Source organism: Oncorhynchus masou, chromosome 29 (assembly GCF_036934945.1).
Source record: "Oncorhynchus masou masou isolate Uvic2021 chromosome 29, UVic_Omas_1.1, whole genome shotgun sequence".
NCBI classification, from domain to species: Eukaryota; Metazoa; Chordata; class Actinopteri; order Salmoniformes; family Salmonidae; genus Oncorhynchus; species Oncorhynchus masou.
In genome coordinates this window covers 76841308-76912249 of record NC_088240.1, presented here as the reverse complement: position 1 = coordinate 76912249, position 70942 = coordinate 76841308, and the positions used below count along the sequence as shown (strand labels likewise).

The window sequence follows — 70942 nt, the reverse complement described above, 5'->3', positions numbered from 1 at the left end:
ACCTGGAGTGCATACACTCTGTTTAAACCAATAAATGAAGTGGTGGGCTACCTCTAATCCTTTCATGTAAATGCATGAAGGAGGATGCTAATTAGGTTAGTGACAATCAGACAGAGAAAACAGGTTTGGACTATATCACCATCACCATCACCACTCCACACAGTGATCAGTGAAGAAACATTGTTGATCCTGGAACATACTTTTGTCTATTCCATTGTGAGCTTGATGCAGTTATTTCACTGTCAGCTGAGTTGAGGTTCCTCTGAAGAGTGGGAAGAATGGTAATCATGTTGAATTTAGTAACACATTCAGCCATGGTAGACATCTATGTGACTTACCCCTACATCAAACATCTCTCCTGTTTTAAACTGTGTGTATGGTATCAGACCTCTGATCTGTGTGATGATGCACATGACTGGTCCATTCAGGCCTTAAACATAGTATGTATAAATAAAGACAGACAGCCTTATTGTATTTTAGATCCTATATCAACTATATCATCCTAAACCTATATCATCTTTTAAGCTTCTGCTACTCTGTTTATTATCTATGCTTGGTCACTTTAACTCTACCTACATGTAAATATTACCTCAATTCCCTCGACTAACTGGTGCCCCCCACATTGACTCTGTGCAAGTGCCCGCTTTATATTGCCTCGCTATTGTTATTTTACTGCTGCTCTTTAATTATTTGCTACTTTTATTTTTTACTTATCTATTTTTAACTTAACACCTATTCTTCTTAAAACTGCATTGTTGGTGAAGGGCTTGTAAGTAAGCATTTCACTGTGAGGTCTACACCTGTTCTATTCAGCGCATTTGACAAATACAATGTGATTTGATTTGATTTGAAGCTGTGCATTGCTGAAGCCATCAATGTTGTTTCACTGATTTACACTGGCTAAAGTCATGGGAAAACACGAGAGAATGGCGAAGGTTTCAATTCAGAACATCACTTACTGTGTGATGTTTGTTCGTTCTTGCCACCCTTACCAAGCACTTCCCAACTACAAATTCCCAAATCAGCTGACAGTGTTGTGAAGCCGTCAAGGGAGGAACATGACCACTACTGTGCTGTTTCACAGCAAGCGAAACGAGGAATCGGGAGAAAGAGAGCGCGCTTGTTTGAAATGGAAAAGCGTTGCGGTAGCTATTGATAAAGAAGAACATCAAGACAAAACAGCTGCTTTACAAGCGGGATGCACTGTTGAGTGCTACATCCAGAGGGGTTTGTGCTGAATGTTCAGAGATTGTTACAGACAGTTAAATGGCGTACCTTGACAAGGCAAGAACAAGATGTATGTCAGAAGTGTAGTATTATCAAATCAAATGTTATTTGTCACATGGGCCGAATACAACAGCTGTTACCTTACCACGAAATGCTTACTTAAAAGCCCTTAACCAACAATGCAGTTCAAGAAATAGAGCTTGGAAAATATTTACTAAATTAACTTCAGTAAATAGTAGGACAATAAAAGTACACAACAATAACGAGGCGATATACAGGGGGTACCAGTACCGAGTCGATGTGCAGGGGTACAGGTTAGTCAAGATAGTTTCCACATGTAGGTTGGGGTAAAGTGACAATGCACAGATAATAGACAGCTAGTAGCAGCAGTGTAAAAACAAATGGGGTCAATGTAAATAGTCCAGGTGGCCTTTGATTAATTGTTCAGCAGTCTTATGGCTTGGGGGTAGAAGCCTTTTGGACCTAGACTTGGCGCTCTGCTACTGCTTGCTGTGCTGTAGCAGAGAGAACAGTCTGACTTGGGTGACTGGAGTCTTTTTTCTGCCTTCCTCTGACACCGCCTAGTATAGAGGTCCTGGATGGATCTGGGACCCATACCAAATCTTTTCAGTCTCCTGAGGGGGAAAAGGTGTTGTCGTGCCTCTTTGTGATTGCTTTGGTGTGTTTGGATCATGATAGTGTGTTGGTGATGTGGACACCAAGGAACTTGAAACTCTCAACACGCTCCACTTACAGCCCCGTCAATGTTTCCTGTAATCCATGATCATCTCCTTTGTTTTGCTCACATTGAGGAAGAGGTTGTTGTCCTGGCATCACACTGCCAGGCCTCTGACCTCCCTATAGGCTGTCTCATCATTGTTGTTGATCAGGTCTACTGTTGTGTCGTCAGCAAACTTAATGATGGTGTTGGAGTCGTGCTTGGCCACGCAGTCGTGGGTGCACACGGAGTACAGGAGGGGCCTAAGCACGCACCCAAATGGGCCCCGGTGTTGAGGATCAGTGTGGCAGATGTGTTGTTGCCTACCCTTACCACCTGGGGGTTGCCTGTCAGGAACTCCAGGATCCAGTTGCAGAGAGAGGTGTTTAGTCCCAGGGTACTTAGCTTAGTGATGAGCTTTGTGGGCCCTATGGTGTTGAACACTGAGATGTAGTCATGAACAGTATTCTCACATAGGTGTTCCTTTTGTCCAGGTGGGAAAGGGCAGTGTGGAGTGCGATTGAGATTGCGTCACCGTAAGGAGACTTATACTTGGAATACAGAGGAGGAATGGAGGGAAAAAGAGAGGTAGAGGAGGTCTAAGAGGGGGAGGGAGGAAGATGGTGAGCTTGAGTCGGTTAAAAATGGTGTAAACTTCTTTTGTTTTGATGTTAAGTCTTTGCCCGACAAAGTGACGTTAGGATATATAAGTTATCCTGTATGAGCTTTTATTTGGAATACATTACGTTGTTACAGGTGTCAAGCTTATGGGCATATGGCAACATTGTGTAGGAGGAAGGTTCCTAGGTGTGAGAAGTGTGCAGAAGGGCATGAGACAAAGGAATGTGTGGCATTGGGGAAAGTAGTGGTATGTGTTAATTGTAGGGGTGCCCATGGGGCTGGGAATCAGAAATGCCCCGAGCGATGGAGGCAGATTGAGGTTTCCAGGATTAGAGTAGTGCAGAAGTTGTTATATGCTGAGGCAGTGAAGAAAGTACTGTAGAGGAAGATGGGTCAAGTGGGAGGGATCCTAAGAGGAGTGGTTCTGAGTAGAAGATCTGTACCTGTACATAGGGATAAACCAACAAGTAAAATGTTTCAGTAAGATTGGATGTTGGTGATTTTATAGCACTGGTTATCAACTGTACTGCATTGATAGAATGTAAAGTCGCAGAAAATTGAGGTTGTGGTGGCAGCTGCAGAGAGGTAATTGGGTGTGCAAGGTTTGATGTCAGAATAGTTACAGGGTGTGTTAAGTGTTGGTGTCCCATCCTTTCAGGCTGTTGGCTTGAAGTAGGACTAAATATATTTAAATAGTGGAGAATGGAATTTTTAGGGGAAAAAAATGTAGTACTTTTTTGTGAGTTTAATGTTAGATGGTAGGGTATTTGTTTGTTTTTTTCCCAGGCAAAGTATAAAGGAGTTATACTCCAGTCTAGTAGATGGCGGTAATGCAACATTTATTGGATGCCAACCGCGGTTAAACTTAATCGATGAAGAACAGGGTAGTGAAGAATCAACTCGTTCCGCTCGTTACAACTACAGTCACTTGCTTTGGCAATGTGAACTTATGTTTCCCATGCCGAAGGAGGCCAAGATGGCGGCTTGAACAGACGCTTTTTTACCGAGCTCCGCACCAGACTTCAGAAAGATTGTAAAAAAAAAAAATTAAAAAAAGTTTACAGTCACTACTATAATTTTTTTTATTTGTTCAAGATATACAAACTTTCCTGTGACTGGAATAAGAATTGGATCATTTATTTTGGCATGTCCATGTGAAATTGTGACAAAAAAAGAAAGGAAGAAGTTAGCTGTTCAATTGCTAATCAACAAGAGAGAAACGTGCTTATAGACAACTGTCATAACTACGCTTGGCCTATGGATAATATCATGCTGTTGAAGATGACGAATTCCCCTGTTTACCGGTTACTCCGTGCAAACCTCCACCCTCCAAAAAACCCAACATGAACTCTGACATCGTCCCTGCCCTTTCCTTACTCATCAACTCCAGGTGTGACGCCATTGAGAAAATGGTAGGCGCAAACACCATGGTTATCGAAGGCTTGAAAAAGACTGGAGTTTGCATGTGGTGAAATCAAGGATGTGAAAACGAGAGTGGCAAAAGTTGAAAAAAGTGTAGAAAAGAATAACAATGTCTACCATAGACGTCTCACTGATCTGGAACAATACACAAGAAGATGGAACCTCTACGGCTTGCCAGAGGTGGAGAATGAAGATGTGTGAGGAGAGGCTATCCGCATCTGCCAAGAAGTTATGCCTGCAGAGAAGAACAAAGTTGGTGATGCCATCGACGTTGTGCATCGCCTCGGCAAGAAGCAACAGCACAACGATTCAAGACCCAGGGGTATCATCATCCTATTCACTACCAGATTCTACAGGGATGCTGTCTGGAAAGCTGCTAGGAAGAACGCCTTCAGAGCCATGGTATGTGTTTCACCGAGCATCTCAGCCCGGAGGACATAGAGAGAAGGAACAGGTTTTGGCCAACGGTCAAGAAAGCACGAAATGAGGGAAAGGCTGCTTACTTCATCGGAGGACGAGGCTTCATCAACGGTTCAGAAATCCATATTCCTCCCTAAAATCTCACCAGAAGGAACAGATTGATGGTTTCGGCCATGATATTTTCAATTTCCTTGGATTGATTGACGTTACCTAACAAGCATCAGGTGACTATTTGTATTAGTTTGTTCTTGTATGACCAGAAGGCCTATTGTGTTTAGTAACTTACGAAGAAGACTGAAAGTTGAATTTATTTTGCATGTATACAGTAACTAAGATACTGCTTTAAAGGGCATGCAGGTCTACTCTGACTTTACACAGTTATTGTTCTATTTAGTTATTAATACTTATTTCCAAGTGAAAAAGGTCTTAGGAACATGTAACATTATTTTTTTTTTATATATAATAATCAGTTTTCACATGCGCTAAAATAGTAGTTACCCTTTTATTTAAATTATTATTATTTTGTATTTTATTTCTCATCCTACTACAGTTTAGATTTTTATATAATCTTTGTTGTTTTGTCTTTGTCTATAGTTTCTCTTAATGCTAGGGGGTTACCAAACAATGTGAAGCGCATGGCCTTATTTTTATTTGCTAAAAAGTTTCAAACAGATTTCTGCTTTTTTCAAGAGTCTCACTCGATTTCGGCTGATGCCAACTTCTGGAGGACACAGTGGGGCAACGATATTTGGCTTTCCCATGGATCTGAATGCTCCGCTGGTGTCACTACAATGAAAAATACCTTTTGGTGGTAATATTCTACACTCGGAATGTGACCCCTTTGGTCACTTTACTTGTCTTGTGATCAGTTACAATGACATTAAGCTCCTTACTGTAAACTTCTACGGGTACAACACCAAACATGAGAATGATGAGTTACAATGACATTACGCTCATTACTGTAAACTTCTACTGGTACAACACCAAACATGAGAATGATGAGTTACAATGACATTACGCTCGTTACTGTAAACTTCTACAGGTACAACACCAAACATGAGAATGATCAGTTACAATGACATTACGCTCATTACTGTCAACTTCTACTGGTACAACACCAAACATGAGAATGATGAGTTGCTTGGATCTATAGAGAAACATATACTTCATTGGTTATCTAAATTTCTGAATTCGTAATTATTGATAGGAGGGGACTTTAACATTACTATAGATAATTCAACTGATAGATGGCCCCCAGGTAGGCCAACCAATCAGAATTTGTGTTTAATTCTTTTTATAGAAAAGTTTGATCTTACTGATATATGGAGAAATAGGTTTCCAGCCAACAGGCTCCAGACAATCCAGAATAGATTTTTGGCTTATATCCAAATGTATTGATAGTGAGTGTGTTAATAGAAATATTTGTACTACTCCCCTCACAGACCATAGGGCTATTTACATTGATATCAAAATATTTACCCCTGATACTAACCTTGGTAGAGCATCTTACTGGAAGCTAAATAGCTCGTTATTAAATAATGATATAGTTAAGTTTGAGGTTAAAGATCTGCTTTCACACTTTTGGGAAAAGGCTTGTGAAGAAAAATCTTATTTCAAGAACTGGGAGCTGCCTCCCGGGTGGCGCAGTGGTTAAGGGCGCTGTACTGCAGCGCCAGCTGCACCACCAGAGACTCTGGGTTCTTGCCCAGGCTCTGTCGTAACCGGCCACGACCGGGAGGTCCGTGGGGGCGACGCACAATTGGCCTAGCGTTGTCCAGGTTAGGGAGGGTTTGGCTGGTAGGGAAATCCTTGTCCTTGTCTCATCGTGCACCAGCGACTCCTGTGGCGGGCCAGGCGCAGTGCGCGCTAACCAAGGTTGCCAGATGTATGGTGTTTCCTCCGACACATTGGTGCGGCTGGCTTCCGGGTTGGAGGCCGCAGTGCGGCTTGGTTGGGTTGAGTATCGGAGGACGCATGACTTTCAACCTTTGTCTCTCCTGAGCCCGTACAGGAGTTGTAGCGATGAGACTAGATAGTAGCCACTAAAACAATTGGATACCACGAAATTGGGGAGAAAAAGGGGTAAAAAATAATAATAAAAAAAGAACTGGGAGCTCTTTAAATTTGAGGTGTCCAAATACTTTAGAAAATATGGTAGTAATCTTGCTGAGACCAGAAGAGCTGAGGAGGAAAAGGTGATTCATTAAGATAACTTCCCCAGTCGGCCTCTCGGGGGAGGAAAAGGGGTAAAAAATAATAATAAAAAAAGAACTGGGAGCTCTTTAAATTTGAGGTGTCCAAATACTTTAGAAAATATGGTAGTAATCTTGCTGAGACCAGAAGAGCTGAGGAGGAAATGGTGATCATTAAGATAACTTCCCTTTCTCAGAGGTCCCCAGTCGGCCTCTCGGGGGAGGAGAAGATGGAACTGATTAAGTTACAAAATAAACTGGATAATATGTATAGATTAAAAGCAATAGGAGCCTTTATTAGATCTTGGAAAAATGGATTGAGGAGGGAGAACAGAATTCATCCTATTTCTTTAGGCTTGTGAAATTTCACTCTACAAATAACACTCCATAAGTTAAACATTGATGGTGTTATTACAGATGACCAAAAATGTATCGCTAAATACTGTAGCAATTTTTACTGAAAATTGTATTGCTCTACGTACTGTCAGGAATCCACAGATATGTTTTTTAACTCACTGAAGAATGTTCACTATCGGTGATATAGAATCTAAATAGTGTGATGAACCCATCAAAGTTGAAGAGATTATAGTCTATCAAACATCTAAAGAACGATAAATCACCAGGTGTTGATGGAATTACATCAGAATTTTACAAATTATTTTCTGAACAAGTAGCTCCCTTCCTATTTGAAGTGTTTTCAGAGAGTATTAAAAACAATGTTCTCCCTCTTACAACGAGTCAGGTGTTAATAACACTGAGCCTAAAAAAGAAGTGCTGCTCATCGATAACTGGCGTCCAATTTGTCTTCTTAGTAATGACTAAGATATTAGCCTACTTGCAAAAATAATTAAAGACGTCCTGGATGCAATCATTGATGAAACACAGTCTGGCTTTATAAGGAACAGACACATTTCTAACAATATCAGACTAGTATTAGACATACTTGACTACTCAGACCTAATAACCCAGGATAGCTTCATATTATTTTTAGATTTTTATAAAGCATTTGACACAGAGCATCAGTTCATCTTCCACTCCCTTGAACGACTTGGCTTTGGAGATTTTTTTCTGTAAGTCTCTTAAGACTCTCTATACAAATGGTAACCGCTCTATCAAATTGAAATAAGGGCACCTCACCGAGATTTGAGTTAAAGAGAGGACAACCTTGCCTAATTCCTATCTCTCCATACCTGTTTTTATTCATCACCCAACTTCTTACAAATTCTTTAAACAATAGTCCTGTACAAGGTATTTCCATAGCTGGTAAAGAAATTATTATAAGCCAGCTGGCTGACGATACTACACTTTTTCTGAAAGACGCTAAACAAATTCCCATATCGATCAATGTGATGCAATCATTTTCCAAAGCATCTGGTCTATATTTTAACATGAATAAATGTGAACTCATAGCTGTCAAAGATTGTGTGACACCTTTATATTATAGCTTTCACCTGGTCAGTATGTAATTGAAAGACCACGTGTTCCTAATGTTTTGTACAATCATTGTAAATATCACAAGGCAGGTGTTTTTTCTCAGTAGTCCTACTACAGCGTTAAAAGTGCAGCACTCGTTTACTGCTTTTATCGGTGTCATTGTGTCCAAATCAATTTGTTCGGCAGTGAATCAGTCATGTAGTGAAACAGACCAAATAAGCCTTACAAAGTATAGTATTTTAATCGTTTTCCATTATATATTTTCCCCAGGTGTCCATGTCCACCCCACACACAGCAGCGTCTGTGCGGCTGTTCGTTCTGGCTGTTCAGCTGGTCCTGTTGGTGTGTGGAAGCCAGGCCAGTGACGACACCAAGAGGTGTAAGCTGTTCTCTGAGTCCCCGGCAGAACTGAAGGTCCTCAGTCTTCTAGAACCGCTCACTAACAAGACGTAAGGAATGACTGTTTTAGAAATGGAAAACATAAAAATATCCGTGGTATATCCTATTGCTTTACCAGGTGAGGGGTATCAAAGCAAGGGTTGTCAGCAAAAAGTAAGACCACACACACTGACGTCCATTGCTTGGGGAGGTGAAATTATACTTTGTCAGCTGTCACAGAAATTAGCTTTGCATGATGGTATAAAAAGGTTATTGTTCAGCAGTCAGGAGGCCACATTAAGCTTGGAAACTCCCTTAGGTTTAATTTTCCAGAGATTGTTCATTTTAGTCTAAATCACTCATGTAACATCACACGTAACACTTATACAAGGTAACGTTACGACAGTTTTTTTCCCACAGTTCCCTTGGTTACAGTTTCTCTGTGGCGACGACAAGCAGCAAGGAGAGCTACACGTACCAGTTCCAGGTGTGTGGGGATGCGGGGAAAACGGTAGGAGCTGGACTCGTTCAGATCGACCATACGGAAAAAGAAAGTGAGACAGTGCTTGGCCTGTACACTGCAACACAGGCTATCGGAGGAAGTAAGAATGTCCGGTTCTTTATCTTTTCCTTTGAAAAAAATCATGTGCCGGTCTTATCAGTGTGTTACGGTATATTATAGTATCTCTGTAAGTCAGCTCTAGCATGACCAGATATAGTGATGCCCTTTCTCTGTCCCCTTCCATCTCTCTTGCTCTCTCGCTCTCTGCTACCCATCACCCCCTACAGGTGACTGGGTGATGTTGATCTACAGCAACGGCACCAGGTATGACGGCCACTGTTCCAGGGAGATGAGGAAAGCCATTGTCATGATCTCCTGCAACAGAGGAGTGGAAATGGTGAGAGAGGGAAGGGAGGGTTTGGATCACTGTGGTGTGGTGATTTGACATGCCTCTCTCCCTGTTACACATTGACGCACACCTCTCTACATCCCCTCCTATCGTCCTCCCTCTTGCTCAAACCTCTGTCTTTCTCTCTCTCTCTCCCCATGTATCTCTTAGGGGAAGCTGGAAGTGGTGTTGGAGGGACAGGGACTGTTTCTATCTGTTTGAACTGGACTCCAGTGCGGTCTGTCCCGCTCTGCCATCCCAGCTCAGTGCAGGCTCCATAATACTCATCATGTTAGTACTAAGATTATGCATCCTTCCTGACTACAGAAATACTCAGACTTATCCCCAACCCGCTGGCTCACACGCAGGGTAGCAACCAAAGCTCTCCATTTCTCTCTCCAACAAATACTCAATACCCTATGAAATGGACTTGTCATTTGCTCACAACAGACAAAGCTACAAGACCAAGTAAAATGGATCATATTTACATATTTATTGGTATTCATTATGATAATGGTCTCTTATTTCTTCAACGCTTAACACAGCAGAACACCAGAATAATTATCACTGTGAATCATTGTGATGTTTGTTCATGTGTCAATTAATGGGATGGGTTTCCAACTGGGGATTTGACACCCTTTTAAAATGTTTATTCATTCCTCTGTCCCAGTGGGTTCGTCCTCTTGTCAGTGTACCTCATTTGTGGATTCCTCTACCAGCGGTTGATTGTCGGGGCCAAAGGGTTGCAGCAGTTCCCCAACTATGTCTTCTGGACGGAGGTTGGCAACCTGGCAGCGGTGAGTGTTTGTAGAAGTCACATCACTGTCTAACGTCAGGCGGCATCATTACTACGTGAAGCTCATCCCTCAACCATTCTGTCTTGTAGGACGAGGACCTAATCGGGAAAAAAATCTAGTTTTTGTTCATCCGCCTAACACTAATTTCGATAATCGCTCCTCTCTTGGTAGCTATGACGTACTGGCTACTACGGCATATCCTGCTCGCTCAGTTGAGCAAACTTGCTCCAGCTAGCTGCCCAGTGCAAGGTGTTTGAATGGCCATACAGTAGCTAGTTTGCCAGCTTATTGATGAGGTACGGCAGCAAAGTTCTGGGACTGTTCTCAGAAATCAGCATGTATCTGACTCGGACAAATAGCACTGTGCCTCGCTACTTTGGAACATTAGGCCAAAGCGATAATGTCCCAGAGAGCAGTCATCTGTGCCTTAGAACTCTGCGCGCTAATCACGGCAGAACAGATATCATAAGCTAATTTATCCATTAGCTGGAACTTCACTACACTAGCTAGCTATTCAGCATGGCGTGTGTGAACTGGCATTATTAACATTCCTGCCTTTCATTTCATATGGATTGATTTGAGACTGGTTCAGTAAGCAGACAGCTAGCAAATTTCTGTGTACATTTCGAATTTCATATACTGATTCTACCACCACAAAATACCTAGATAGAAAATTAGCTAGTGAAGACTTGCTCATGAAAAAACATCAATATTAGCTACAGGTTTGTTTTTGGTCAGATTAACTCTGACTCTTTTGAAGGTGAAAGGGGTTTTAGTGGACGATGTCACCTTGGTAACATCTTCAAGCTCCTTTCTAGCTATGAGTGTCTGTGAGTTATCAGATAGCACAACGGCCATCTGCACTGAACTATCTGACGTGAGACTATGGGCGTCACACATCTCTCTGGTACAATCCCAAACCAAACCCTTTCCCCTACGAGTGTTTTAGGTTGGAAGAGGTTATATGGGTTGATTTGGGATTCAGGGTCTGTTGAAGGAGGGTATATGGGTTGATTTGGTATTTTAGTGTCTATGTTTGGGGTGGCAGGTAGCCTAGTGGTTAGAGCATTGGGCCAGTGCTCCTGAACAAGGCAGTTCCTAGGCCGTCATTGTAAATAAGAATTAGTTCTTAACTGACTTGCCTAGTTAAATACATTTTAAATCAAAATAAAATGTTGGAGGGTATATGGGTTGTTTTGGGATTGTGTCTATGTTGAAGGCAGCATTTATGCATTACTTGAGGACACTTCGCTGTTCTTTTGAGGGCTGGGATTGGCTGGTCAGTCATAACTCTTCTCACTCTCTCTCCCTCACCCTCAGGATGGATGTAATTTTGTGTGTAGGACACAGGGCCCCGAAGAGGAACCTCCCACATACAGGGGTGTGTCCACGGAGCCAGAAGAGAGGGATGACCACTTGCTTCCCATGTGATCTGATGTCAGTAGTGGGAGGGATCTATCCCGTGTGAAGCTTTTGACACTTCGGATAGATATTGCCCTTAGGCACAGATCTAGGATCATCACTTACTCTCTCCAAGTCCGGAGAAACATAAAACTGAACTCAGTTAAGTGTCTAGGCGCAACTTCATCCTAGTTCATTTTGACAGTTTCAGGGATGAGTTTAGAGGTGGGCACACTAGTTTATGGAAGGCTGGAGGATCTATGACTCCTAAACACTTAGTTCATTATATTATATGGTAAGTCACCTGCCCTGGTTTGCATGGCCCAGGCGTCATTATTTGGAGGTGGCAACAAAAACCTGGATACGCTTTCTTTTTTTTCATGTACTGGAGTGGCCACCTCTGGATGGAGAGTGACGTCTCAAACAGACTCTGTTACATCTGGTTCATCTGGCACAATAGGTGTCGTTACTAGTTAACACTGCCACAAAGTCATGAACCTCGTCTATTTCTACAATTTAAAATCAGATTTTTAAACCTAACTAACCTTAACCACACTGATAACCTGATGCCTAAGCCTGACTTTTAAATAACATTTCATTAATTTTCATGATAGAGCCAATTTGACTTTGTGGCTGTCTAATCTAGTGGAAACCGTAAGGCCTTTCTGACGTGTTAGTGCTGACACAATGCAACCATAGGAACAGCTTCGAATATGTGACTACTTATTTCAGTAGCTGATGGCTGTGTACTGACTCGTAGGTCACACTTTATTTGAAGGTCTGCTTATACACTGCTTAGAATAATTTTTCCATGGTAATATTACAGTAAGTGAATACGCAGGCTTTTGTTCATGATTTATATGCTTACAGGTCATTGTAATTAAATGGTTTATACATTTAAAATGGTTAGATATATTTACGATTGTTAAGAAATAATAAACACTCTTAGCCTAAAGTTTTCGAATGGGTAAAAATATTTAATAACGACCGTCAAATTAATTTGGACCACAATATAGTACAGAGCCATTCCAACCAATGCACTGCTAGACACACACATTCCAATTACCAGTTGGAAGGGTGTTCAAGTGGATAAATCCCAGTCGTATGTGGTAAATACCACCTTCCCACTTGGTTATGAATGCAGCATTAATGATACTGAGGACATTGATGATGATTTTGTAATATAATGCTGTGATTGAACAGGTCCTTCATTTACATTTTACATTTAAGTCATTTAGCAGACGCTCTTATCCAGAGCGACTTACAAATTGGTGAATTCACCTTCTGACATCCAGTGGAACAGCCACTTTACAATAGTGCATCTAAATCACTATTGTGCCCCTGCTAACATTTTTTTCCTTCATAAGGCAACAGAAGGCACTTTGTGTTCAACAGTAAAATGGAGGAACTTAAGTAATTTATATAATCAAGAAAAATACACATTTACTATCTGTGACATGTGGGTGAATGTTTTTTTTTTTTTTTTAATTTTTTTGCTTGTTTGTGGTGTTTTTAGAACCAAACCAGGTCTGGGTTCAATGGATTTGGCCAGTTTGGACTTTGGCTTTAGTTTGTGATGCTATTTGTACTTGCAGATGAAGGGAAGAGTAAAAGAGAATTTGTTTAGTTTGTTTTGCACTTTTGCATCAAAATTAAATATGAATAAAGTGTTTGATTACAGTTCTGAATCTGTCATGTATGACACGTTTTAGTGTGCTGGCGTGTTAGCAGGGGCAATTAACTCCCTAAGCAACACAATGTAAAACATAATAAATATATTTTTATAACAACTGCTCTCTGTATGTACTGATAAAATATGATTCATATTTAACCAATATACAACTGGTAAGGGCTGTTCTAATGCACGGTGTGAAGTGGAGTGCCTGAATACAGCCCTTAGCCGTGGCTGAGAGGCTGGACTGAGGGCTTGTAGGCCTGTTGTAAGGCAGGTCCTCACCAGACATCACAGACAACAACCCACTGTCGCTGGACCAGACAACTGGCAAAAAGTGCTCATCACTGATGAGTCGCAGTTTTGTCTCACCAGGGGTGATGGTTGGATTCACGTTTATTGTCGAAGGAATGAGCGTTAAACCAATGCCTGTACTCTGGAAGGGGATCGATTTGGGGGTGGAGGGTCCGTCATGGTCTGGGACGGTGTGTCACTGCATCATTGGACTGCTTGCAATGACAAGTTCAATCTCAACGCTGAGGGTTACAGGGAAGACATCCTCCTCCTTCATGTGGTACCCTTCCTGCAGGCTCATCCTGACATGACCCTCCAGCATGACAATGCCACCAGCCATACTGCTCATTCTGTGCGTGATTTCCTGCAAGACAGGAATGTCAGTGTTCTGCCATGGCCAGTGAAGAGCCCGGATCTCAATCCTATTGAGCACGTCTGGGACCTGTTGGATCGGAGGGTGAGGGCTAGATTCCCCCAAGAAATGTCCGGGAACTTGCAGGTGCCTTGGTGGAAGAGTGGGGTAACATCTCACAGCAATAACTAGCAAAGCTGGTGCAGTCCATGAGGAGGAGATGCACTGCAGTAGTTAATGCTGCTGGTGGCCACACCAGATACTGATTTACTTTTGATTTTGACCCCCCCTTTGTTCAGGGACACATTATTCTATTTCTGTTCGTCACATGTCTGTGGAACTTGTTCAGTTTATGTCTCAATTGTTGAATTGTATGTTCATACAAATATTTACACATGTTAAGTTTGCTGAAAATAAATGCAGTTGACAGTGAGAGGACATTAGTTTTTTTGCTGAGTTTAGATAAAAATAAATTAAGATTTTCTTTCCAGTTTAATAAGTCATAGTCTAGTCTATCATACTACCACAGTTATTGAGGTTGAGTTTCCCTCTGGAATATGAGGTTGTGGAGGGCTAAGTAGCAGGCCAACACCACCTGGAGTAGGGCCCTCAGCTTGTCTATCTCAGCCTGGACAGAGGGCTCTATCTGCAGGTAACTCCAGCGGAAGTCCCTGGGAGGGTCCCCTCCCTGGTGGTAGTGTCTCACAATCATCACTGCTCTCTTCATCTGAGAACACTTTTCTACCTCCTCGCTATTCAGAATGTACATGTAGGTCTGGACCTAGTAGCTGTACTGGTTACTGTTGGATTTTAGTGACCAGTTTCCCAACCATGTTGCCGGTAGTGCATTTGCATTCGATCACGAGCTGCTCACGTTTCTTCTTTTCAGCCACCTTTCTGTTTTTTCCAGAATTGCCCGTCTGGATTTGTGGCAGGAAGTCCAACCTTCCGCTGAGGAATCCATACTCCACCTTGTTGCCTTTGGTGTATGATGCTGTCCTGGTTCCACCTGACCCGCCCTCTCCCAGCTCATGAAAGAATTTGAGCATTTCCAACTCATCTTCATTCTGGAAGAACATACCGAACCTCCAAGGCCCGGGTGACACTCCGTTCCTCCAAAACAGTGACTTGTCACAATACTCTTTGCTCACAATGTCTTTCACATTCACTCTGGTTCCTTTAGTCACTATCGAAGACACCTCCCCCACCTCCAACCTAGCCCAACTCCTGGTGGGACTGGTGTACATAGCCGGTGTTGAGACAGCCGTATCACTATTCCTCAGCCTGAACCCTCGGCCTGTTTTGGTCTTGTTCTCCCTCCAGTGTTTCCTACTCTGCTCTTTATCATCCTCTTGGTCAAAGAAGAGGAGTTTTATGATTTGAAGGACCTGACCGTTCCTTTTCATGGCCAGAAAGTTTTTAACCTCCCGGCAGCCCAGTCGAGGAACGGCTTTGAACCGGATGTTAAAGTGTTCCAGGTCCGGGATGACGGCCTGGACATCCTGGATTCTGCTCTCCATGTTAGCCAGCTCAATCATCTGTGGGGTTAGGACACCTTCAGGGAGCCTGACGCTCAGTGATTTCATCAGCTGGAGGTAGTCCTGCTGGGTTAGATGTGAGTCTTCTCCTGGTCTTCCACCAACCACAGTGCTATCTCCTGCTTCAACATCTCCTCTCTGTCCTACCTCATCCTCACCCCTCCTCCCAATCCAGCTCCCCCTTCACCTCTTACACCCAAACTTCCATTACATCTCTGACCCACCCCTCTGTTCACTCTTCCTCTCTTCACTATCTTCAGTTCTACTGGTTCTACATCTCCCTGGCCTAGACTGTCTCTATTTGCAGTCCCCCACCTTCCTCTCCCTCGTCTCCCTGGATCTCCGTCCCTTACTTCGAGTTCTTTGCCCCCCCCCCCCTCTGTATTTACTCCATGCTGCTCCTACTCTGCCTCCCACCTTTCCAACACCGGTCTTTGCAACCTTTCCTCCAATATTTTCCTGATCTACTCCCCCTCTCTTTGCTTCTCTTTCCCTTAACTGGAGGTCTTAATTCCTCTCCTCCTTCGGCACTACCTCCTTTTCCCCTTGTCTGTCGCTCCTTCACTCCTCTGTTTCCCATTCTTCCTCTGCCAAAGCTACGATCTCATGTGGAAGCCTGTCATGTTGGCCAGAGTTGCGGTCAGAGACTCTAGCCTCTGTAGTGGATGGAAATGGAAAAATGAAAAGACCAGTTGGGTGGTTTGGTGCTTTGTTGAAGTGACTCACAATCAGACATGCCTCAAAGTAGAAAAGACTGGGATCTACCAGCCCACTATTTCACAATATCCTCTCTCATTGTCAGTTTCTTTTCTCCATGATAGTGGTGTAATCATTGGCATATGCCTAAAAGTTAAAGATATTGAAAAGGCCCCAAAGCAGTTACAAATTAGCAACATATTGTAGGTATTGGTATTTCGAACATCGCACAAATTGCAGGAAAATATATTTTTGCAGGACGTAAAATATCATACGAAATGGATGAAGTTATACACAATTGTGCACAATTTTTGGGGACGTGTTTTGGCTCGTGAGCTCTACCTTCAAAACTACTGGCTGAAATTATACATAATCTTTATTACGCATCTGTTATTCTACAACAAATAATTAGATGGGCTTACTGTTTTCAAGTGGCTTCATTCAAGTCTTCCAGGCCTTTTATTTGGACCCTTGCTGAGAACAGTAGCCTTTCTGAAATGTACTACTGTTGATAGGTCGTTGTGATATGTTGTACTGTACAATTTAGCCTTTGTCAATGGCAGATACTGTTGTTGCTTGAGTCTCCACCTTAGTTTCCACTGCTGTGTGTCATCATGAACTGGATTGTCCTGTTTGGTGTGAGAGCACATCACACACACTCTCTCTCTCTCATGTCAACCTTGTACTTGGAGTTGTGTCTTCAGGTGTGCATGAACTTTATAGCATGTGAGTCCTCTTACTCTCCCTCTGTTTCTTTAAATTATAAAGATTACACATTTGTCCCTTCTATTATGTATAAAATAGCAATAGGAAACAAAATAGGAAACAAATAGACATTCTTCTCAATCACTGAAATAGGTAGGCAAAGCATAGGCATAGCATTTCCCACCTGTAGCACACGCTCCAGCAGGTAAATCTCTCTAGTCACCCCCAAAACCAATTCTTTCTTTGGCCGCCTGTCCTTCCAGTTCTCTGCTGCCAATGACTGGAATGAACCACAAAAAGCACTGAAACACTTATCTCCCTCACTAGCTTTAAGCACCAACTGTCAGAGCAGCTCACAGATTACTGCACCTGTACATAGCCCACCTATATTTTATCCCAAACAACTACCTCTTTCCCTACTGTATTTAATTTATTTTGCTCCTTTACACCCCATTATTTTTATTTCTACTTTGCACATTCTTCCATTGCAAATCTACCATTCCAGTGTTTTACTTGCTATATTGTACAGTGCCTTGCGAAAGTATTCGGCCCCCTTGAACTTTGCGCCCTTTTGCCACATTTCAGGCTTCAAACATAAAGATATAAAACTATTTTTTTGTGAAGAATCAACAACAAGTGGGACACAATCAAGAAGTGGAACGACATTTATTGGATATTTCTAACTTTTTTAACAAATCAAAAACTGAAAAATTGGGCGTGCAAAAAGTTCCATTTTGGTTTCATCTGACCAGAGCACCTTCTTCCACATGTTTGGTGTGTCTCCCAGGTGGCTTGTGGCAAACTTTGAACGACACTTTTTATGGATATCTTTAAGAAATGGCTTTCTTCTTCCATAAAGGCCAGATTTGTGCAATATACGACTGATTGTTGTCCTATGGACAGAGTCTCCCACCTCAGCTGTAGATCTCTGCAGTTCATCCAGAGTGATCATGGGCCTCTTGGCTGCATCTCTGATCAGTCTTCTCCTTGTATGAGCTGAAAGTTTAGAGGAAAGGCCAGGTCTTGGTAGATTTGCAGTGGTCTGATACTCCTTCCATTTCAATATTATCGCTTGCACAGTGCTCCTTGGGATGTTTAAAGCTTGGGAAATCTTTTTGTATCCAAATCCGGCTTTAAACTTCTACACAACAGTATCTCGGACCTGCCTGGTTTGTTCCTTGTTCTTCATGATGCTCTCTGCGCTTTTAACAGACCTCTGAGACTATCACAGTGCAGGTGCATTCATACGGAGACTTGATTACACACAGGTGGATTGTATTTATCATCATTAGTCATTTAGGTCAACATTGGATCATTCAGAGATCCTCACTGAACTTCTGGAGAGTTTGCTGCACTGAAAGTAAAGGGGCTGAATAATTTTGCACGCCCAATTTTTCAGTTTTTGATTTGTTAAAAAAGTTTGAAATATCCAATAAATGTCGTTACACTTCATGATTGTGTCCCACTTGTTGTTGATTCTTCACAAAAAAATACAGTTTTATATCTTTATGTTTGAAGCCTGAAATGTGGCAAAAGGTCGCAAAGTTCAAGGGGGCCGAATACTTTCGCAAGGCACTGTATTTACTTTGCCACCATGGCCTTTTTTTGCCTTTACCTCCCTTATCTCACCTCATTTGCTCACATCGTATATAGACTTGTTTATACTGTATTATTGACTGTATGTTTGTTTTGCTCCATGTGTAACTCTGTGTCGTTGTATGTGTCGAACTGCTTTGCTTTATCTTGGCCAGGTCGCAATTGTAAATGAGAACTTGTTCTCAACTTGCCTACCTGGTTAAATTAAGGTGAAATAAATAAATAAAAAATAAAAAAAGCAAACTTTAATGACACACAAGTATAAAAAAAAGATTGTCAAAGGTATTTTGGGACAGTGATAATTCTTTTTTTGGGGGGGGGGGGCGCTCTTCACTCCAGCACTTTGGATTTGAAATGATACAATAAAGTTCCGACTGTCTGGTTTAATTTGAGGGTATTTTCATCCATATCGGGTGAACCGTTTAGAAATTACCACACTTTTTGTTCATAGTCCCCCCATTTTAGGAGACCTAAAGTATTGGGACAAATTCACTTATATGTGTATTAAAGTAGTCAAAAGTGTAGTATTTGGTCCCATATTCCTAGCATGCAATGATTACATCAAGCTTGTGACTCTTCAAACTTGTTGGATGCATTTGCTGTTTGTTTTGGTTGTGTTTCTGATCATTTTGTGCCCAATTGAAATTAATGCTAAATAATGTATTGTCATTTTGGAGTCACTTTTATTGTAAATAATTATATAATATGTCTCTAAACACTTCTACATTAATGTGGATACTACCATGATTACGGATAGTCCTGAATGAATCGTGAATAAGGATGATTTAGAAAGACGCACAAATATCAGACGCACAAATATCATACCCCCCCAAAAATGCTAAACTCCCCCTTATTGTCATGATGTGAGAAGTTAACATGTCTTGGGGGTATGCTATTTGTGCGTCTGTACCTCTTACTCATCATTATTCACGATTCATTCAAGACTATCCTGGTAGCATCCACCTTATTAATGTATAAGAGAGAATTTGACAGGTGTAAGCAATATGGAGACACCTCTACAATCAGAGGGCAATGTGGAGCTATTGCCATATTACTAACACCTGTCAAATCGTCTTAAATCTCCACAAGTGCATCCGGTGTAGGGTCTAGGGGTCGATTTTAGATTGGGCTACTGTTCCCTCTCTGATGCATCTCAATGACGTATTTTTGGCGCCGGAAAAGGAATGGTAAAGAATGAGAGGGGGCGGGATTTCTCTCATCTGCCTCACCGTTGTTTGCTTCACACAATAATCAGAAAAACATAAAAGATTCCTTCCAAAAGCAAATGCGTAAAACGTTTACGGATAAAAGCTGGATTTTATATTTAAAAGGTAAAAAAATAAAGGTCCAGGACATTGAGGTAAGAGAAAATTTTCACAAAGCCTTGCAATTAACTTATGATCTAGATCTAGCTTGATAACTCGCTAGCTAGCTATGCTAACGTTAGCCAGATGCACTATTGCTGCAATGATCTCGCCTAGGTTTTGTTCTAATTCAACATTGCCAGTCATTGAAAGTAGATTATATAGCTATCTAATATCAAACGCAATTGTCTGTCCTTAATTTTGAATGTCTAATTGAACGTTTTAAACGTTTGGAAGAGCACAGTTGTCCGTCCATGTTCCCTCCTGGCTGCTTCCCTTTCGGTCATCGATCATGTTGACAGCCAGCCGGCCTCCTACCGCCAAGGACAATTCCACCCATTGCATTCGCTAGCTAAGAACTGCAACAACATACAGCAAGATATAGCTTTAGCAGTTATGGCCAGTTAATTTATAGATTAGAACGTGATAACTGGGTAGGGGTCTATTGAGGTCATGTCTGCTACTGAGAAGAGAGATTTCTAGGTAATAAAATTGCTTTGCAATTGTTATGGTATATATTTTCCTATAAGAAAGAAAAAAGTATTATTTGACAGTACTGTAAGATATTACAGTCCATGATTTGATTGATATGTGTTTTGTGCAGAGAGCATGGATGCAGGTGATGACCAGAACACGGGCTCTACCAATGGGAATGCGCCGTCTGCTGGGAACACCCGCCCTCCCCAGATAGCCCACATGTCTCTGTATGAGAGGCAAGCTGTGCAGGTGATTATTTTATTATTATTTTTAAGCCTGCTGCATGAATCATTATCTTTGACAATAGGGTGAATGTCTGCACTGAATGTTGAACTACTAGCCTTGCCTTGAATGACCAGTCAAGAAGAGCATGTGCATACTGGAGGGTTGCTGGTATCAAATCCTAGATGCCATTGCTTGCAGTTGGAGCAAGGCACTTAACACCAGCTCCCCGGGCGCCCAGTGTCGCAGCCCCCCGCACCTCTCCAAAAAATACCTGTATGTGTGTCTTTCGTAGTGGTTGGGTTAAAAGCGGAAGTCAGATTTAGCTTGGACCTTGTGTGTATTTGAACAATGAAGTGATGTTAATCTTAATGAATGATGTTGAGGATGATGGTGGTGATTTGTACTTTCTAGGCCCTTCAGGCGCTGCAGAGACAGCCGAACGCAGCCCAGTACTTCCAGCAGCTGATGCTGCAGCAGCAAATCAACAGTGCCCAGCAGCTTCACAACCTGGCTGCCGTGCAACAGGTAATAATAACGGGTAGCACAACAGCTAATAACACAATGAAAGGTAACAGAACAGGTAATAACAATAACAGTTAACACAACAGGTAATTACACTAATGGGTAACGCAACATCTAATAACGCAATAATAACAGGCAATAACACAATTGCAGGTGACACAACAAGTAATAACACTATTATACCATGGCATTGTTGAATACTTGTTTCTGATGGGCTTGAATGGCATTCTAGAGCATGCATTATATCCCTATAACACACAGTAGAATTCAATGGCTATAGTTCATTCTTGCATGTTCTGTTTGAGCTTCTTTTGAAAGAAAAAGTTGAATTGAAAACATTGGTATTGTTGAATTCGATGTTCATAGCAGCAAGCTAGGTATGACGTTTTGGTTAGCTAAACCTTCAAGTCTGTTTGTTTACTAAGACAACTGTAGCTATCTAGTAAACTTGCTAGCTACTTCAGTAGATGTTGAACACATTTCTACCAGCAAATTAACACATATCTAGCAGCAAATGTGTTCAATTATAGCCATGTTATAAAAGGGATTATCAACTCGGCACTTTGCATTCTCTGGAAAATAATGCAACCCCGTGGGAACGTCACTTCCACTTCGCTAGCGCCTCGTGGAACACACCTTGCACGCTGTTACGAATCCCTTTTGGCCCGACAGTCTAGGGGGATGGTAATGAGACCCGTAACATAACTCATGCAAATTATAATTGTGACAAAGTAAAAGTGAGAACGAAATAACCAGGACAACTGAAATCTACCGTCAAACTCAAGGTTTATTTGAAAACACACGGTAATGGGGGGAGCAGGAAAAGGGGCTGAGCTGGACCCAAGGAAAGAAACAATAAGTATTCAAAAAAAAAACTAAGCTAGACTAGCCTACTTTAACTACAGCTAGCTAACTAACCAAAAATACAGTGGGTGGTCCACCCAGTTCTAACTAGTGTATAACAAAGTCTACCTACGGGTAGTGTATGCCCATGGGCGACTTGTCTTGGTTTCCCATTTTCCCACCAGCAAACAAACACCATAACCAAAACAATACTCACAGGTGATGACAAAGTGCTATGGAGGTGCTCAAACAAAAGAGAGGTTAATACACAAAGAGAGAGTGAAACACAGAGACCTACAGACATGGCATTTATAGAGAGATTGAGCTCCAGAGCAAACAACTGACAGGGTTTTTAAACCAAGGGAAAGGAACTGTGATTGGGTAGGAAAACAGGAGGAGGTGTGTCTTCTGATTGGTGACTGATTGGTGACTGATTGGGGAGTGATGATTTTCATCTGTGAGGGGAGAAGGAGAGCAAATACAGGATACCTGTATCCGTAACACACGCCATTCATTATTTTCCATAGAACACATAGCCCCTCGTTAATTATCCCTTACATAACAGGTAATAACACAATAACAGGTAATAATAACACTAAGCAGAGGAATGCACTGTCACAACGTTCAAAGTTTTTACTTTCTCTTGACCTCTTTCATTTTGTGTTTCTCTCTCAGGCCACCCTCGCTGCTAGTCGCCAGTCCAACTCTCCCAACCACAGTGTCTCCCAAGCAACCACCACTGTAAGTTTCACAGTCAATTCAAATAAAACGTGGCAAGCATTGTTATCCTTAATTGCAGTTTCTTAGCTTCATTCTTTGAGATTCCTCACATATGGTACCGTCAACATTTTCCTCCTTGTCACAGGTCAATCTGAGCACCACCTCTGGGGGAGGGACTATGACCAATCCCCGCCCCCTCGGCCCTGCCACATCAGTGGCATCATCAGCTCTCAGCCAATCAGTGCTGCTGGGTGGGAACTCAGCCGGACAGGGCCAGATGTACCTGAGAGTGAGTTGAATGAGGAGAAGACTGATATTTTTGTCAATTGAGAAGCCTCTTTAAATTCAATAACCTCTGACCTATGAGCCCACAGGTCAACCGCTCCCTCAGGGCACCGCTCGCAGCCTCCCAGCTCATCTTCATGCCTGGTGGCACAGCAACGGCTGCTGTAGCGACAGTTGCACAGCAACAGCCTCAGCAACAACAGGAAGTCCATCCCACCTCCAATGCCCAATCCGACAATGACCAGGTAGTGACCACTTCCTGTTGTGAGAAGCTTTTTTTTTTCAGTCAACAGTTATCTCTGCAATTGAGATTTTGCACAGATAATATTGTTTCTAATTGTTTGCCTTATTTTCTCTTTCCCTCTACTTACTCTCTCAGGTGCAAAACCTGGCTCTCCACTGTATCTCCACTCCCAGAGTGGCCGCAGTGAAGACAGAGTTTCCAGACAGGAGAGATGCAGGTGAAAGGACTTATCTTTCCCTCCAATATCCAGACACAATTCTATATCAATTTGTGTGCCACTAAGATGCAAAGAACCATCTCTCATTCCAACTTTAAACATGCATTAAACTCTCTCCCTTTATCAGCCAACTATTCTCTAAGTCAACAACAACAGCATCCTCAGCAGCAACAGCAGCAGTTCTCTCAGAACACCCAGCAGCAACAGCAACAAATGGCCAACAAACTGACTAGCTACACTCATCCCACTGCTCTCCCCAGTATAAATGTCAAGACTGGAAACCAGCTGAATATGGCCCCAACCGCTGCCACCTCAGTTCCCGCCTCCTCCTCCCCCTCTCCCACGCTCCCTCTCTCCCAGCTCCTCCTCTCCCCCTCAGGCCTATGTCAGGCCCGGGCGGTAACCACGGTTACCCCTGCTGCCACAGTGACGCACATCCTAGTCCCCACCTCCAACGTTCCTACCTCCTCTCAGGGCTACCCCATAGGTTCAGTCGCCCCCAAAACTAACGTCAACACCCAGACCTTGGTGGTGCAGCCACTGCAGCAGTCCAACACTAACTTGGACAAGGTGAGCCACAGCTCTGGCCCTGTGCACATACAGGCCAAAACCTCACAGGGTCACCGCTTACCTGTCCAGCTTTCCCCACGCCACCCTCCACCTATCCTCCCGGCTCCGCCCAACACTGGTGGCCACCACCCGCCCCATGTCCCAGTCCAGCTGGTGGGAGCTAGGCAGGGCTCAGTAGGAAACTCCCAGGCTTTGGCACAGGCCCGAAGCTGCTGCCCCCAGGACAACGGCATCGCTATAGCCTCTACTGGAGGGAACACCACGGTAATCCTCTTAGAAACTGAAAATGTTGGAGGGTGTGTGTGTGTGTGTGTGTGTGTGTGTGTGTGTTAATAAAAACTAGTCTCTTCCTGTTGCATTAGGCAAAGCCTGCAATTGGCTCATTGAAGAGGAAGTCGGAAACTGATGCAACCAATGAGATGGCAGTCGAACCTTCCCAACTATGCTGTCCACCAATGAGAGATTCTGCCCCTCCTCTATCTCCCGCCCCCACGTTGGACTCAGGTAAGATGTCTGAAGACATGTATGTTCTTGTTTAGTTGAATCCTATCTAAGGTTGGCGATCGCTTGATACAAGGATTTAAGGTTAAGTTGTAAAACACAGCATGATTCATATTTGGTCATGTTTGTTTTTTGAATCAATAGTGTAAATTCATGTTTGTTTTTTGAATCAATAGTGTAAATTCCCAAACTCTGACATTTCACCCACACTCTTTTCTACCCTGGTTCCCTCACTTCCTCTCGCTCTCTTTCTCCAGCTCCTAAAGTGGTGCCAGCCTGCTCCTCTCCCCCCACCCTGTCTCTACCCCTGTCTTGGGGGGTGGGGAGTCAGGGAGACAGAGCCCCTCTGCCCCAGGCGGTGGTCAAACCTCAGGTCCTCACCCACCTCATAGAGGGTTTTGTCATCCAGGAGGGAGCTGAGCCTTTCCCTGTGAGTTCACATACCTGGCTAGCACCTAGCTACCTGCTTACCATGGATCAGGAGAGAATATGTGGTTTTGTTTGCACAGAACCTTGCTTTAGGGCCAGAACATATTCTTCTCTAACACCCAAACTTGACATTGATTGACAGGTGACTGGGCCAGTGAAGGAGCCTCTAGCCATGGGTGTTCAACAGGCTGACAATGGAGGCCCTGCAGGTTAGTGGGTGGTATATGTTCTACCTTCCTTAAAGAATACACTCCATACCAGCTGACTAATGTACCAGCCTTTATTTTGATTTGATTCTGCCTCTGATCCAGTTGTCTGTGAGAGGTTGCAGTACTATAGTTTGATTCTGCCTCTGATCCAGTTGTCTGTGAGAGGTTGCAGTAGTATAGCTTGATTCTGCCTCTGATCCAGTTGTCTGTGAGAGGTTGCAGTAGTATAGCTTGATTCTGCCTCTGATCCAGTTGTCTGTGAGAGGTTGCAGTACTATAGCTTGATTCTGTACAGTAGCTGTCATCCCTAGCACAGGAGGCTGGTGGGAGGAGCTATAAGAGGACGGAATCATTGTAATGTGTTTGACAACGTTCCATTTATTCCATTCGTCATTACAATGAGCCCGTCCTCTTATAGCTCCTCTCACCAGCCTCCTCTGACCCATAGTCATCTCTGTACTAACAGTCTGACTCTCTCCTCACCAGTGTTGAAGTGCGAGTACTGTGAGAGCTTGGCTCCAGCCAGCCAGTTCAGGGGCTCCAAGAGGTTCTGCTCCAAGACCTGCGCTAAGAGGTACCCTAGCCACCTCACCTGTCTTCTCACTATATCACACACCTCTCTGACCAGAACAGGTCTACACTTTAAAGTCAGCACTGTTGACATCACATTTTTGTCCTGGGTGCAGCCAACACTATTGACTCCTTGTTATTACCTGCTTTATCCACTCTCCTCCAGATACAATGTAAGCTGCAGTCATCACTTCCAGGTCAGTAGGGGGCGAGCTTCTGCACGGCCGCCTGGTCCTCCCGTTCCCCCAGACAACATCGTCAGACGCAGGGGTCCTCGTAGGAGTAGCTCGGAGATTGCCTGCGCTAAAATAGCCGGCAGACATTTGCCTGTCAAGGAGGTAAAGTGGATGTTTCTGATCCATGAAATAGAAATGTTGTTGTTTACTCTCCTCCTGTTTCAAGTTTGAATGTCACATACACAAGTACGGTAAAATGAGTATCTTACCATCTCTAAACCCAACACTACAGTAATCAATAACAATGTAATACCAAAAATAACAAGGTAGAACTGAAACACACCAGATAGAAGAACATGATAAAGTAAGTAAGCATACTATACTGAAAACAAATATAAACACAACATGTAAAGTGTTGGTCCCAAGTTTCATGAGCTGAAAAAAAAGATCCCAGATCATTTCCATACCCTCAAAGCTTATTTCTCTCAAATTTTGTCCACACATTTGTTTATATCCCTGTTAGTGAGCGGCAGGGTAGCCTAGTGGTTTATATCCCTGTTGGGGCGTCAGGGTAGCCTAGTGGTTAGAGCGTTAGACTAGTAACCGGAAGTTTGCGAGTTCAAAACCCCCGAGCTGACAAGGTACAAATCTGTCGTTCTGCCCCTGAACAGGCAGTTAACCCACTGTTCCCAGGCCGTCATTGAAAATAAGAATTTGTTCTTAACTGACTTGCCTGGTTAAATAAAGGTAAATAAAATTTCTCCTTTGCTAAGATAATCCATCCATCTGACAGGTGTGGCATATCAAGAAGCTGATATGATCATACCACAGGTGCACCTTGTGCTTGGGACAATAAAAAGCCAATCTAAATGTGCAGTTTTGTCACACAACACAATAGATGTCACATGTTTTGAGGGAGCGTGCAGAAATTGTTACCAGAGAATTTAATATTAATTTTTCTACCATAAATGGCCTCCAACGTTGTTTTAGAGAATTTGGCAGTACGTCCAACCGGCCTCACAACTGCAGTCCATATGGTGTCAAGTGGGCGAGCGGTTAGTTGATGCCGACGTTGTGAACAGTGCCCCATGGTGGCGGTGGGGTTATGGTATGGGAAGGTATAAGCTACGGACAATAAACACAATTGCAATTTAATGATGGCAATTTGAATTCACAAAAATACAGTGAAGCGATAGAGGCCTTTTTTTTAAATTATTTCAGTTTACTGATTTTCTCATGAACTGTAACTCAGTAAAATCAATGAAATTGTTGCATGTTGTTATTTTTGTTCAGTGATTATGTATAATACATACATACAGGGTCAGCTCCAGTATCATTAAACTGTGCAGGCCTACATGTATGATGCTCTTCTCTCTATGATTGGCTGTAGTGTCGTTCTGAGTCCAGTCGCTCAGAGGATGTGTCCAGTTGTGACGAGGAGGAGGAAGAAGATTCCCCATCACTCTCCCCTAGCTCCTCCCTCTCCTGCCCTAGGCCCGCCCACTGCGATCCCCATTTGGACAACTCAGCTCAAGGTAGCCTCCCATTGGATGAGGCCAACTTCCTGTCTGGGAGCCCCGCCCATTGGGGTGTGGAGGAGGTCTGCAGGTTCATCTCTTCACTGCAAGGTCAGTACTCATTCATTAACAGTCAATAAAGTAAACAATGAATTAAGAGTCTTCATAGTAGGGGAATCTGTAAAAATGGAACCCATGGCCAACTGGTCAATTAGTTCAGGGTTTCCCAAACTGGGTCCTGGGGACACGTTTTGGGTTTCCCCTAGCACTACGCAGCTGATTCAAATGTTCAAGCCTGAGATGATGAGTTGCTTATTTGAATCAGCTTTGTAGTGCTAGGGCAAAAAACAAAATGTGCCCCCAGGGGGGGCCCAGGACCCAGTTTGGGTAACCCTGAAATAGATCAAAGAAATCCAACAGTTCTGGTTTGCCCATAACCCACGCCAATGTGTATTTTAGGTGTATGTTCATTGCTAGTGAGCAGTCCCTTTTCATAGTGTATTCACTCTCTCTCCTCCCAGGTTGCGAGGAGCTGGCTGCCCAGTTCCTGTCACAGGAGATTGACGGACAGGCCCTTCTGCTACTCAGAGAAGAACACCTAATCTCCACCATGAACATCAAACTAGGACCCGCCCTCAAGATCTGTGCCTTCATCAACAGCCTACGAGACTGATGGGGGAAGGAGGGAGGGATGAGGAAGAGGGGTTCCAATGAACTTCAAACTGGGACCCACACAAAAGACTTGTATTAGTGACGTTCAAGCCTGAGACCAAGACTGAAAGGGAGGGGAAAATGGGGGTTGATTTTAATCATAAACCTCAATCATTTTAGAAACTAGATAAAGAGAAGGGGGTTGAATATATAGGTAAGAGGGCAAATAATTAGGATATGCTTAGACTTTCCTGGACATGGAATGTGCAAAAAAATCTGATAGTCTGTCTTTAGAGTTCATGTTTGTGAGGTAAACTGACAAAATATGGGTGAGTTCGTGTGTGTCTGTCAGGAGAAACATATACTCATTTGACACTGCAAATGTGGTCACCTACAGTAACCGTGGCTAGCTAGCTAGGACAGTTCAAGTTGCCTTTTTCTACATTTCAACGGTGCTATAACCATAGTGTTATTATTGAAAATGGTCCATTTCACTTTACTTTTCTTTTTACAAAGTGGATTTGTAATGTTAATGTAGATGCCAGGCTCTAATCAAGTGTATGAAAGGACATTAAAGAGCTTTAATTAACTTTTTTTTTTTTTTTTTTTTTTTTTTTTACCAGATACGGCCGTTTTAAAGCTTTGATCTTTTGTACTACAAACAAAGTTATTATTTTGGTGTGGAAGTTTTTCATGGAGGGGGATGTAGTGAGTATTAGTAACTGACTGAACTACCTGAATATGGGTATTTGTCCTGAGAGGGGAGATACTCTGTGTATGCAGTACTACCAATTATATAGTTCCTGTTACTGGAACTATGCTCTTTAGCTCTGAGTGTTGTTTGTATATGGCTGCTACAGATTCAGGGCTATTCAATGCCGGTCCTGGAGGGTGGAAACACTTCTATTTTTTGTTTCTACTTGGTAGTTAATTGCACTCACCTGGTGTCCCAGGTCTGAACCAGTCCCTTATTAGGAGAAGATGAAAATTAGAAATGTTTCAGCCCTCCGGGACCAGAATTACACTGATCGAAAATATAAACACAACATGTAAAGTCTTGGTTTCATGAGCTGAAATAAAAGATCCTAGAAATGTTCCGTAGGCACAAAAAGCTTACTTCTCTCAAATTTTGTGGACAAATTTGTTTATTTCCCTGTTAGTGAGCATTTCTCCTTTGCCAAGATAATCCATCCACCTGACAGGTGTGGCATATCAAGAAGCTGATTAAACAGAATGATCATTACACCGGTGCACCTTGTGCTGTGGTCAATAAAAGGCCACTCTAAAATGTGCAGTTTTGTAACACAACACAATGCTACAGACGTCTCAATTTTTGAGGAGCGTGCAATTGGCATGCTGACTGCAGGAATGTCCACCAGAGCTGTTAGCAAATATTTTTATGTTAATTTCTATACCATAAACAGCCTCCAATGTCGTTGTAGAGAATTTGGCAGTACGTCCATCCGGCCTCATAATGTGTATGGTATTGTGTGGGCAAGCGGTTTGCTAATGTCAACATTGTGGCGGTGGGGTTATGGTATGAGCAGGCATAAACTATGGTCAACAAACACAATTGCATTTTATCGATTGGCAATTTGAATGCACAAAAATACAGCGATGAGATCCTGAGGCCCATTGTTTTTAAGGTATCTGTAACCAATAAATGCATATCTGTATTCTCCCTCAATTGAATTCCATAAATTAGGGCCTAATGAATTTATCTAAATTGACTGATTTCCTCATATGAACTGTTTTTGTTCAGTATAATTAGCCCTGACTCTATAGTGGCATTTCAATGACTTGTAGGGTTCTCACTGCGCAATGTTACAATCATTCAAGGCCAAACTCCTATAACACCTGGCTTGTAGAAAAGCATTAAGTAGAAGTAGAAATAAATGAGTAAAGAATTGAAAAGACAAAAAGGTTTGGGAGCCACTGGAACAGAGTACTGCTGACCAATTCAGATGAGAAAAAGCATCAGTGTGAATGGTTTTAATTGACATTGGTAAACTTCTACATTGATTCACATTGTGGAGAGTGTGCAAATAATGTCAGTTCAGTTTGTACTCATTTACAGTAGAACATCAACCACTGAAATCTGACCTTCCATATAGCTTGTACCAAATATCCCGCTTAGGTCATTTACCATAAAACAAAAATTGCCACAGTTCCGGTCTCCATGGATTTAGCAGTTGGGTCTGGTCTGCTTAATTTCATTAACTGTTTATGACCCAGAAAAAAGGAGTGACAGATTTCGCTTCTTCTTCGGGGAGGTTTCATGATCACATGACCTGACCAGAACAAACTTGAGGCGCAACCAGGGTCCTGAGTTTTTCCGCAGGAGAATTGGCCCTACTTATGAGACAGACATATTTAAAGTTAGAATCATTAGTTGCTACATACATTTTTGGACTTAAAATGATAAATGAAGTGTAACAAAACAACTAATAAATACCTTATAAATCTCTTATGAAGCCTGGTGTCTCCACCCATGTGTTCTTTCAGTCCCTCAAATCACAACAAAAATAATGATTTCTAATCATATATGATTACTCCTATTACACAATCATTTTGAAGATGAGATTTGTAAACCTTCATAAACAGCAGTGATGGGCAACTCAAGTCCTCGGGAGCTGGAGTGGTGTCACTTTTCTCCATCCCAAGCAAACACAGGTGATTAAACTAAATGTATTCTAAACTGAAGATCCTGATTAGTTGATTATTGGAGTCAGGTACGTTAGCTGGGGCTAGGACACAAGTGTGACACCAATCAGGCCCCTGAGGACTAGAGTTGCCCATCCCTGATATTCAGTATATACACTACCGTTCAAACGTTTGGGGTCACTTAGAAATGTCCTTGTTTTTTGTCCATTAAAATAACATCAAATTGATCATAAATACAGTTTAGACATTGTTAATGTTGTAAATTACTATTGTAGCTGGAAACAACAGATTTTTAATGGAATATCTACATAGGCTTACAGAGGCCCATTATCAGCAACCATCACTCCTGTGCTCCAATGGCACGTTGTGTTAGCTAATCCAAGTTTATCATTTTAAAAGGCTAATTGATTATTAGAAAACTCTTTTGCAATTATGTTAGCACAGCAGAAAACTGTGCAATAAAACTGGCCTTCTTTAGACTAGTTGGGTATCTGGAGCATTAGCATTTGTTGGTTCGATTACAGGCTCAAAATGGCCAGAAACAAAGAACTTTCTTCTGAAACTCGTTAGTATATTCTTGTTCTGAGAAATGAAGGCTATTCCATGCAAGAAATTGGCAAGAAACTGAAGATCTTGTACAACGCTGTGTACTACTCCCTTCACAGAACAGCACAAACTCGGCGCAAACCAGAATAGAAAAAGGAGTGGGAGGCCCCGTTGCACAACTGAGCAAGGGGACAAGTACATTAGAGTGTCTAGTCCTCAACTGGCAGCTTCATTAAATAGTACCCGCAAAACACCAGTCTCAACATCAACATTGAAGAGGCGATTCTGGGATGCTGGCCTTCTAGGCAGAGTTGCAAAGAAAAAGCCATATCTCAGACTGGCCAATAAAAATAAAAGATTAAGATGGGCAAAAGAATACTGGACAGAGGAAGATTGGAATAAGTGACAGAAGAATCTAAGTTTGAGGTGTTTGGATCACAAAGAAGAACATTTGTGAGACGCAGAAAAAAAAAATATGCTGGAGGAGTGCTTGACACCATCTGTCAAGCATGGTGGAGGCAATGTGATGGTCTGGGGGTGCTTTGGTGGTGGTAAAGTGGGAGATTTGTACAGGGTAAAGGGGATCTTGAAGAAGGAAAGCTATAAGTCCATTTTGCAATGCCATGCCATACTGTCACGCCCTGACCTTAGAGCTTTTTATATTTCTATTTTGGTTTGGTCAGGGTGTGATTTGGGTGGGCATTCTATGTTCATTTTTCTATGTTTTGTATTTCTTTGTTTTGGCCGGGTATGGTTCTCCATCAGGGACAGCTGACTATCGTTGTCTCTGATTGGGAACCATACTTAGGTAGCTTTTTCCACCTATGTTTTGTGGGTAGTTATTTTCTGTTTAGTGTTTTCTGCACCTGACAGGACTGTTTCGTTTATTCTCTTTGTTATTTTGTTATAGTGTTCAGTTTAAATAAAAAGCATGAACACTTACCACGCTGCGCTTTGGTCCGATTATTCCTCATCCGATGACGACACCCGTTACACATACCCTGTGGATGGCGCTTAAAAATGGAGCCAATTTCCACCTACAACAGGACAATGACCCAAAGCTCAGCTCCAAACTATGCAATAACTATTTAGGGAAGAAGCAGTCATCTGGTATTCTGTCTATAATGGAGTGGCCAGTACAGTCACCGGATCTCAACCCTATTGAGCTGTTGTGGGAGAAGCTTGACCGTATGGTACGTAAGAAGTGCCCATCAAGCCAAACCAACTTGTGGGAGGTGCTTCAGGAAGCATGGGGTGAAATCTCTTCAGATTACCTCGACAAATTGACAACTAGAATGTCAAAGGTCTGCAAGGCTGTAATTGCTGCAAATGGAGGATTCTTTGACGAAAGCAAAGTTTGAAGGACACAATTATTATTTCTATTATTTCAATGAAAAATCATTATTTATAACCATGTCAACGTCTTGACTATATTTCCTACTCATTTTGCAACTCATCTCATGTATGTTTTCATGGAAAACAAGGAAATGTTTAAGTGACCCCAAACAAACATCAGTGGAGGCTGCTGAGGGGAGGACGTCTCATAATAATGACTGGAATGGAGTGGAACAGCTGGAATTGAGTGAATGGAATGGTATCAAACACATGATATTGATACCATTCCATTCACTCCATTCTGGCCATTATTATGAGCCGTCCTCCCCTCAGTAGCCTCCACTGATATACACAATCATCTACAAACTGAAGTTGACTCAACGATTGTATCTGTTCAAGTATACCTATCATAAGTCTATGGTACAAAAAAATTCAGTCCCCCATGAAGGGGACTGAAAAAGAGCAGAAGGAAGTGAATATATTTCTGTAATGAATGGAGGCATACATATATAAACATCCACCGTCGTCCCTCGGCATAGTGCATTTCGTTGGACGGCGCAGCCGCCACTCAGAAAACAGTGTAGCTGTTGGACTCCCCATATCCAGCCTCTTGCAGGTACTGCTCGATGTTGATTGGCTCAGGCACCTTGAGGACTTTGTCGTTGGCACTCTTCTCTCCTGATTGGAGCTTGCGGTCGACCTCGGCCAACGTGGCGCGATCCTGCTCCTTCCATTGGCAGCAGGCCTTGATGATGGAGTACCTGTGACAAGGGTGGGCGTGGTTACGGGGAATAGAGGCATATCTCCATCATAAAGACAGAGGACAGAGAACAGTGTATCTGTCTGTCCCATTATGGCATCTGTGAGAGCATGGGCAGCGTCATTGAGGCCATCTCCATTTTGAACTAGTCAATTTTCTTCTTCCACTACTTCTATGAGTTGGTAAACAAACTGAAAGGGTGCATACTGCCACCTAGAGCGTGTTGTTTGAACAGGTATAAAGCCAAGGTTTGTGATTTACTGCTACCTGCAGTTATGGAATGTTTGCTCACAAGCACGGGTGAAAGTAGAATTAATTTCTTCCTGGTACGGGACCTCCTATAAGCGTGTGCATAAATAATTTTATGTATGGCCTTAATCATTAATTACATATAGAATCCCCTATTCATTTAATAGGATCTCTGTGGGCCTAGTACTAAAGATTTGTCAATTAACTTTTACAATGTATTACCTTCTACTGTAGCATAAACACAACCAGTCATGATGTTTTCATCTGATTGTCAAACAATCACTTCAAAGGGCTCCTTTACTAGGCTATCCAGGCACGTGAATCTGTTACACCAAAACCCACTAAGTGTAATGACATTAGGCAATAAATTATGCGTCCACTGCTGTCCTCGCTCGTCTCGGTGTCGGACACTCATCGCTGCCTTGACAAATTTCAGTGTTCTCGTCGAACAACATTGAATTTTGGAGCGTAGGCTATAACACCCGTTTTCAAGCCAGTTCACTCATTTTTCATGCCTCTGACCTTTGGTAATGATATAAAGTGGTGGAATAGCCTACAGTTTTGTCATTTTGCTTGAATTATTGCGATAGGCTCATTCGTGTTTTACCGGTATGGTGTACCTCAACTATTTATTTTGCAGGGACGCTGTACCGCCTTACTTTCACTCCTGCTCACAGGTCTCTCCTGAAGACCTGGATGGAATTATGTGACCCTTCCTTAACCCATAGGAAGTCCCATCCATTTGACTACTACAAAATGGTGAAATTCCTCAATGGTGCTGCCCATACTAAAACAGGCTTTTAGGCACTAGATTCCTCTATCTTCTCTTTGATCTTGGTCTAAAGAAGCTCCTTCTCCTGGCAATAACACAGTAATAATAATGCTGTATAATGGATAGTTACAGTGAGTTGGAGCAGTTGGCTGGCTTTCTCAGTGTTTTCCCTCTCTGGTGAAACTGTAGAAGCTCGTTGACGGAGATATCTGAAAACGGAGCATCACCTGAGAGAGCGAGAAAGAGAGAAAGAGGGGAGAGAAGGAAAGGTTAATGACACAAATTAGAGATTGTAGCTCAGAGAAAGAGATTATATCAGAATAAATGAGAGTGGTTGTTATGTGTATCATTGGCCAAAAGGGGCACTCAAAGTCAGAAGAATAGATTTCATGTAACTCACCCAAGGTCGCCATTTCAAACAACAAGATGCCAAACGACCAGCTAGTGAGAGAAAGACAAACATGTATCAGTGAATTTTGCATACCTTGAGAAATGATTGAAATGTCAGCATAGACTAAGTAGGGTAACTCACACGTCACTGCTATGATTGGCAGGCCTTCTAGCCAATAGCTCAGGGGCCTGCCATTTCTTCAAGCTGGGAACTTCAGTCTTAGTAGCTCCCTGGGTTTTCCTGGTGTAGACCCCGCCCAGTCCCCACAGCTTGGCCGTCAGCTCCCGGCTGACCAGTACGCTGTGAGCACAGACGTTGCCATGAAGAAGGTCTCGGCTGTGGAGGAACTCCTGATTGGATGACAGGGGATAACGTGAGGTCAAAGGTCAGAGGTTAAAGCTGTGAGACAGTGTCATATCTCAACATTCGTAAATTATTCCCTTTCATTCAATTAGTCTCTAAAGTCCACAGTGACTTTGTCCACTTGTTTCCTTTCCCTCTTCTGTACATAATACACAGGACAGGTGCAGTACACTGACATACAGGAAACCTACCATGGAATTCAGCTGACCAAATCAATGCAAAGAAGGAAAATACATAAGCACAGGAAGCCACTGTGGAAAATGCATAAGCGCAGGAAGCCACTGTGGAAAATGCATAAGCGCAGGAAGCCACTGTGGAAAATACATAAGCACAGGGAGCCACTGTGGAGAATACATAAGCACAGGAAGCCACTGTGGAAAATACATAAGCACAGGAAGCCACTGTGGAAAATACATAAGCACAGGAACCCACTGTGGAAAATACATAAGCACAGGAAGCCACTGTGGAAAATACATAAGCACAGGAAGCCACTGTGGAAAATACATAAGCACAGGGAGCCACTGTGGAAAATACATAAGCACAGGAAGCCACTGTGGAGAATACATAAGCACAGGAAGCCACTGTGGAGAATGCATAAGCACAGGAAGCCACTGTGGAAAATACATAAGCACAGGAAGCCACTGTGGAAAATACATAAGCACAGGAAGCCACTGTGGAGAATACATAAGCACAGGAAGCCACTGTGGAGAATACATAAGCACAGGAAGCCACTGTGGAAAATACATAAGCACAGGAAGCCACTGTGGAGAATACATAAGCACAGGAAGCCACTGTGGAAAATACATAAGCACAGGAAGCCACTGTGGAGAATACATAAGCACAGGAAGCAACTGTGGAAGGGTTGTAGAGAGACCAATTTTACAAAGTAAACAGTTGCTGTAATAATGGTGGTGATTGTCTAACAATCTCCACAGTGGTTTGATGGGTTGAACACGGGGCAGGTTCATGGTTTGATGGGTTGAACACGGGGCAGGTTCATGGTTTGATGGGTTGAACACGGGGCAGGTTCATGGTTTGATGGGTTGAACACGGGGCAGGTTCATGGTTTGATGGGTTGAACACGGGGCAGGTTCATGGTTTGATGGGTTGAACACGGGGCAGGTTCATGGTTTGATGGGTTGAACACGGGGCAGGTTCATGGTTTGATGGTTTGAACATGGGGCAGGTTCATGGTTTGATGGTTTGTACATGGGGCATTATCATGGATTAAACATGTTGATTTCTGTGGCATAAACACATTAAGCCAACATATTACCATAGTTTACTCACCAGAGCAGAGGCTACTTGTTTGGCCATGGTAAATATACGTCTCTCTGTGATCTCACATGGAGTGTCCCCGCTCACACCATCCTGACATAACACACAAAGAGAATGAATTTATACCCAAAATCACAAACAGCTCCTAATTTTACGATAAATAATGGGCTAGTAGAGACAATGCCTCATGGGTAATGTGGTTCCTACCTGTCTGCACCGCCACAGGAAGCTGAGCAGATCTCTGTTCTCTAGCTCCTCAACAACGGTAACTAGGGGCACACGCAGAGAGACCACGCCCAGAAGCTCCGGTAGGAAGGGGTGTGGCCCCAACTGAGACAAGAAGGAAGCAAAGCCCAGGAAGTTGTGCCTCTCTGTGGCGCTCGCAGAGTCTGAGGGAGAGGAGGAGGAGAGGAAGATGAAATTGCCTGCCAACATGCTGTGTGAAAACGGCCTTCCAAAGCCTTTGATAAACAACTGCTATGGCTGAACATATTTTGTCTGTATCTCAAAGCCTTGAAGCAGACTTGCTGTTCCACTTGGTAATTACATTTCTGAAAGGGAGGTCAGAGAAACAGGTTGTAGAGAGACCAGTTTTACAAAGTAAACAGTTGCTGAAATTATGGTGGTGATTGTCTAACAATCCACAAGCACCAGCCACACCTATTGAAACTAGGGAAGAAACTGCCTAATGACGCTGTTCCCCCATTCAATGGCTCTTTACAGTGGCTGTTTCCTCACTTCTTGACCATGCTGGAAAGATTGAAGTAACATGCTTTGACCACAAATTCTACCTTACACTAATGTCAACCCTAACTTTAATCCTTATCCTAACCCTAAGTGGTTCTGACTATATCACCACTTTAGTATGCTAATACACTGCTTATAAGCCATTATTAAATAGCTTGTTTCAGTAGTAGCTGCTTTTCATCCTCTCACCGTTGAGCACTCGGAGCACAGCGTTCCTGTTGTCCATGCGGGCCCTGTAGAGAGAGACAGCCTTGTCAGAGCGCAGGGAGAAGGCTGTGGGCAGCGAGGCCACGAGGTTGAAGGACTCTGGCAGCCTCTGGCGAGGCAGCTCCCTGGGCTGGACCATAGGGGTGAAGGAAGGTGTCAACACCTGGGGCAGGGGGCTGGACAGGGAGGATGGGATGAAGGTCTTAAGTGGGGGGATAGGGGGGAGAGAGGGAGTCCTCATGGAGAAGGAGAGACGGTTGGAGGAGGGGTGGGAGTGAGTAGATGAGAAGGTAGAGTAGGATGGGGTATCGAGAGCAATAGTCTCATGTTCCAGGGGGTTGATACCCAGGGGAGCTGTGGAGCGGGAGGGGAGGATGAATAGAGAGAGGAGGGGGAGAGGACAAAGAGGGAAGAGAGAGGAAGAGGTTATTGCCTGAAGTTTAGAAGTAGATAGCTACAGTATAATAACTGGTTTGATTCTGTTCATTACTAGCCTGTGCAAATACAATAAGAGCCTATGTTGTTGACTTAGACAGAAACATACACACACATTACCTCAAATTACCTACAGTATTTCCCTATGAAAACAAAGTCACATCCTTGAGCACAAATATACAGACATACACACACACTCACCATCAATGCCGTGCAGTTGTCTTCTGGAGCGCTGTGATCTGGACGTGGCCACAGTGTTCTGTGGTCGGATGCGGTCCACCTTCTCAGGACAGTACCGTAGCAGAATGATGAAGACCAGCACGACCAGGAAGCTAGCCAATAGGAGGATGGGCACGATGATCACTTCTTGCTCATACACACGGATATCTGAGGAACAGACGCGAGCATTAAGACAGACAACGAAAGATAACTGTGTGCGTGCGTGGTGTGTGTGTGTGTAACACTTACTACAGATGGTGTCTCCTGGTTGACAGCGGGAGTCTGCTTCTGACATTGAAGACATTCTAACAACAAAGCAAGGCAAAGTGGGTAAAACATGAAGACTTGTAGGTTACAACATTGTACAGTACAGGTCAAAAATTTGGACACCTACTCATTCAAGGGTTTTTCTTTATTTTACTATTTTCTACATTGTAGAATAATAGCAAAGACTTCAAAACTATGAAATAACACATATGGAATCATGTAGAAACCAAAAAAGTGTTAAACAAATCAAAATGTATTTTATATTTGAGATTCTTCAAAGTAGCCACCCTTTGCCTTGAGGACAGCTTTGCACACCCTTGGCATTCTCTCAACCAGCTTCAAGAACAACAGTCCATCATTACTTTAAGACATAAAGGTCAGTCAATCCTGAAAATTGAAAGTTTCTTCAAGTGCAGTTGCAAAAACCATCTGGCGCTATGATGAAACTGGCTCTCATGAGGACCACCACAGGAAAGGAACCCCCAGAGTTACCTCTGCTGCAGAGGATAAGTTCATTAGAGCTCAGAAATTGCAGCCCAAGTAAATGCTTCACAGAGTTTAAGTAACAGACACATCTCAACATCTACTATTCAGAGGAGACAGCGTGAATCAGGCCTTCATAGTCGAATTGCTACTAAAACCACTACTAAAGGACACCAATAAGAAGAAGAGACTTGCTTGGCCCAAGAATCACGAGCAATGGACTTTAGACCGGTGGAAATCTGTCCTGTGGTCTGACGAGTCCAAATTTGAAATTTTTGGTTCTGACCGCCGTGTCTTTGTGAGATGCAGAGTAGGTGAACGGATGATCTCCGCATGTGTGGTTCCCACCATGAAGCATGGAGGAGGAGGTGTGATAGTGCTTTGCTGGTGACACTGTCAGTGATTTATTTAGAATTCAAGGCACACTTAACCAGTATGTGTACCACAGCATTCTGCAGCGATACACCATCCCATCTGGTTTGTGCTTAGTGGGACTATAATTTGTTTTTCAACAGGACAATGACCCAACACACCTCCAGGCTGTGTAAGGGCTATTTGACCAAGAAAGAGAGTGATGGAGTGCTACATCCGAAAACCTGTCCTCCACAATCACCAATTGAGATGGTTTGGAATGAGTTGGACCGCAGAGTGAAGAAAAAGCAGCCAACAAGTGCTCAGCATGTGGGAACTCCTTCAAGACTGTTGGAAAAGCATTCATCATGAAGTTGGTTGAGAGAATGCCAAGAGTGTGCAAAGCTGTCATCAAGGCAAAGGGTTACAACTTTGAAGAATCTCAAATATAAAATAGTATTTGTCTTCACTATTATTTTACAATGAAGAAGATAGTAAAAATAAAGAAAACCCCTTGAATGAGTGGGCGTGTCCAAACTGGTACCAGATGTCAAGAGCTGACATTATATTTCTTGATCACAGTGCATAACCAATGTCATTGATGAAATGGTTGACATTGAGTCATTTTTGTAGACCTTCCCAGGGGAACTGTGCTGAGATTTCCCACATTTACTTTGTCTTGAACTTTCACATTTCAACCGAGTCATGTTGCTTCTGAAATCCTGTACGAATCACTAGTTCAATCAGGTTTAAAACAAGGTTTCAGTGGCAGACAGCTCAGTGCCTGGGAGAGGAATATTCACGTAACACATCCTGTTTATTGTTTTCCCATGATGAAAGGTCATACTTACACACATAACCTGCTTAAACATTAAAACACAAGAACGGATGAATCACATGAATGATGAACAACATCGTCCTTACATGATGGCCAGTAATAGTGAGTTTCAGATCCTCTGTTTATAGTGGCCTAACTAGACCAGATCCTGTGATGTGAATTAAGACTGAAATTGGACTTCTGTTTTATCCCAACACCTCCTCCAAAAGACAAACGAACAAGGAAAATAAATCTCCCTAATCACATGTTTGTCAGTGCAGTGATTATTTAGCTTGTCCAGCTGCATTTTTTCAACCAGGTAAAGCACAATGACACACACCCATAGACAAACCGGTAAAACACACTCAGCAGAGGAACACAAACCATCTCTATCTCGTATATACAGTATACAGTAATGGAACCAATATCTAGTTCAGAGAAATCATTATAAAACAATCACATAGACAAAGTAAACACACAGTGTAGTCATCTTACCTCTCTCCCTCTGTGTGTGTGTGTGCCTCAGACCTTAAGAAATAAACCTTAACAATCCAGTGATATAATTCTTGGCCCTTTCCGTCACAGAAACCAACACATTTCATACATTTTCCCTGTTGTGTCAGTGTGTGTAGTCCAGGGTTAGTGTCGTGGTTCCTCTCCCATTCTCTCTCCTCTCAGGGGGATTGTGAGGCTCCAGGGATAACTGTGTTGTGTGTCAGTGTGTTTGTCTAAGTCACACATTCAGTGTTGTCTCAACTCCGCCCTCTTCACCTGCACTACATCCATCTTTCTCTCCCATCGTTTCTCACTCCATTTCCTCCCCCTCTCCCCCTTTTCCTCATCCAGGGAGTCGATCGTAATGTTGTTACACCAGTTTAGTGGATTTATTTCTCTCCCTCTGTATAAGTTATTTCCCTCATTCTGTCTTGACGTGTCAAACTCTTGTTGTGTTTTATAACCCTTCGCCATCTCTCTTTTGACCTGGGGAAACAGGTTCTTCCACTTCTTTCCAGTCTATTTTCTGTCCTCTTCCTTTTGTTTCGCATATCTGGCATTTTCTCTCACCCTAGCTGGCAACTAATGTTCCTAAAGCCTCGCTTGTCCTTAAATATGAATGTCAGGTTTCTTTCTGTGGCAGTAAAAATTATTAGTGAAAAGACAGTCATCTATCTATTTCAAATAATAATTTTCAGTCCGATTTAGAAAATTGACAACTTCAAATCATATGGATTACATTTATTCATCTTAATGAATTCCATATGTGACAGGTTTCAAGTCCAAGTCACGTCCCAGTTTCATGTTTCAAGTCACAGTTTGGCAGCAGCAGGCTGGGGTCCCATCCACTTCTCTCCTAGAAGACACAAGGATATGATTGAATAAGGTCTGCACTGAGGTGAATCTTGATGGGCCCAAAGAGATGACAGTAATGATATAGGAACCAATATTCTAAACAATAGAATCTACCATATCTAGCAACCAGGAAGCAATAATGCAATAATGATAACGGTCTTGAGTTGAGTGATTACATACCTAGATACATCTATCAAAAGGTTGTGAGGTGCATGACATAAAACGTGTAAAAAGACGTGATGTATTACAATACGATGTACAGTATTGATTGCAGTCCTGTGTAGATCAGTTGGTAGAAAATGGTGCCAGGACTGTGGGTTCGATTCCCAAGGAGACCAGTACAAAAAAAGTATTCAAATGTATGCACTCACTACTGTAAGTTGCTCTGGATAAGAGCGTCTGTTAAATGATGTCAAATGCCAAATTGCTGTAAGTTTATAGCCTACAGTAATTGTTATCATCTTAAAGGTTGAGTTTGGACACAAAACAGTCAAACTCCGCCCCTTTCTCAATTTGGGCGTGACTTTGGTGGTTCGTCGATGTGTCATTCTGGTCATGCACGCCCCGCGACCAACTTGGCTAGTTCGTTACCTAAGCTAGCCACTGTAGCTAGCCAGTAACTCCTCCAGTATGTGTTGACGTAATATCACAGGATTCATTTTTGGACAGAAGCTACAGAGATCGGTAAGAAATGGCACTTCTGTAGCTAAATATTGTATTCACCCAATTTGTTTTTAAGCATTACATGCCCTGGTATGATGGTGGATTGATAAGTCATATTGGTTAAAGTAAATTCTATAATATGCTATTCGTGAATATTCTGATGCATCCAAAGTGGGAGTTTATGCAGGAACATAACACCTTATGATGCCAGAGGAAGTGTGGGCTCACCTATGCAGTCGGCAATGAGCTCAAACCGGTCAGAGCCAAAGAACACCTCCGCCTTTCCGTTCACATGACACACAGCCAGAGGAAAACCAAAGGCCTGAGGTAGAGAGTACAGAGACAAGGTGAAATAGCAAAAGAAGTGAATGTACTGATACTGATGTCCACTCCCACACTGATGGCTGCTATTGTCATTAACAGCCATCTAAACCATCTACATGTATGGGGTGGGGTTGGTTGGGAGGGAACAGGGAGAGGAGGGGGAGACACTGACCCTATGGTCCAGTGCTTCCTGGGTGGATCTCTTCAGCTTGTCTTTGATTTCCTTAGAGGTGGACAGTTTCAGCAGCTCTTCCACCTCACTGGCTGAGAGCCCTGCCTTCATGGCTGCCTGGAAAAAACACGAATCACATTAAAAACAAACAACCTGCAATGTTCAAATCCACGACGCCACTATCTACCCAGACCCAATCTCAAAATGCTCTAGGAGGATTATGCCCTCCAGCACTCAGGGATTGTGATCTTGAGAACAATGGCATTAGTGTTGGAAGATAACACATGTTTAACACTTTAGTAAAATGCACATTTTTCAGATATTATGTGAAAGGCACATGGGAAAAACACTAGACAGGTGATGAATGGAGAGAAGCCTTGAATTCAAGCTACAGTGACGTGAGTACATCCTGGTACCTCAGAGAGTGATGCAGGCTGGGTAATGTCTTTGTCTTGGCTCCAGATCCTCATCCACAGCTCCCGCGACACCTGCTCTACCTGCTTATCTCCTCCCACCTCCCTCTCCTGTACCGCCGCCACAAAGCGCATGGCGGACAGCGAGCCTGGGACAGACAAATACATGGTTGCAAGAGAATAATGTGGTGACTGTGAGGCAAGCAAGGAAGAAGATGACAACGAGTTGAGCAAGGAGTTTATTTTGCTTGACGGCGAGGCACAAAAAGGTTAATAGAGACCATACAGAGCAGTGTATTAGGTTCATAGGGATAAAGCTCATTGATAATATAGAACAGACATGTTGAAAGCACAGATGTTTTTCTCCTTGAGTGTCCCCAACAGACAGCAGTACTCAATGGAATGTTGAGCTACCAAATCTTGCTCTACTACACTGAGGCCAATACCTGCTAATGATGCTGTTTGATCTACATTAGGAAACCTTAATTCATCTTTAAGATATGTTAAGATACATTCTATATAAGAAACAGTACTGGCATATTAGTGCTGTTCCCACCCTATGTGAATATATATCCAATAGCGTTGTTATAAGCTTGGCAAACTAGGCTACTTGCATATTTACATAAAGAAGATGCAGGGGGGTTGCACCTTTTTCGAACATGGCCTCAAAGGGGTCAGCAGGGAGACTGATGGGGACCTGGAAGTACTGGGCTAGACGGTGCAGGTCTGTGGTCATATACAGGAACTTGTTTGGGACCAGACCTGGGGGCTTATTACCTGGAATACAGGATAAAAGTACAGACTTTACATCACAATGCAGATGACTCATCGTAATGACTTAATGGCTGACTGACAACATGTGCAATGTAAACATAACAATCCATCCATAGCCTATTGTGAAGCCTGGTTTGTGTAATGTTGATCTTAGCTAATTACCTGATCCTTGCATGATGCCACCCAAGAACGCAGGACGTAGTTTAAGGTCAATGTTCCACACATTTCTGTAACGGCACATGACCTAAAGATCGGATACATGCATGCACAATGATTAATCAATGCATGTAACTCTACCTCTGAAATTAAAACATGTACAATCTAAAGGCACTGACCTCAAAGCCAAGCCATGAGTAGGGAGAGACCACGTCATAAAACAGTTCAATCACTTTCCTGGAACTTGCCATCTGAAGGATTTTATTTTTGTATTACTTCAAAAAAATTAAAGATTATTATGATAATAATATTATGATATGATTATGATAATAATAATAGAACACCAGGCAACAGCCCCCCCCCCCCCACACACACACAATTTAAATAGATAATAATTCAGGACATCATTAATGTGTGGATACAGTTAGCTAGTTGTAACATACCTGTAACATTGTCATTGCACTGCAAGTAAAAACGTTCCTGTAGCCACAAACACTTAGTTATAACGTCATTTTGTGGAGTAAATTAATTATTTGCACGTTACCTTTGACCACCAGCTAGCTGTCCTTCTGATAAAGAAAGAACTGTGTCAAAGTTCAACCATTTAAAACAATCAAATGCACTTTACACTCGGATTGTTTTCAAGTTTAGAAATGTGCACATATGCACCAAGAGTCCATTGAAATTACCCGTGCAAAAGTCAAACCAGTTGTTAACTTTGTTCTTTCGTTTATTATTTCAAGGGTACATGAAACCTAACGATAAAGACACTCAACTGGAGCTGCTTTAAATAACCCGGATTATAATAACTTGCAGTCGAGGGCCCAGTGCTTCTGGGTCATGGCTAGAAGGGATACGTTGTGTTAAATTACATCTAAAGTAGTTTTTTCCATAGCGAATCTTAATCCTTTCGTAACGTTAACCAAATTCTCCAAACCTGTTGCGTAAGATCTCTTTCCCTGCTACGAAAAGTAAATTCTAGTCAATTGTGACATAAACTGTTTCATATCTAGTCAAAACCGTGTAGGCTTACTTTCTATATTCTTCTTCTTAAATCTTGAATGCTAGTTGCATACAACGCCACCTATTGTTTTGGATGGAGTGTGAGGCCAGTCACGACCCACCGTACCTATAACACAAGACATTCTTCTACCGCTCTGCTTATTTTGATTAAAAAAACACTGACCTAATAATAGTTTGCAGCCATCCACAAAAAAATATAAACGCGGCATGTTAAGTGCTGGTCCCATGTTTCATGAGCTGTGTTAGTGAGTATTTTACCCTTTGTCAAGATAATCAATTTACTTTTCGCAGTTGCTAGCTGTGCTACTAGAGATCCTGGTTCGATTCCAGTCTCTTTCGTAGACAGTCGTTACTGAGAGACCATGAGGAGGCGCATAATTGGCCCAGCGTCGTCCGGGTTAGGGGAGGATTTGCACGCTGACGGGCGTATTCGCGCTGGCACGGTCGCCAGGAGTACGGTGTTTACTCCAACATATTGATCTTCAACTAGTAGTCATAAACCACCTGAATATTGATCTTCAACTAGTAGTCATAAACCAGCTGAATATTGATCTTCAACTCGTAGTCATAAACCACCTGAATATTGATCTTCAACTATTGGTCGTAAACCACCTGAATATTGATCTTCAACTAGTAGTCATAAATCACCTGAAAATTGATCTTCTACTAGTAGTCATAAACCACCTGAATATTGATCTTCAACTATTGGTCGTAAACCACCTGAATACTGTTCTTCAACTAGTAGTCATAAATCACCTGAATATTGATCTTCAACTAGCTGTCATAAACCAGCTGAATATTGATCTTCAACTAGTAGTCATAAATAACCTGAATATTGATCGTCAACTATTGGTCGTAAACCACCTGAATATTGATCTTCAACGAGTAGTCATAAATCAACAGAATATTGATCTTCAACTAGTAGTCATAAACCACCTGAATATTGATCTTCAACTATTGGTCATAAACCACCTGAATACTGTTCTTCAATTAGTAGTCATGAATCACCTGAATATTGATCTTCAACTAGTTGTCATAAACCACCTGAATATTGATCTTCAACAAGTAGTCATAAATAACCTGAATATTGATCGTCAACTATTGGTCGTAAACCACCTGAATATTGATCTTCAACTAGTAGTCATACATCACCTGAATATTGATATTCAACTAGTAGTCATACATCACCTGAATATTGATCTTCAACTAGTAGTCATAAACCACCTGAATATTGATCTTCAACTATTGGTCGTAAACCACCTGAATACTGATCTTCAACTAGTAGTCATAAATCACCTGAATATTGATCTTCATCTAGTTGTCATTAACCACCTGAATATTGATCTTCAACTAGTAGTCATAAATAACCTGAATATTGATCTTCAACTATTGGTCGTAAACCACCTGAATATTGATCTTAAACTAGTAGTCATAAATCACCTGAATATTGATCTTCAACTAGTTGTCATAAACCACCTGAATATTGATCTTCAACTAGTAGTCATAAATAACCTGAATATTGATCTTCAGCTATTGGTCGTAAACCACCTGAATATTGATCTTCTACTAGTAGTCATAAATCACCTGAATATTGATCTTCATCTAGTAGTCATAAACCACCTGAATATTGATCTTCAACTATTGGTCGTAAACCACCTGAAAATTGATCTTCAACTAGCTGTCATAAATCACCTGAATATTGATCTTCAACTAGCTGTCATAAACCACCTGAATATTGATCTTCAACTAGTAGTCATAAATAACCTGAATATTGATCTTCAACTCGTAGTCATAAACCAGCTGAATATTGATCTTCAACAAGTAGTCATAAACCACCTGAATATTGATCTTCAACTCATAGTCATAAACCACCTGAATATTGATCTTCAACTAGTAGTCATAAACCACCTGAATATTGATCTTCAACTAGTTGCCATAAACCGCCTGAATACTGATTTTCAACTAGTAGTCATAAACCACTTGAATATTGATCTTCAACTAGTTGTCATAAATCACCTGAATATTGACCTTCATCTAGTAGTCATAAACCAGCTGAATATTGATCTTCAACTAGTAGTCATAAACCAGCTGAATATTGATCTTCAACTAGTAGTCATAAACCACCTGAATATTGATCTTCAACAAGTAGTCATAAATAACCTGAATATTGATCATCAACTATTGGTCGTAAACCACCTGAATATTGATCTTCAACTAGTAGTCATAAATCACCTGAATATTGATCTTCAACTAGTAGTCATAAACCACCTGAATATTGATCTTCAACTATTGGTCGTAAACCACCTGAATACTGATCTTCAACTAGTAGTCATAAATCACCTGAATATTGATCTTCAACTAGCTGTCATAAACCACCTGAATATTGATCTTCAACTAGTAGTCATAAATAACCTGAATATTGATCTTCAACTCGTAGTCATAAACCAGCTGAATATGTTATGTACTTGAGTGAAGACCCAAAAGCGGTTTTAACAGAAAACAGAGTTCTTTAATGAAAAACAGGAATGGCATAAATCCTCTTCCAACGTAGTCAATGGAACAAAAGAACGTAGTATAATGCAGGATGCACCTGCCAGGCAGACTCCGACAGGATAGGACAAGGTGGAAGCAAACGGGACGACAGCTTGCTTCTGGCATCAAAAACACAAACAAGAATCAGACACTGAAAGTAGCAGGAACAGAGAGAGAAATAGAGACCTAATCAGAGGGGGAAGAGAGAACAGGTGGGAAAGAGTGGATGAGCTAGTTAGGGGAGATGTAGAACAGCTGAAGAATGAGAGACAGAGAAGGTAACCTAAAAAGACCAGCAGAGAGAGACAGAGTGAAGAGAAAGGACAGGAACAGACATAACAAGACATGACAGTACCCCCCCCCACTCACCGAGCGCCTCCTGGCGCACTCGAGGAGGAAACCTGGCGGCAACGGAGGAAATCATCGATCAGCGAACGGTCCAGCACGTCCCGAGAGGGAACCCAACTCCTCTCCTCAGGACCGTACCCCTCCCAATCCACTAGGTACTGATGACCACGGCCCCGAGGGCGCATGTCCAAAATCTTACGAACCCTGTAGATGGGTGCGCCCTCGACAAGGATGGGGGGGGAGGGACGAGCGGGGGCGCGAAGAACGGGCTTAACACAGGAGACATGGAAGACCGGGTGAACGCGACGAAGATAGCGCGGGAGAAGAAGTCGCACTGCGACAGGATTAATGACCTGAGAAATACGGAACGGACCAATGAACCGCGGGGCCAACTTGCGAGAAGCTGACTTAAGGGGAAGGTTCTGAGTGGAGAGCCATACTCTCTGACCGCAACAATATCTAGGACTCTTGGTCCTACGCTTATTAGCGGCCCTCACAGTCTGCGCCCTATTACGGCAAAGTGCCGACCTGACCCCCTTCCAGGTGCGCTCGCAACGCTGGACAAAAGCCTGAGCGGAGGGGACGCAGGACTCGGCGAGCTGAGATGAGAACAGCGGAGGCTGGTACCCGAGGCTACTCTGAAAAGGAGATAGACCGGTAGCAGACGAGGGAAGCGAGTTGTGGGCGTACTCTGCCCAGGGGAGCTGTTCTGACCAAGACGCAGGGTTACGAAAAGAAAGACTGCGTAAAATGCGACCAACCGTCTGATTGGCCCGTTCGGCTTGACCGTTAGACTGGGGATGAAAGCCGGACGAGAGACTGACGGAAGCCCCAATCAAACGGCAAAACTCCCTCCAAAATTGAGACGTGAACTGCGGGCCTCTGTCGGAAACGACGTCAGACGGAAGGCCATGAATTCGGAAAACATTCTCGATAATGATCTGAGCCGTCTCCTTAGCAGAAGGGAGCTTAGCGAGAGGAATGAAATGAGCCGCCTTAGAGAATCTATCGACAACCGTAAGAATAACTGTCTTCCCCGCTGATGAAGGCAGTCCGGTGATAAAATCTAAAGCGATGTGAGACCACGGTCGAGAGGGAATGGGAAGCGGTCTGAGACGGCCGGCAGGAGGAGAGTTCCCAGATTTAGTCTGCGCGCAGACCGAACAAGCGGCGACAAATCGACGCGCGTCACGTTCCCGAGTGGGCCACCAGAAACGCTGGCGAATGGAAGCGAGCGTAACCCGAACGCCGGGGTGGCCGGCTAACTTGGCAGAGTGGGCCCACTGAAGAACGGCCGGACGAGTAGGAACGGGAACGAACAGAAGGTTCCTAGGACAAGCTCGCGGCGACGGAGTGTGAGCGAGTGCTTGCTTTACCTGCCTCTCAATTCCCCAGACAGTCAACCCGACAACACGCCCGTCAGGAGAATCCCCTCGGGGTCGGTGGAGACCTCAGAAGAACTGAAGAGACGAGATAAAGCATCAGGCTTGGTGTTTTTGAGCCCGGACGATAAGAAATAACAAACTCGAAACGAGCGAAAAACAGAGCCCAACGAGCCTGACGCGCATTAAGTCGTTTGGCTGAACGGATGTACTCAAGGTTCCTATGGTCAGTCCAAACGACAAAAGGAACGGTCGCCCCCTCCAACCACTGTCGCCATTCGCCTAGGGCTAAGCGGATGGCGAGCAGTTCGCGATTACCAACATCATAGTTACGTTCTGACGGCGATAAGCGATGAGAGAAAAACGCGCAAGGATGGACCTTGCCGTCAGAGAGAGAGCGCTGAGAAAGAATGGCTCCCACGCCCACCTCTGACGCGTCAACCTCAACAACAAACTGACTAGAGATGTCAGGTGTAACAAGAATAGGCGCGGATGTAAAACGATTCTTAAGAAGATAAAAAGCTCCCTGGGCGGAAACGGACCACTTAAAGCACGTCTTAACAGAAGTAAGGGCTGTGAGGGGAGCTGCCACCTGACCGAAATTACGGATGAAACGACGATAGAAATTAGCGAAGCCCAGAAAGCGCTGCAGCTCGACGCGTGACTTAGGAACGGGCCAATCAATGACAGCCTGGACCTTAGCGGGATCCATCTTAATGCCCTCAGCGGAAATAACGGAACCGAGAAAAGGGACAGAGGCGGCATGAAAAGTGCACTTCTCAGCCTTCACATAAAGACAGTTCTCCAAAAGGCGCTGGAGGACGCGTCGCACGTGCTGAACATGAATCGAGAGAGACGGTGAAAAAATCAGGATATCGTCCATGTAAACGAAAACAAAAATGTTCAGCATGTCTCTCAGGACGTCGTTAACTAGTGCCTGAAAGACAGCTGGAGCGTTAACGAGGCCGAAAGGAAGATCCCGGTATTCAAAGTGCCCTAACGGAGTGTTAAACGCCGTCTTCCACTCTTCCCCCTCCCTGATGCGCACGAGATGGTAGGCGTTACGAAGGTCCAATTTGGTGAAAAACCTGGCTCCCTGCAGGATCTCGAAGGCTGAAGACATAAGAGGAAGCGGATAACGATTCTTAACTGTTATGTCATTCAGCCCTCGATAATCCACGCATGGGCGCAGGGACCCGTCCTTCTTCTGAACAAAAAAAAACCCCGCTCCGGCGGGAGAGGAGGAGGAGACTATGGTACCGGCGTCGAGCGAAACCGACAAATAATCCTCGAGAGCCTTACGTTCGGGAGCCGACAGAGAGTATAATCTACCCCGGGGGAGTAGTTCCCGGAAGGAGATCAATACTACAGTCATACGACCGGTGTGGAGGGAGAGAAGTGGCCTTGGAACGACTGAACACCGTGCGCAGATCGTGATACTCCTCCGGCACCCCTGTCAAATCGCCAGGCTCCTCCTGTGAAGAAGAGACAGAGGAAACAGGAGGGATAGCAGACATTAAACAGGTCACATGACAAGAAACATTCCAGGATAGGATAGTATTACTAGACCAATTAATAGAAGGGTTATGGCGCACTAGCCAGGGATGACCCAAAACAACAGGTGTAAAAGGTGAACGAAAAATTAGAAAAGAAATGGTTTCGCTATGATTACCAGAGACAGTGAGGGTTAAAGGCAGCGTCTCACGCTGAATCTTGGGGAGAGAACTACCATCTAAAGCGAACAAGGCCGTGGGCTCCCTAACTGTCTGAGAGGAATGTCATGTTCCCGAGCCCAGGTCTCGTCCATAAAACAGCCCTCCGCCCCAGAGTCTATCAAGGCACTGCAGGAAGCAGATGAACCGGGCCAGCGGAGATGGACCGGAAAGGTAGTGCGTGATCCAGAAGGAGAGGCCTGAGTAGTTGCGCTCACCAGTAGCCCTCCTCTTACTGATGAGCTCTGGCTTTTACTGGACATGAGGTGACAAAATGACCAGCGGAGCCGCAGTAGAGACAGAGGCGATTGGTGATTCTCCGTTCCTTCTCCTTGGCCGAGATGCGGATACCCCCAGCTGCATAGGCTCAGCATCCGAGCCGGCGGAGGAGGGTGGCAGTGATGCGGCAGGTGGCAGTGATGTGGAGAGGGGAGCAACGGAGAACGCGAGCTCCTTTCCACGTGCTCGGCAACGAAGATCAAACCGTCGCTCTATGCGAATAGCGAGAGCTATTAAGGAGTCCAGACTGGAAGGAACCTCCCGGGAGAGGATCTCATCCTTAACCTCGACGAGGAGACCCTCCAGAAAACGAGCGAGCAAAGCCGGCTCGTTCCAGTCACTAGAGGCAGCGAGAGTGCGAAACTCAATAGAATAATCCGTTATGGATCGATTCCCCTGACATAGGGAAGACAGGGCCCTGGAAGCCTCCTCCCCAAAAACAGAACGGTCAAAAACCCGTATCATCTCCTCCTTAAAGTCCTGATACTGGTTAATACACTCAGCCCTCGCCTCCCAGATTGCCGTGCCCCACTCACGCGCCCGTCCGGTAAGGAGAGAAATGACGTAGGCGATGCGGGCTGCGCTCCTGGAGTAAGTGTTGGGCTGGAGAGAGAACACCACATCACACTGAGTGAGGAATGAGCGGCACTCAGTGGGCTCCCCAGAGTAACACGGCGGGTTGTTGATCCTGGGCTCCGGAGACTCGGAAACCCTGGAAGTGGGCGGTGGATCGAGGTGGAGTTGGTGAACCTGTCTTGTGAGGTCGGAGACTTGGACGGCCAGGGTCTCAACGGCATGTCGAGCAGCAGACAATTCCTCCTCGTGTCTGCCTAGCATCGCTCCCTGGATCTCGACGGCGGAGTGAAAAGGGTCCGGAGCCGCTGGGTCCATTCTTGGTCTGATTCTTCTGTTATGTACTTGAGTGAAGACCCAAAAGCGGTTTTAACAGAAAACAGAGTTCTTTAATGAAAAACAGGAATGGCATAAATCCTCTTCCAACGTAGTCAATGGAACAAAAGAACGTAGTATAATGCAGGATGCACCTGCCAGGCAGACTCCGACAGGATAGGACAAGGTGGAAGCAAACGGGACGACAGCTTGCTTCTGGCATCAAAAACACAAACAAGAATCAGACACTGAAAGTAGCAGGAACAGAGAGAGAAATAGAGACCTAATCAGAGGGGGAAGAGAGAACAGGTGGGAAAGAGTGGATGAGCTAGTTAGGGGAGATGTAGAACAGCTGAAGAATGAGAGACAGAGAAGGTAACCTAAAAAGACCAGCAGAGAGAGACAGAGTGAAGAGAAAGGACAGGAACAGACATAACAAGACATGACAGAATATTGATCTTCAACAAGTAGTCATAAACCACCTGAATATTGATCTTCAACTCATAGTCATAAACCACCTGAATATTGATCTTCAACTAGTAGTCATAAACCACCTGAATATTGATCTTCAACTAGTTGCCATAAACCGCCTGAATACTGATTTTCAACTAGTAGTCATAAACCACTTGAATATTGATCTTCAACTAGTTGTCATAAATCACCTGAATATTGATCTTCATCTAGTAGTCATAAACCAGCTGAATATTGATATTCAACTAGTAGTCATAAACCAGCTGAATATTGATCTTCAACTAGTAGTCATAAACCACCTGAATATTGATCTTCAACAAGTAGTCATAAATAACCTGAATATTGATCATCAACTATTGGTCGTAAACCACCTGAATATTGATCTTCAACTAGTAGTCATAAATCACCTGAATATTGATCTTCAACTAGTAGTCATAAACCACCTGAATATTGATCTTCAACTATTGGTCGTAAACCACCTGAATACTGATCTTCAACTAGTAGTCATAAATCACCTGAATATTGATCTTCAACTAGCTGTCATAAACCACCTGAATATTGATCTTCAACTAGTAGTCATAAATAACCTGAATATTGATCTTCAACTAGTTGTCATAAACCACCTGAATATTGATCTTCAACTAGTAGTCATAAATAACCTGAATATTGATCTTCAACTATTGGTCGTAAACCACCTGAATATTGATCTTCTACTAGTAGTCATAAATCACCTGAATATTGATCTTCAACTAGTAGTCATAAACCACCTGAATATTGATCTTTAACTATTGGTCGTAAACCACCTGAATACTGATCTTCAACTAGTAGTCATAAATCACCTGAATATTGATCTTCAACTAGCTGTCATAAACCATCTGAATATTGATCTTCAACTAGTAGTCATAAATCACCTGAATATTGATCTTCAACTAGCTGTCATAAACCACCTGAATATTGATCTTCAACTAGTAGTCATAAAAACCTGAATATTGATCTTCAACTCGTAGTCATAAACCAGCTGAATATTGATCTTCAACAAGTAGTCATAAACCACCTGAATATTGATCTTCAACTAGTAGTCATAAACCACCTGAATATTGATCTCCAACAAGTAGTCATAAACCACCTGAATTTTGATCTTCAACTAGTAGTCATAAACCACCTGAATATTGATCTTCAACTAGTTGCCATAAACCGCCTGAATACTGATTTTCAACTAGTAGTCATAAACCACTTGAATATTGATCTTCAACTAGTTGTCATAAATCACCTGAATATTGATCTTCTCAGGATTTGGCCAGGGTTGTTCCGGGTTTTGGTCACTAGATGCCCCCATTGTGCTTTTTGACCTTATGTTTTTTCCCTTGTTCCCCATTATTATTTGCACCTGTGCCTCGTTTCCCCTGGGTCCTGACAGATCTTCATCTAGTTGTCATAAACCAGCTGAATATTGATCTTCAACTAGTAGTCATAAACCACCTGAATATTGATCTTCAACTATTGGTCGTAAACCACCTGAAAATTGATCTTCAACTAGCTGTCATAAATCACCTGAATATTGATCTTCAACTAGCTGTCATAACCACCTGAATATTGATCTTCAACTAGTAGTCATAAATAACCTGAATATTGATCTTCAACTATTGGTTGTAAACCACCTGAATATTGATCTTCAACTAGTAGTCATAAATAACCTGAATATTGATCATCAACTATTGGTCGTAAACCACCTGAATATTGTTCTTCAACTAGTAGTGATACATCACCTGAATATTGATCTTCAACTAGTAGTCATAAACCACCTGAATATTGATCTTCAACTATTGGTCGTAACCCACCTGAATACTGATCTTCAACTAGTAGTCATAAATCACCTGAATATTGATCTTCAACTAGTTGTCATAAACCACCTGAATATTAATCTTCAACTAGTAGTCATAAATCACCTGAATATTGATCTTCAACTAGTAGTCATAAACCACCTGAATATTGATTTTCAACTATTGGTCGTAAACCACCTGAATACTGATCTTCAACTAGTAGTCATAAATCACCTGAATATTGATCTTCAACTAGTTGTCATAAACCACCTGAATATTGATCTTCAACTAGTAGTCATAAACCACCTGAATATTGATCTCCAACAAGTAGTCATAAACCACCTGAATTTTGATCTTCAACTAGTAGTCATAAACCACCTGAATATTGATCTTCAACTAGTTGCCATAAACCGCCTGAATCCTGATTTTCAACTAGTAGTCATAAACCACTTGAATATTGATCTTCAACTAGTTGTCATAAATCACCTGAATATTGATCTTGTCAGGATTTGGCCAGGGTTGTTCCGGGTTTTGGTCACTAGATGCCCCCATTGTGCTTTTTGACCTTATGTTTTTTCCCTTGTTCCCCATTATTATTTGCACCTGTGCCTCGTTTCCCCTGATTGTATTTAAACCCTTAGTTTCCCTCAGTTCTGTGCTCTGTGTTTGTATGTTAGTACCCAGCCCTAGTGTTCTGTGTATTCTTGTCGATTCCGGTGGATGCTCTTGTGGAATTCTGTTTTTGTTTTTGAGTATCTCTTGAGGCTTTTTTGTGCTATACCTACCACCTTTTGGATTTGCCATTTTGTATTGAAGGACTTCTCCTTTTTACTTTATTAAATACACCGTCTTAAGTACTGCTGTGTCTGCCTCATCTTCTGGGTTCTGCTGACTATTCGTGGCTCAGTTAGTTAAGTGACTGTTTCTCACTCCGGAGACCCAGGTTTGTAACCGGGTCCTGACAGATCTTCATCTAGTAGTCATAAACCAGCTGAATATTGATCTTCAACTAGTAGTCATAAACCAGCTGAATATTGATCTTCAACTATTGGTCGTAAACCACCTGAAAATTGATCTTCAACTAGCTGTCATAAATCACCTGAATATTGATCTTCAACTAGCTGTCATAACCACCTGAATATTGATCTTCAACTAGTAGTCATAAATAACCTGAATATTGATCTTCAACTATTGGTTGTAAACCACCTGAATATTGATCTTCAACTAGTAGTCATAAATAACCTGAATATTGATCTTCAACTATTGGTTGTAAACCACCTGAATATTGTTCTTCAACTAGTAGTCATAAATAACCTGAATATTGATCGTCAACTATTGGTCGTAAACCACCTGAATATTGTTCTTCAACTAGTAGTCATAAATCACCTGAATATTGATCTTCAACTAGTAGTCATAAACCACCTGAATATTGATCTTCAACTAGTAGTCATAAATCACCTGAATATTGATCTTCAACTAGTTGTCATAAACCACCTGAATATTGATCGTCAACTATTGGTCGTAAACCACCTGAATATTGTTCTTCAACTAGTAGTCATAAATCACCTGAATATTGATCTTCAACTAGTAGTCGTAAACCACCTGAATATTGATCTTCAACTATTGGTTGTAACCCACCTGAATACTGATCTTCAACTAGTAGTCATAAACCAACTTAATATTGATCTTCATTTGTTTTTTCTTGAAGGTTGTGTCATCTTTAAAAATGTATTCAACTAGTAGTCATAAATCACCTGAATATTGATCTTCAACTAGCTGTCATAACCACCTGAATATTGATCTTCAACTAGTAGTCATAAATAACCTGAATATTGATCTTCAACTATTGGTTGTAAACCACCTGAATATTGATCTTCAACTAGTAGTCATAAATAACCTGAATATTGATCTTCAACTATTGGTTGTAAACCACCTGAATATTGATCTTCAACTAGTAGTCATAAATAACCTGAATATTGATCGTCAACTATTGGTCGTAAACCACCTGAATATTGTTCTTCAACTAGTAGTCATAAATCACCTGAATATTGATCTTCAACTATTGGTTGTAAACCACCTGAATATTGATCTTCAACTAGTAGTCATAAATAACCTGAATATTGATCGTCAACTATTGGTCGTAAACCACCTGAATATTGTTCTTCAACTAGTAGTCATAAACCACCTGAATATTGATCTTCAACTAGTTGCCATAAACCGCCTGAATACTGATTTTCAACTAGTAGTCATAAACCACTTGAATATTGATCTTCAACTAGTTGTCATAAATCACCTGAATATTGACCTTCATCTAGTAGTCATAAACCAGCTGAATATTGATCTTCAACTAGTAGTCATAAACCAGCTGAATATTGATCTTCAACTAGTAGTCATAAACCACCTGAATATTGATCTTCAACAAGTAGTCATAAATAACCTGAATATTGATCATCAACTATTGGTCGTAAACCACCTGAATATTGATCTTCAACTAGTAGTCATAAATCACCTGAATATTGATCTTCAACTAGTAGTCATAAACCACCTGAATATTGATCTTCAACTATTGGTCGTAAACCACCTGAATACTGATCTTCAACTAGTAGTCATAAATCACCTGAATATTGATCTTCAACTAGCTGTCATAAACCACCTGAATATTGATCTTCAACTAGTAGTCATAAATAACCTGAATATTGATCTTCAACTCGTAGTCATAAACCAGCTGAATATTGATCTTCAACAAGTAGTCATAAACCACCTGAATATTGATCTTCAACTCATAGTCATAAACCACCTGAATATTGATCTTCAACTAGTAGTCATAAACCACCTGAATATTGATCTTCAACTAGTTGCCATAAACCGCCTGAATACTGATTTTCAACTAGTAGTCATAAACCACTTGAATATTGATCTTCAACTAGTTGTCATAAATCACCTGAATATTGATCTTCAACTAGTAGTCATAAACCACCTGAATATTGATCTTCAACTAGTTGCCATAAACCGCCTGAATACTGATTTTCAACTAGTAGTCATAAATCACCTGAATATTGATCTTCAACTAGTAGTCATAAACCACCTGAATATTGATCTTCAACTATTGGTTGTAACCCACCTGAATACTGATCTTCAACTAGTAGTCATAAACCAACTTAATATTGATCTTCATTTGTTTTTTCTTGAAGGTTGTGTCATCTTTAAAAATGTATTTTTATATCAAGAACATTTTCAACCATCCAGCACAGATCTGGTTGGCCAAGTCTCCTGGAGAGAAAGCAGGATTTTCTTTCCATCCCTATTTTAAAGAGATTGATCCCAAATGACAAAATATTAAACGTTAATGTCCTTACCTTCAAAGCAGTCTATGGACAAGCAGATTCCAATCTATGATTTGGTTACCCACTACCATCAACCATTAATAGTAACATTTCCTGTGCAGAGCCTTTATGTAGTGTTAACACTCCTCTCCATGTGTCCCATATAACTTTCCACCTGATAACATGGATCAATCCCAGCTTCCAACCGTCCCACTGTTTTTAGCATTTGCCTGTCTCTCTACCTCATTTAATTACTGTGTCAAAGTGTCAAACTACCTAAAAAAATTGTAAAGAAAACATGTTAGCATTCTTCACATTATCTACCCCAAAAAAGTAACAAAGTAGTCACATTTGGAGTGTTCATTTAATGTTCAAAGCATCCTGAATAAACCTAATTTTCCACCCTTGTAATAAGCCTAAGCCATGTCAAAATACATAGAATTTCAGGATATTCACTTTAAAACAGTAAACCCCCAGTCCCTCGTCTATGGATTGGCCAGGGGGCAATGACATTCACATAGCAAATCTCACTCCAAACTTTCTTCAAATGTTGGTAGCCCTGAATTGTTGCAATGCACTAAAATAGTAAAATAGTAATAAATATTGCATGACTTCGTTATCATACATTTACTACAATGATGTACACATATTAACATTGAAAATATTCTAAAATAATATATCTGTATTACTTGCTATGAAAGCATCAATTTCAACATTTTACAGCTTGTACAGTGCATTTGGAAAGTGTTCAGACCCCCTTACTTTTTTCACATTTTGTTATGTTACAGTCTTATTCTAAAATGGATTAAATATTTGTTTTCCTCATCAGTCTAAGCACAATATCCCATGATGATAAAGTGAAAATGGGTTTTTAGAAATACCTTATTTATATTTGTATTCAGACCCTTTGCTATGAGACGCGAAATTGAGCTCAAGTGCATCCTGTTTCCATTGATCATCCTTAAGATGTTTTTTACAACTTGATTGGAGTCCACCTGTGGTGAATTCAATTGATTGGACATGATTTAGAAAGACACCTGTCTATATAAGGTCCCACAGTTGACAGTGCACATCAGAGCAAAAACCAAGCCATGAGGTCGAAGGGATTGTCCGTAGAGCTCCGAGACAGGATTGTGTCGAGGGACAGATCTGGGGAAGGGTGCCAAAACATTTCTGCAGCATTGAAGGTCCCCCAAGAACACAGTGATCTCCATCTTTCTCAAATGGAAGAAGTTTGGAACCAATAAGACTCTTCCAAGAGCTGGCTGCCTGGCCAAACTGAGCGATCAGGGGAGAAGAGCCTTGGTCATGGAGGTGACCCTGAACCCGATGGTCCCTCTGTGACAGAGCTCTAGAGTTCCTCTGTGGAGATGGGAGAACCTTCCAGAAGGACAACTGTCTCTGCAATACTCCACCTAGAAGGCCTTTGTGGTAGAGTGGCCAAACAGAACTCCTCAGTAATAAGCACATGACAGCCCGCTTGGAGTTTGCCAAAAGGCACCTAAAGGACTCTTAGACCATGAAAAAACAAGATTCTATGGTCTGCTGAAACCAAGATTGAACTATTTGGCCTGAATGCCAAGCGTCACATCTGGAGGAAACCTTGCACCCTCCCTACGGTGAAGCATGGTGGTGCCAGCATCATGCTGTGGGGATGTTTTTCAGCGGCAGGGACTGGGAGACTAGTCAGGATCGAGGGAAAGATGAACAGAGTAAAGTACAGAGAGATCCTTGATGAAAACCTGCTCCAGAGTGCTCAGGACCTCAGACTGGGGTGAAGGTTCACCTTCTAACAGGACAATGACCCTTAGCACACAGCCAAGACAAAGCAGGAGTGGCTTCAGGACAAGTCTCTGAATGTCCTTGAGTTGCCCAGCCAGATCCCGGACTTGAACCCGATCGAACATCTCTGCAAAGACCTGAAAATAACAGTTGTAATGGCTGTCAAAGGTGCTTCAACAAAGTACAGAATTTGCAAAAACATCTAAAAACCTGTTTTTACTTTGTCATTATGGGGTACTGTGTGTAGATTGATGAAGGGGGAAAACTATTTCATCCATTTTAGAATAATCGATTTTAGAATAAGGCTGTAACGTAACAAAACGTGGAAAAAGTCAAGGGGTCTGAATACTTTCCGAATGCACTGTACATACAAAGTATCCACTCGGTTATTACTCAAATATACACATAATTCTGTCTGCCTACGTATTCTCCTGGGGACTGGAGTGGTCTTTGACCTCTGTGGAGCCCAAGTTGTCTGTGGGCGGATAGCTGGGTTCGGGGGGCTTGTAGGCCAACTCACTGAAAGAAAAAATAACATCTGTCTGTCTGTCTGTCTGTCTGTCTGTCTGTCTGTCCATCCATCTGTCTGATTTGTCCGTTCTCTGTAGTGTCTTACCTCTCTCCATCTCTCTCTGTAGCAGCCTGGAGAGGGAGACAAAAACCAACAGGGGTCGTCAGTATTTCCCAAAAACACATCAATTAGATATTCACTGATAAAAGAGGAAGTGCTTCCATCTTCAGTATGGGTTACCTTGGGCTTCTGTGGGAGTGGCACCCCTCCCATCTTTCTAGGCCCCCCAAGAGTGTCAAAAGAATTACTGCGTACCCTCATGGCTCTCTGCAACAAAGACAGGAAATATGGATGCCAAGTCCAAAACCCACCCTTTCCCCACACTGTAGTGGAAAGTCAAGGATTTCTGACCTCACCTTAAAGTTTTCGATGAACCCTCCACTCCCCTCAGTCACACCCCTCATCCCCTCAGAAGTCGAGAGGGTGGACACAGGCGAATCTCCCATCATGCACTGGGAGCGGGTGGACAGTTCCGCCTGCAGACCCTCCAGGAGGGATGAACGAGTGCGTAGCTTGAAAAGATAGGATGAGAGGAGAGAGGGAGGCAGAGACGGAGGAGAGAAGGAGGCAGCATAGAGGAGTTAAGTAAGAAATGGGGAGCAGAAGAGAGGAATTAGAGAAGAGGAAATACTTGTGTCTTAGGTTTCTGTTCCACTTAAAAAGATACCAGATTTGCATCTAGAAAGTCTTTGCCTGTGTGAATGCAATGCCTCAAGCATTACTGTATACATTTATAATGGTGTTAGAGTTGTTCTTCTGTGGTTACCTCCAGTCTACTGAACCTCTCAGCCTTATAACAGGAGATCTCTGCATTGATAAGCTTGGTCAGAAGGAACTCTCTCAACAGGGAGCTCTGGAAGATAGGCCAACAGAGACACACTGAGAATGCATCATGGTCTTTTACCTTGTCACCAAGTTCAGATGTGAATTCTGCTCACCTCTGTGAATATGGGAGGATCAGGGAGGGAGGGACCAAAGGGAGGTACATCGTCTCTGGCTGTGACTGACACCTGCAAACAGACCACTTCCAGGTTTGAAAAAGGCTTTCCATTCAGTGATAAAAGATCAATGTGTCTCTCATTTTGTTTTATCTTCTTACCTGGAACACCCCTCCTCCTCCTGCCTCCTCCCCCTCCCCCTCGTCCCCCACTCTCTTCCTCACCCTCCTGACTACTAGGAAACAGTGCAGGAAGTGTGAGCCGATGACATCAGACAGAAAAGGGGTGTGGCCCTCCTGGTAAACAACAGCAACGATGTCGTTGCCAATGTGTCTCTTCCTCTGTAGCTGTAAGGAGTAATGAGCAGAGGGTAAGCGGGAGCCACTTGAGCTGGGTTGAAGTGATTGACTGTGGGTGAGGATGATTTGGTGTCGTTATTCAGGCTAACCTGTTGTGTATCGCCCTCTGTGAAGGGCAATTTGGTGGACACATGGAACATGATCTCTCTGCCGTGGAAGGAAGTGAAGACCGCATCATTTCCTGTCTGGCCGTGATACACGTCCAAACCTCCTCGGAACCTGGAAGAGAGGGAGGGAGAGAGAGAATGTGGGAGAGAAAGAGGGAAGAGGCAGCCGGGGAGAGGGAGTGACAGTAAGCTGCTGGTATCTTCTTATTCATCTCTTCCTGTTACAATGTCATATTTCTGTAATTCTCCATAAGGCCATGTCACCATGTAGGTTACTGTACATTACCCAGTGAACCCTTGAAGTGCGACTGTAGCTCCCAAAATAGAGAGGAATTCTTGAAACTCTTCACTTTCCTCATTGTTACAGAGTATGTCCTCCTCTGTCAACTGTAAAAGATAGAGAGAAAATATGAGAGGTAATGTACAGTAGACAAGTGCCACTATTTAATGCTTCCAAGCTTCTGCCTGCATTCCAGTTATTTACCTGTCCCTCTCTCTGATACAAAACACCAAACTTGAAATTCGGAGACACTCTGTGTTCATCAAATGCTGTTATAAGATCTGGTGCCTGAAAGACAGAGAGGGGAAGAGAGAAAGAAAGAAGCAAAGAGAGGGAGAGAGAGATAGAGAGATAAAAGGGGAAGAAGAGAGCACACATTTTTTGTCAAAATGGTCTCAGGGTTTAGAGGTCATTTGAGGAGTACATTCTGTGTAACATGAAGGCCTAAACATTTGGGAATGTGTACAGTGAAAAAGAAGTACCTTGAGGTAACTGACCACATCAAATCTGGACACAGTCACACTGTCGCATAGCATCTGAAAAGGACATGGTCAGTTTGGGTTTTTTCAATGATGGTAAATGTTTTCAGTAAAAGCACAGTAAAGGTTCATCTAAAATACACACGTCTGTTGGAGAGACTAGTAATGGTACCTTGGCCAGCTCCACAGCAGACGGGATGTTTGGGAACAGAGACACAGAGAAAACCCCATGCATAGAGCATTCCCTCATCCTGGAAAGGAAAGACAGACGTAATAACTGTTGCTCATGGAATTCACCAGGGTGTTTCATTACATTAATTGAATAAATTATATTCTTTCTGATATAACCTCAGTATCACTCTCAGCCTCTTCTCTTCTTCCTCCAAACAGACAGAGAGAAGGAGGGGTCCCAGGGAAGGGTCCACTGCTGTGAACGAGTGATGATACTGACATAGGAGAGAAAGTCACACAGCTACTATGTATGTATTTCATCATCTTGGATCATAGTCCATCTCTACCATCAAATGGAACAGAATAAGAGTAGTCCTATGGGCGGTACTCTACTAACTCGTGAGCGGAAGAACTGCTGGTAGAATGTGGCCTCGCTGTCTCTCTCCATGATGTCATAGGTCTCTGGGTCTAGTCCATAATGAGAGGATGTCGGACTGGTCTCAGCAAACTTCTGTAGCGGGGGGTCTATCCAGTAACCACCCAGCTTTGGAGGCAGGATCAGAGGAAGGTCACGACCTATCTTCAAAAGCTGAGACTTTCAAAAGGGTGAGATGATAATTAAACGTCTGGTGTATCCAATTAAATGTAGATCCTGCAGTATCCGTGGAATGATGTTTGAACTGACATGCTCATGGTTGCATCAGCAAACCTAATAATGGGTTTTATGTATGGTGGTATGAGTGTTATAACTATTGTGATATCAGTGTTTTAGGGAACAAAAACATCTATATCATTGAGAATATTGAAAGGTCAATGTCAACACACACACGTGTGCACACAAATCTTGACATTATATTTTAGGAGAAAGACTCACCCTCAAAGGCAGAGGGAATTCACAGCGCTGTTCATCTAGCCTGCTGCTCTGATGAAGGAGAGTGAAGATAACAGTGACTGACTGATTGACTAACTGGGGAGAGAACTGTTGTACACACAGAGACTACACAAAACAGAGAGGGAATGATGCTGTACACTCACCTGCAACTTCTCAATGATCTCAAACAGCTCTGTCACCTTACATGGAAAACACAGACAGACAGATTCAGACAGATAGACCAACATACAGAGTCAGACAGACAGACCAACATACAGAGTCAGACAGACAGACCAACATACAGAGTCAGACAGACAGACCAACATACAGAGTCAGACAGACAGACCAACATACAGTCAGACAGACAGACCAACATACAGTCAGACAGACAGACCAACATACAGAGTCAGACAGACAGACCAACATACAGAGTCAGACAGACAGACAAACATTCAGAGTCAGACAGACAGACAAACATACAGAGTCAGTCAGACAGACAAACATACAGAGTCAGTCAGACAGACAGACAGACAGACAGACAGACAGACAGACAGACAGACAGACAGACACATGGGAGGTTGAGGGAGAAATAGGAAGAGAAAGAGAAACAACGTTAGACAAACACAGATGCAGGGAAATGCAGGGACACTAAATTAGTGACGATGTGATCAACAAATGCAAAAAGGATATGATGAAAGACACATTATCACAATGAAGTCCTTGTACCTTCTGGTTGCTGCCAGCAGAAAGGAACGGTTTGGTCTCGCTGGTAGGGGAGTCCAAAATATCCAGATTGCTGTGTTCTAAAGGTTCTGGTCTGCTGCAACAGGTGGAATGACAGAGCAAAGCAATGCAACCCATCACTTTTCCTATTCGTCAACTGCAAGTGTATCAAGCTTTAAATCCAGTGTAAAATGACCAGCGAGAAATAAACAACATCTAATGTGGATAAAGGTAAATAAAGGTATTTCACATTTTTTCTCACCTAGTCTCATTTTCACATATGAACTTGTCCACACTGTGAATAGGGAAAGTGGTAACTCCTTAGACAATGTGCCGCATGACATTAAGAACTACTTCTATTATCAACTATTTGAAGATTTTATTCAGATTCTGACACTAGAACCAAAGCATTTTAATTTGTTCTCAATACTGTGACTGTTACTCACCCTCCATATGCCCCAAAAGTGAAACTTCTCTTTCTGGAGAAGAACTTCTCATTTCTGCTGTCTCTCTCCATCGTTCTGTGTGGGTGTTAGTGCTTGTGAGTGCCAGTGTGCTAGCTATAGTCAATCAGTACTGCCTAGGGATGAATTAAATCACTCCCCTCCCTCTCTCTCTCTCTCTCTCTCTCTCTTTCTCTCCTCTCTGCCCCCTGCCTCTCACTCATTTAATCTCTATACTTCCTTCCCTATATCCTGCTGTCAGCCAGACGAGCAATATTAACCCCATCTTGGCCGCAGGGACACATGCACTGATGGATAACAAACCCCCACGACCCTGCCCTGACATGCAGTACATGTATGGACACAGAGACAGAGGGGTCGCTAGGTATCGATCACCATGCTCTAAGAAACACAGATAGTGGTCTCACTGACTTGGTGTGTGTAAAGATAGGAATGGTAAATAAATAAATAAACGCATGAGCGATTGCCTCTTTAGACCTGTTACCCTTTGAGTCTGTAGAACCATCAATTATTGACAGCACATACTGAGAGAGGTGCAAGGCAGCGGGAGAGGAGAGGAGAGAGGAGGGGAATGGGGAGGGGTGGTCGTGGAGGGGGAGGGGTGTTGAGGCACACTGCTAAAGGGGGAATACAAAAGAGGAAGGGAGGTTAGACATACTGTATCTATGAACACAAGTATTTAAACAAATCTTTGTTATCAAGGAAGATTTTTCATATCAATCAAAATACCATTTTCTGTGTTTGCAAACGTTTCCGCAGGGGGCTGATGCGCGCCATATTGGAAGTTCTCATAGACGGTCAGCTAAGAAAGCCTCCATTTACATGTTGCTTATGAGTAGATTTATAATAATAATAATAATAATAATTAGGTGGGTGCTTACATTTGTCCTATTTCACACATGTACACGTGTGTGTTATACACATTTGTGAATTGTACATTTGTTCGGTTACTGGCCCAGTGCTCTTAACCGCTCAACTACCTGCCGCCTAATTTCACATTACTTAGGGATTATAATTGTATTTTCGCATTCTATTTTACAATTGCTACATCCAAAATATGTTTTTTAAAGATCACAAACAAACATAATCTTTGCGACTATTCAAGCAATAATCAAAACATTTTAAATGTATGAGAAACCAAAAAAGTGTTCGCCCAGCAAAGCGTCAATCAAAATTCCCTGAACTGTCATTGGCTATAATCCTAAATTTATTCTGCAGAGGTGCGGAAGTTGTTTGTTAGTAGGGTACGTTGTTTAACCTCTGATGTAAAGTCCCTTATTTAGGGGACTAGTAGCGGTTCTGGACTGGTTCTGAGTGACCAAAATGTTTGTGTACAGAACGTCTATGAACAGTGCAACGTCAATTGCTTTAAATTTAGCAAAACAGCTCTCCACATTCAGATGGCACCATTCGCAAAGAGCTGAGATGTAGGCTTTGTAATCTTGCACCTCATTTGCATATGAGTGACTTGTCACATTTTTTGTCCTATCCAGACAAAGGATCTATTCCTCTGGCTGTGAGCATAGGAGCCCCACTTGCTTTTGAGCCGGGCTATAGAGCCACGCTGAAACTCAATGAAACTCAAGATTCTCAAATGGAGATAACGTTCGCGGTATTTAGTTTTAGCTATGTTGGATGAACAGATTGCTATACTTCTATATGAAAACCCTTCAGTTGGCATGCTGAATGGCAGTCAATAAACATGATATTTCTGTCACGACTTCCGCCGAAGTCGGCTCCCCTCCTTGTTCGGGCGACGTTCGGCGGTCGACGTCACCGGCCTTCTAGCCATCTCCGCTCCATTTTTCATTGTTCCATTTGTTTTGTCTTGTTTCCCGCACACCTGCTTTACATCAAATCAAATCAAATCAAATGTATTTATATAGCCCTTCATACATCAGCTGATATCTCAAAGTGCTGTACAGAAACCCAGCCTAAAAGCCCAAACAGCAAGCAATGCAGGTGTAGAAGCATGGTGGCTAGGAAAAACTCCCTAGAAACGCCAAAACCTAGGAAGAAACCTAGAGAGGAACCAGTCTATGTGGGGTGGCCAGTCCTCTTCTGGCTGTGCCAGGTGGAGATTATAAGAGAACATGGCCAAGATGTTCAAATGTTCATAAATGACCAGCATGGTCCAAAAATAATAAGGCAGAACAGTTGAAACTGGAGCAGCAGCACGGCCTGTGGACTGGGGACAGCAAGGAGTCATCATGTCAGCTAGTCCTGAGGCATGGTCCTAGGGCTCAGGTCCTCCGAGAGAGAGAAAGAAAGAGAGAAAGAGAGAATTTGAGAGAGCATAGTTAAATTCACACAGGACACCGGATAGGACAGGAGAAGTACTCCAGATATAACAAACTGACCCTAGCCCCCCGACACATAAACTACCGCAGCATAAATACTGGAGGCTGAGACAGGAGGGTTCAGGAGACACTGTGGTCCCATCCGATGACACCCCCGGACAGGGCCAAACAGGAAGGATATAACCCCACCCACTTTGCCAAAGCACAGCCCCCACACCACTAGAGGGATATCTTCAACCACCAACTTAGCATTCTGAGACAAGGCCGAGTATAGCCCATAAAGATCTCCGCCACGGCACAACCCAAGGGGGGGCGCCAACATTCCCTAATCAACTGCATATACAGTATATATTCCTCTGTTCCCCCCATGTCTTTGTATGGGATTGTTTTGTTACTTGTTTTGTATTGACGCGCCTAGCTATTTTTTCCCCGGATACTATGTTTCAACCCGGTGTATGTTTAATTGTTAAATATTTTTGCTTATTTGTGACTTTGTCACGCTTTGCACTTTTGCCTTTGGCTGGAGGTTTGTTGGACACTGTTGCATCCGTCTGTTGTTGCTTCTGCCGAATGAACTGTGCGCCTGATCACAACTCTCTGCTCTCCTGCACCTGACTTCAACACCAGTAGATCACAACTCTCTGCTCTCCTGCACCTCACTTCAACACCAGTAGATCACAACTCTCTGCTCTCCTGCACCTCACTTCAACACCAGTAGATCACAACTCTCTGCTCTCCTGCACCTCACTTCAACACCAGTAGATCACAACTCTCTGCTCTCCTGCACCTGACTTCAACACCAGTAGATCACAACTCTCTGCTCTCCTGCACCTCACTTCAACACCAGTAGATCACAACTCTCTGCTCTCCTGCACCTCACTTCAACACCAGTAGATCACAACTCTCTGCTCTCCTGCACCTCACTTCAACAACAGTAGATCACAACTCTCTGCTCTCCTGCACCTCACTTCAACAACAGTAGATCACAACTCTCTGCTCTCCTGCACCTCACTTCAACACCAGTAGATCACAACTCTCTGCTCTCCTGCACCTCACTTCAACACCAGTAGATCACAACTCTCTGCTCTCCTGCACCTCACTTCAACACCAGTAGATCACAACTCTCTGCTCTCCTGCACCTCACTTCAACACCAGTAGATCACAACTCTCTGCTCTCCTGCACCTGACTTCAACACCAGTAGATCACAACTCTCTGCTCTCCTGCACCTCACTTCAACACCAGTAGATCACAACTCTCTGCTCTCCTGCACCTCACTTCAACACCAGTAGATCACAACTCTCTGCTCTCCTGCACCTGACTTCAACACCAGTAGATCACAACTCTCTGCTCTCCTGCACCTCACTTCAACACCAGTAGATCACAACTCTCTGCTCTCCTGCACCTCAAATCAACACCAGTAGATCACAACTCTCTGCTCTCCTGCACCTGACTTCAACACCAGTAGATCACAACTCTCTGCTCTCCTGCACCTCACTTCAACACCAGTAGATCACAACTCTCTGCTCTCCTGCACCTCACTTCAACACCAGTAGATCACAACTCTCTGCTCTCCTGCACCTGACTTCAACACCAGTAGATCACAACTCTCTGCTCTCCTGCACCTGACTTCAACACCAGTAGATCACAACTCTCTGCTCTCCTGCACCTCACTTCAACACCAGTAGATCACAACTCTCTGCTCTCCTGCACCTGACTTCAACACCAGTAGATCACAACTCTCTGTTCTCCTGCACCTGACTTCAACACCAGTAGATCACAACTCTCTGCTCTCCTGCACCTGACTTCAACACCAGTAGATCACAACTTTCTGCTTTCCTGCACCTGACTTCAACACCAGTAGATCACAACTCTCTGCTCTCCTGTATCTGACTTCAACACCAGTAGATCACAACTCTCTGCTCTCCTACACCTGACTTCAACACCAGTAGATCACAACTCTCTGCTCTCCTGCACCTGACTTCAACACCAGTAGATCACAACTCTCTGCTCTCCTGCACCTCACTTCAACACCAGTAGATCACAACTCTCTGCTCTCCTGCACCTCACTTCAACACCAGTAGATCACAACTCTCTGCTCTCCTGCACCTCACTTCAACACCAGTAGATCACAACTCTCTGCTCTCCTGCACCTCACTTCAACACCAGTAGATCACAACTCTCTGCTCTCCTGCACCTGACTTCAACACCAGTAGATCACAACTCTCTGCTCTCCTGCACCTGACTTCAACACCAGTAGATCACAACTCTCTGCTCTCCTGCACCTCACTTCAACACCAGTAGATCACAACTCTCTGCTCTCCTGCACCTCACTTCAACACCAGTAGATCACAACTCTCTGCTCTCCTGCACCTGACTTCAACACCAGTAGATCACAACTCTCTGCTCTCCTGCACCTGACTTCAACACCAGTAGATCACAACTCTCTGCTCTCCTGCACCTCACTTCAACACCAGTAGATCACAACTCTCTGCTCTCCTGCACCTGACTTCAACACCAGTAGATCACAACTCTCTGCTCTCCTGCACCTCACTTCAACACCAGTAGATCACAACTCTCTGCTCTCCTGCACCTGACTTCAACACCAGTAGATCACAACTCTCTGCTCTCCTGCATCTGACTTCAACACCAGTAGATCACAACTCTCTGCTCTCCTGTATCTGACTTCAACACCAGTAGATCACAACTCTCTGCTCTCCTACACCTGACTTCAACACCAGTAGATCACAACTCTCTGCTCTCCTGCACCTGACTTCAACACCAGTAGATCACAACTCTCTGCTCTCCTGCACCTGACTTCAACACCAGTAGATCACAACTCTCTGCTCTCCTGCACCTGACTTCAATACCAGTAGATCACAACTTTCTGCTCTCCTGCACCTGACTTCAACACCAGTAGATCACAACTCTCTGCTCTCCTGCATCTGACTTCAACACCAGTAGATCACAACTCTCTGCTCTCCTGCACCTGACTTCAACACCAGTAGATCACAACTCTCTGCTCTCCTGCACCTGACTTCAACACCAGTAGATCACAACTCTCTGCTCTCCTGCACCTGACTTCAACACCAGTAGATCACAACTTTCTGCTCTCCTGCACCTGACTTCAACACCAGTAGATCACAACTCTCTGCTCTCCTGCATCTGACTTCAACACCAGTAGATCACAACTCTCTGCTCTCCTGCACCTGACTTCAACACCAGTAGATCACAACTTTCTGCTCTCCTGCACCTGACTTCAACACCAGTAGATCACAACTCTCTGCTCTCCTGCATCTGACTTCAACACCAGTAGATCACAACTCTCTGCTCTCCTGCACCTGATTTCAACACCAGTAGATCACAACTCTCTGCTCTCCTGCACCTGACTTCAACACCAGTAGATCACAACTCTCTGCTCTCCTGCACCTGACTTCAACACCAGTAGATCACAACTTTCTGCTCTCCTGCACCTGACTTCAACACCAGTAGATCACAACTCTCTGCTCTCCTGCACCTGACTTCAACACCAGTAGATCACAACTCTCTGCTCTCCTGCACCTGACTTCAACACCAGTAGATCACAACTCTCTGCTCTCCTGCACCTGACTTCAACACCAGTAGATCACAACTCTCTGCTCTCCTGCATCTGACTTCAACACCAGTAGATCACAACTCTCTGCTCTCCTGCACCTGACTTCAACACCAGTAGATCACAACTCTCTGCTCTCCTGCACCTGACTTCAACACCAGTAGATCACAACTTTCTGCTCTCCTGCACCTGACTTCAACACCAGTAGATCACAACTCTCTGCTCTCCTGCACCTGACTTCAACACCAGTAGATCACAACTCTCTGCTCTCCTGCACCTGACTTCAACACCAGTAGATCACAACTCTCTGCTCTCCTGCACCTGACTTCAACACCAGTAGATCACAACTCTCTGCTCTTCTGCACCTGACTTCAACGCCAGTAGATCACAACTTTCTGCTCTCCTGCACCTGACTTCAACACCAGTAGATCACAACTCTCTGCTCTCCTGCACCTGACTTCAACACCAGTAGATCACAACTCTCTGCTCTCCTGCACCTGACTTCAACACCAGTAGATCACAACTCTCTGCTCTTCTGCACCTGACTTCAACACCAGTAGATCACAACTTTCTGCTCTCCTGCACCTGACTTCAACACCAGTAGATCACAACTCTCTGCTCTCCTGCACCTGACTTCAACACCAGTAGATCCCAACTCTCTGCTCTCCTGCACCTGACTTCAACACCAGTAGATCACAACTCTCTGCTCTCCTGCACCTGACTTCAACACCAGTAGATCCCAACTCTCTGCTCTCCTGCACCTGACTTCAACACCAGTAGATCACAACTCTCTGCTCTCCTGCATCTGACTTCAACACCAGTAGATCACAACTCTCTGCTCTCCTGCACCTGACTTCAACACCAGTAGATCACAACTCTCTGCTCTTCTGCACCTGACTTCAACACCAGTAGATCACAAC

At 43.1% G+C, this 70942-nt stretch overlaps 4 protein-coding genes and 1 pseudogene across 22 annotated transcripts; 2 read left to right on the top strand and 3 right to left on the bottom strand.

Moving 5' to 3' along the window:
• The first annotated feature begins 8310 nt into the window (after positions 1 to 8310).
• On the top strand, positions 8311 to 13282 carry LOC135520614 (cation-dependent mannose-6-phosphate receptor-like; annotated as a pseudogene).
• Positions 13283 to 19559: 6277 nt separating this feature from the next.
• LOC135520609 (polyhomeotic-like protein 1) lies at positions 19560 to 29123 on the top strand. The gene is made up of 15 exons (XM_064946283.1): positions 19560 to 19713; positions 20322 to 20443; positions 20831 to 20944; positions 22460 to 22525; positions 22650 to 22793; positions 22879 to 23034; positions 23169 to 23250; positions 23378 to 24084; positions 24183 to 24324; positions 24579 to 24751; positions 24893 to 24959; positions 25446 to 25533; positions 25696 to 25867; positions 27096 to 27333; positions 27744 to 29123. Exons 2-15 carry the CDS (start codon positions 20327 to 20329, stop codon positions 27893 to 27895), a joined length of 2418 nt encoding a protein of 805 aa, XP_064802355.1. The 5' UTR covers positions 19560 to 19713; positions 20322 to 20326; the 3' UTR covers positions 27896 to 29123.
• Positions 29124 to 29836: 713 nt separating this feature from the next.
• On the bottom strand, positions 29837 to 40881 carry LOC135520610 (tyrosine-protein kinase STYK1-like). 6 transcript variants are annotated; one of them, XR_010452414.1, is made up of 12 exons: positions 40253 to 40881; positions 38089 to 38144; positions 37822 to 38007; positions 37168 to 37539; positions 36439 to 36620; positions 36244 to 36324; positions 34732 to 34940; positions 34600 to 34640; positions 34330 to 34426; positions 32924 to 33179; positions 30329 to 30381; positions 29837 to 30228 (listed from the first exon to the last, which is right to left on the bottom strand). XR_010452414.1 is itself a non-coding variant. In XM_064946284.1 (10 exons), exons 1-10 carry the CDS (start codon positions 40357 to 40359, stop codon positions 32987 to 32989), a joined length of 1524 nt encoding a protein of 507 aa, XP_064802356.1. In that variant the 5' UTR covers positions 40360 to 40881; the 3' UTR covers positions 29837 to 32986. The 6 variants fall into 6 exon arrangements, 1 of the variants encoding a protein (XP_064802356.1); XR_010452415.1 differs by having other exon boundaries at positions 29837 to 30225; XR_010452411.1 differs by having other exon boundaries at positions 30329 to 33179.
• Positions 40882 to 40978: 97 nt separating this feature from the next.
• LOC135520611 (glutathione S-transferase kappa 1-like) lies at positions 40979 to 44964 on the bottom strand. 14 transcript variants are annotated; one of them, XM_064946291.1, is made up of 9 exons: positions 44891 to 44964; positions 44154 to 44178; positions 43789 to 43860; positions 43616 to 43697; positions 43328 to 43456; positions 42683 to 42828; positions 42267 to 42383; positions 41999 to 42092; positions 40979 to 41108 (listed from the first exon to the last, which is right to left on the bottom strand). In XM_064946291.1, exons 3-9 carry the CDS (start codon positions 43858 to 43860, stop codon positions 41065 to 41067), a joined length of 684 nt encoding a protein of 227 aa, XP_064802363.1. In that variant the 5' UTR covers positions 44154 to 44178; positions 44891 to 44964; the 3' UTR covers positions 40979 to 41064. The 14 variants fall into 14 exon arrangements, with proteins under 14 accessions (XP_064802363.1, XP_064802365.1, XP_064802362.1 ...); XM_064946293.1 differs by having other exon boundaries at positions 44915 to 44933; XM_064946290.1 differs by lacking the exon at positions 44891 to 44964 and adding an exon at positions 44643 to 44718.
• Positions 44965 to 58177: 13213 nt separating this feature from the next.
• Positions 58178 to 64185, bottom strand: LOC135519762 (rap1 GTPase-activating protein 2-like). Its single transcript, XM_064944986.1, has 18 exons — positions 64115 to 64185; positions 63672 to 63765; positions 63110 to 63145; positions 62949 to 62996; positions 62472 to 62669; positions 62252 to 62349; positions 62076 to 62154; positions 61907 to 61960; positions 61629 to 61712; positions 61431 to 61531; positions 61127 to 61256; positions 60840 to 61025; positions 60679 to 60750; positions 60507 to 60593; positions 60097 to 60252; positions 59921 to 60007; positions 59786 to 59811; positions 58178 to 59688 (listed from the first exon to the last, which is right to left on the bottom strand). The coding sequence occupies exons 1-18, from the start codon at positions 64183 to 64185 to the stop codon at positions 59589 to 59591; spliced, it is 1707 nt and encodes a 568-aa protein (XP_064801058.1). The 3' UTR covers positions 58178 to 59588.
• Between the last annotated feature and the right edge of the window lie 6757 nt (positions 64186 to 70942).

Coding starts and splice junctions, on each gene's coding strand:
- LOC135520610 (XM_064946284.1), bottom strand. CDS start 40,359: ATGAAATGTGTTGGTTTCTGTGACGGAAAGGGCCAAGAATTATATCAC. Junction 34,941..36,243: donor AACAAGTAGCCTCTGCTCTG/GTGAGTAAACTA, acceptor TCATCCAATCAG/GAGTTCCTCCACAGCCGAGA. Junction 33,180..34,329: donor GCCAACTGCTCCAACTCACT/GTAACTATCCAT, acceptor CCCTTGTCACAG/GTACTCCATCATCAAGGCCT.
- LOC135520611 (XM_064946286.1), bottom strand. Junction 43,457..43,615: donor TGGCATCATGCAAGGATCAG/GTAATTAGCTAA, acceptor CCTGTATTCCAG/GTAATAAGCCCCCAGGTCTG. Junction 42,829..43,327: donor TGAGGCCATGTTCGAAAAAG/GTGCAACCCCCC, acceptor TGTCTGTCCCAG/GCTCGCTGTCCGCCATGCGC.
- LOC135520609 (XM_064946283.1), top strand. CDS start 20,327: ATGGATGCAGGTGATGACCAGAACACGGGCTCTACCAATGGGAATGCG. Junction 22,794..22,878: donor AGGGCCAGATGTACCTGAGA/GTGAGTTGAATG, acceptor ATGAGCCCACAG/GTCAACCGCTCCCTCAGGGC. Junction 24,325..24,578: donor CGCCCCCACGTTGGACTCAG/GTAAGATGTCTG, acceptor CTCTTTCTCCAG/CTCCTAAAGTGGTGCCAGCC.
- LOC135519762 (XM_064944986.1), bottom strand. CDS start 64,185: ATGGAGAGAGACAGCAGAAATGAGAAGTTCTTCTCCAGAAAGAGAAGT. Junction 61,713..61,906: donor ATGTGGTCAGTTACCTCAAG/GTACTTCTTTTT, acceptor TCTGTCTTTCAG/GCACCAGATCTTATAACAGC. Junction 61,026..61,126: donor CAGAGGGCGATACACAACAG/GTTAGCCTGAAT, acceptor TACTCCTTACAG/CTACAGAGGAAGAGACACAT.